At 42.5% G+C, this 72,089-nt stretch overlaps 3 protein-coding genes and 1 pseudogene across 3 annotated transcripts; all 4 read left to right on the top strand.

Moving 5' to 3' along the window:
* The first annotated feature begins 16,058 nt into the window (after positions 1-16,058).
* On the top strand, positions 16,059-26,158 carry LOC132890133 (interferon-induced protein 44-like; annotated as a pseudogene).
* Positions 26,159-33,650: 7,492 nt separating this feature from the next.
* Positions 33,651-35,626, top strand: LOC132890141 (zinc finger BED domain-containing protein 4-like). The gene has a single exon (XM_060926932.1). The coding sequence runs from the start codon at positions 33,651-33,653 to the stop codon at positions 35,517-35,519; it is 1,869 nt and encodes a 622-aa protein (XP_060782915.1). The 3' UTR covers positions 35,520-35,626.
* Positions 35,627-43,664: 8,038 nt separating this feature from the next.
* LOC132886323 (zinc finger BED domain-containing protein 4-like) lies at positions 43,665-45,846 on the top strand. Its single transcript, XM_060920870.1, has 2 exons — positions 43,665-44,753; positions 44,955-45,846. Exons 1-2 carry the CDS (start codon positions 43,684-43,686, stop codon positions 45,466-45,468), a joined length of 1,584 nt encoding a protein of 527 aa, XP_060776853.1. The 5' UTR covers positions 43,665-43,683; the 3' UTR covers positions 45,469-45,846.
* A 1,460-nt stretch (positions 45,847-47,306) lies between these two features.
* Positions 47,307-55,267, top strand: LOC132886332 (uncharacterized). The gene is made up of 6 exons (XM_060920879.1): positions 47,307-47,528; positions 48,350-48,385; positions 52,704-53,693; positions 53,900-54,058; positions 54,439-54,531; positions 54,676-55,267. Exons 1-6 carry the CDS (start codon positions 47,445-47,447, stop codon positions 54,997-54,999), a joined length of 1,686 nt encoding a protein of 561 aa, XP_060776862.1. The 5' UTR covers positions 47,307-47,444; the 3' UTR covers positions 55,000-55,267.
* Positions 55,268-72,089: the final 16,822 nt, after the last annotated feature.

Genomic DNA, 72,089 nt, shown 5'->3' on the forward strand with positions numbered 1-72,089 from the left:
GTACCTATCTCAATAGCCAGTCAGCCAAATACAGGTGTAAAAAATGTGCCCTGGGTCCTTGCTGTGAAAGGCTTCCACATATTGACAAATTACACACTGTGTATAAAAACAACTGAAAGCAATGTTTTATTTCCAACATTATTTTATTAGGGAAAAAAACATGGCTACACCTGCTATTGTGTCCATCAATCATTGGTAACAAAACCGAAGTTGAAATTATCAAATACTTTAACTTAAAACATTCAAAGGGTAATGAATTTAGACAAAAGCCTTTGGCTGCAATATGTCAACTTAAACGGTCAGCATTTTTAATAACAGTAAATTTGGTGAACCAAGAAAGATTTCGTAAAAATGAGTTCTGACTCTGAATTAAGGGTCGACCGATACATCGGCCGGCCGATGTATCGGGCCGATATTTGCGGTTTTTTAAGTGTATCGGCATCGGCCGATTCGCATGTGGTTTGGCCGATCCGCGCGCGTCATTTACAGACCGGCATCCAAGCCTTGGATTCCAAGGCCAGCTCTGTGTTGCCAGAAGACCCGCGATGCACGCTGTCGCGTCACCCCTCCCCCTCTGATAGTGAAGTGCACAGCCCCAAAAGCTACAGCCACGGTAAGTTTTAAACTTTCAGAGCCTCTAACGCTTTTAAAATATTGTTTGAAACCACCAAATTTTATGTTCTCTTTATTACATGTGCCTGGAACTTTATTAAGTTAAGTTATTGAGTGGGTCGGAAAAAAACGGAAATCTGACATGTGCGCATTTAATGCTCTACCCGCCAAAGTTGCCGAATTGTGACAGCTCGTGGTATTGAAAAAAGTAAGCCATCACGTTGAATAGTGTGAAAAATCTTGCTTAAACCCCTTTCCACTGGGTGGCAAACACGTTGAACTTCAGGCCTTTCTTAGAATTAGGACACCTCTTTGTACTTATTCGTCGACTATTCCCCTCCCAGGGCCGCATAGATGGCTCTGTTCCCTCCTTTAAGGCTACACGCGGAAGTGGTGTATGTTCTTGTAGGATCTTAACAAGATCCTAAGTAGGATCCTGAATAAGATCCTAACTGGATACCAACAGGATCCTGAGTAGGTTCTTGCCGAACGAATTCCCAATACTCTGATTCAGCAAATTCAGGGTAGCATGGAAACAAGGCTTGCTAGCCCTAAATTCTTGAATAGATAGTGCATTTAAAGTTTTTTTGCGAGTTTTTTTTAAACTTAAATAAATATCCTTCTGTACAAGAGCAGAAGAGGGCTCACACGTACTATATGTGATTTAGGGTTTAAATATAGCTAAATATGATGACCTTTATTTCAACAAACCATAATAATGTGAATATGGAAGACAATTTTAACTATTCCATGATATTTCAGAGTTACAGTTTTCATTAGTTTGCTTGAATAAAGTTATAAAGAGCAGTGTTCCATATTTATTCAACTATGAAACCTAGTACAATCAACAGCATGTTTGGTTGAAAAATAACCTTCATAATAATGTGATTCATCTAAAAGTATGCATATACCTGGGTCACAGCTGATTCTTTATGAAAATGAATGCAAGCACCCTCTTAAATGTTGATTAAAACAATAATGGCTATTCAGAACACCATTTGAATAGGCTTTACTTGTTTAACCTTTTCTACCAAAAAAAAAAGTCAGGTCTTACAATACCCTGGTGCAAATCCTGGCCAGGATCCTACCAGGATCCTAGCAGGATCTTACCAGGATCCTAACCAGGATCTTGTACAGGATCTGAAATATAATCCTAAAGGATCTTGTCCAAGATCCTACAGGATCCTGTACAAGATCTTGTAGGATCCTATAGGATCCTTCACAAAATCCTGTAGGATCTTACCAGGATCCTATAGGATCCTGTACAAGATCCTGGTTAGGATCCTAAAGGATCTTGTCCAAGATCCTACAGGATCCTGTACAAGAGCCTGTAGGATCCTACAGGATCTTGTACAGGATCCTGTAGGATCTTGGACAAGATACTTTAGGATTATATTTCAGATCCTGTACAAGATCCTGGTAAGATCCTGGTAGGATCCTGGCCAGGAACCGTCCCTATTGCGGGGACCGGTGACTTGGACGCGATCCGTTGCAAGCGGTCACAACAGATTACACCCATTGTTAAGCCTATGTAACTTGGAATCCCACAAACCGGTTTGTGGAATTGGGATAGCTTAGCATAGTCGGCTAGGCCGGGGGTATATTGGCCTGTCGGTGGCGCTCTAACACCTGAGACATGTTTTCTGGGCTCCAAGCTACTTTTTTGGAACTTGCCCCAAACTCAATTCTGATTGGCTGGGGCCCACCCCTGGACCCTCAGGCCACGCCCCCAAACTCAATTTTTGGATTTGGGACCACTTTTTTGGAACTTGCCCCAAACTTAATTCTGATAGGCTGGGACACACCCCTGGACCCTAGGCCATGCCCCCCAGACTCGATTTCCGGATCTGAGACTACTTTTTTGTAACTTGCTCAAAACTTAATTCTGATAGGCTGGGACACACCCCTGGACCCTAGGCCACGCCCCCCAGACTCGATTTCTGGATCTGAGACTACTTTTTTGTAACTTGCTCAAAACTTAATTCTGATAGGCTGGGACACACCCCTGGACCCTATGCCACGCCCCCCAGACTCGATTTCCGGATCTGAGACTACTTTTTTTGGAACTTGCTCAAAACTTAATTCTGATATGCTGGGACGTGTCCCCGGACCCCAGGCCACTCCCCCAAAGTGTTTTTTTGGGAAACCGGACAACTTTATCGGGAAAAAGGCCCATAACTCAGTCCACGAAAGACACCCGAGAAAACTTTTACCATCGGGCCGGACAGACCCGGCTCCTCTACCAAAACCCAAAGGCACGAAACCTAGGCCCAAAAAAATTGACCGTTTTTGGAGGGAAAATGAAATTCCAACCTGCAAGTCTAAGCAATGAGTTAGGTTAGGATTCGTTCCAGAAATGAAGTCTATTTCCCTAACCCGCTAACCCTAATTGGAACTCCTTCACTTCAGAGCAAGCCCTTTTGCAGGCTGAAAGTTGTATGTGTACAAAAAAGGATGCGTGGGGCTTAGGGTAACCATATTTAACGGATTTTTGAAAAAAAAAAAAAAATGGCCTCGTTGCCAGCCCCTACGGATGGGTCAAAGGCCTAATACCCTTACTCGACACCGTGGGCCTAAAATCATCCAAATTTTTTTTTCCCACTCCCAGGGCTTATATGGGATGCTGAAACACAATATCCCATCAGAAATGACTTTTCTGACTTTCAAGTGGGTGAAATGACTCTGGAAATCACTCAAAATGACGGGTTAGGACTTTAGACTTGATATCCGGAACGAATCCTAACCTAACTCATTGCTTAGACATTGCCGGTTGGAATTTTGATTTTGTCCAATCACAGCCCGCATTTTCGGGCTAGGGTCTCGCGCTAAGCGAGATGAAACGGGGGATACTTGTCTGACGTCTGTACGACCTTCCTGTCCGGAACAGTGGCCCAAAACGCACTCGGCCAAAGGCCTCATAAAAATAGTTGAAAATATTCACAAAAAAATCAGGAAAAGGTGCTATTGACTCGGAATCAAGTCTACCCCCCCCCCCCTAAATCGAGGGCGCTGAGCGCGCCTAACTTGGAACCGAGTCTCTAGCACCTTCCTGTCCCGAGATACGCCCAAAGGTGAAAGGTCAGAAAAAAAGTGTAAAAATATTCGTGAAAAATTACCCGAATGTCCCCGCGGCTTCAAAATCGTCGCACACCCTAACTTGGGGTCCCCGATCGTGGCTGAGGCATCCGCGAAGCCGAAGGACCTTTAGTTTCAGAGTTATTCAAAAACAAACCCTAACCCATTCATTTCAATGGAAGGCCCCGCCTTTTCAGGCTAGGGTCTCGCGCCGCTGGATTTTGGCACAGTAGGCCGGTTTGTACGAGCCTGTCGTAAAACCTTTCTCCCATGTTTTTCAGGGGCCGAGTTATAGGCTTTTTTTCCCCAATAAAGTTGTCCGGTTTCCCAAAAAAAAAAAAAAAAAGAGTACGGGGCCGTGGCCTATGGCCCAGGGGCCCGTCCCAGGTGATCAGAATTCAGTTTGGACCAAGTTCCAAAAAGTAGTCTGAAGTCCAAAAATCCAGTCTGGAGGGTGTGTCCTAGAGTCGGGGGACGTGTCCCAGCCAATCAGAATTCAGTTTGGACCAAGTTCCAAAAAAGTAGTCTGAAGTCCAAAAATCCAGTCCGGGGCGCTCTCTGCTGCTACTGCCCATCCCCCACACATCTGCTGCTACTGCCCATCCCCCACACATCTGCTGCTACTGCCCATCCCCCACACACTTCGAAGCTCTCTGCTGCTACTGCCCATCCCCCACACACTTCTTCACAAACAAAAAAATAGGTTAGGACATTGGACTTGAGTTGAGGCCTCCATTGCTTAGACATTGCCGGTTGGAATTTTGATTTTGTCCAATCACGGCCCGCCTTTTCGGGCTAGGGTCTCGCGCCGCTGGATTTTGGTACAGTAGGCCGGGCTGTACGAACCTGTGGCGAAACTTTCCTCCCACGTTTTTCGGGGGCCGAACCGCAGGGGCGTGACCTACCGTCTCGCACCTAAAACGCGGTCAAATCGTAACAAATGTGGTATCAGTAGATAGCCCTAAGCGAGACGAAACGGGGGATACTTGTCTGACGTCTGTACGACCTTCCTGTCCGGAACAGCGGCCCAAAACGCACTCGGCCAAAGGCCTCATAAAAATAGTTGAAAATATTCACAAAAAAATCAGGAAAAGGTGCTATTGACTTGGAATCAAGTCTACCCCCCCCCCCCCCCAAATCGAGGGCGCTGAGCGCACCTGACTTGGAACCGAGTCTCTAGCACCTTCCTGTCCAGAGATACGCCCAAAGATGAAAGGTCAGAAAAAAAGTGTAAAAATATTCGTGAAAAATTACCCGAATGTCCCCGCAGCTTCAAAATCGTCGCACACCCTAACTTGGGGTCCTCGATCGTGGCTGAGGCGTCCGCGAAGCCGTAGGACCTTTAGTTTCAGAGTTATTCAAAAACAAACCCTAACCCATTCATTTCAATGGAAGGCCGGTAGTGAAAATTTCCCAAGTCCCACTTGCCAAAAAACTTCCCGGGGGAAGGTGTTAGGAGCACGTTTCAGCCCATTTGGAGTCTACCTATTTTGGAGACATGATTTTTAAAAAATGTTTTTGAAAGGTTAGGCCTCGTTCCGGGTATAGGATACTGTCAATAGGCCTAATTCCGGAATTGAAGTCCAATGTCTTAACCTGGTCCAAACTCAATTTTGACGTGCTGGGACGTTCCCTCGGCCCCTAAGCCACGCCCCCAAGGTGTTTTTTTGGAAAATCCAGTCCGGGGCCTTGTCAAAGTCAAAGAAAAGCTCTTAGAAGAAGCTCTCTGCTGCTACTGCCCATCCCCCACACACAAAGAAGCTCTCTGCTGCTACTGCCCATCCCCTACACACTTCTTTTCACAAACAAGAGAGAGGTAAGCCAAACACAGGGTCTCTTATGTAGACAATATTTTTTTTACTGTTTAGTCAGTTTAGGAGATTAATCTTGAAGTAAGTAACATAATCTATTGTGTACACATTTTTTCTGGAATGGAATATTTGTTGGACTTCAAGACTAGGGAATCGTATGTTATCAGCATGACGCTGTGTCCATTATGCGATGTGGACTACAAATACCTCCGCCAACACCTCAGGAAAGGCCATCGTGTGGTAAACAATGATGAGTTGGACCTATTAATGTTGTACGCGAGTGGGCGGTGAGTTTTTTTTTTTTGTTAACAATATTGTATCAACTCAATGTCTGATATAATAGCATTTGATGTTTTTATATGTTTTTATGAGTTTAAGTTTTTTAAGTTATATTTCTCTTTATTTACTTCAGAGGAGTGAGGGGAAGGCTTTATTGTATGGAGTGCCAGATGAAATATGTCCGGCTGGACAAACATTTCGTCCAGTCACACAAGAACTGGACGGTGAGCTTTTTGCACAGATATTTGCACACACATAAGAAACATGACATTGAGACATTGAGCTTTTTAAAAATATAATTGTACACAAAAGAATTCTGACAAGATGAGACAACAATTCTGTTTAAATCACTACACACTTATTACCATTCTTTATTAGGCTGAACAACGGAGGGATATGTACAACCAGGGGATTAAAAAAAAAAAAAAGCACTTGATGGCCTCAGGGCTCTGAGGTTGACTTTCCCAGTTGTTCCAATGGTCAGCCAGCTGGACATCACAGAAGAAGATCTCAGAGAGGTGCCAGCTGACCCAATCCCGCCCGCCTCCCCCAATGCCCCCGCCGGTCCTGCCGCCTCCCCCGATGCCCCCGCCGGTCCTGCCGCCTCCCGTGATGCCCCCGCCGGTCCTGCCGCCTCCCGTGATGCCCCCGCCGGTCCTGCTGCCTCCCGTGATGCCCCCGCCGGTCCTGCTGCCACCTCCTCTGCTGCACCCGCAAAAGGACGCTCCATCTTCTCATGCCCTGGGTGTCGGGCAAGGGAAGAGACAATCCGGCACCTCCGCCATAACATCATTCTGCTTCGGGGCAAAAACAAGCTCCTTATGGGGAAAAAAAGAAAAAAAGAGGGTGAAGTTTCAGAAGAGGAGGGAAGCTGCCACTGAAGATGACAGTGGAGAGCCTGGTTATGGTTTGTATATTTTTTAAATGCTTTTTTCCCCACAGCTCTCCAAAGATTCATTTCCTTGCTAAACGGAGGCAGCTTTGACCTAATGGTTAGGGAGGTGGAGTTAAGATCAGAGAGTTGCAGGTTCAAACCCCACCCCTACTTCTCCCTACACCTCGATCCATGGCTGAAGAGCCCTTGAGCAAGACACCCAACCCCACATTGCTCCAGGGACTGCACTCCTTCCAGAAAGCAGGGGACGTGCAGTCCTTCCACACCGCAGGGGGCGCGCACCCCATACGTTGAAGGTAGTTATCATTTACCTATTTCCTAGATAGATCGGTTCCAAGTCACCAGTCCCCACAATAGGGTCGGTTCCACAGATCAAGTCCATTGGCCTAACCTTGGAAAAAACTGTCAGCAAAGGGTAATGTAATTTATTGTTAACTTCCTGCTGCATTTTTGTAGAAATACTCCTCTCAAAATATAAGGAACGCATCACCACCGAGAATGCCACAAGCAAAGAGCAGAGCAACACGCAGCAGCGCGTGCAGTCAGTGCGCCAGTTCCTTATTAACGGTGCGTTGGGCGGCGTGCCACATGCTGACCTGTAATATCTGCGCGACCACAGCAGGATCCGGGAGTAAATACTGTTTTGTTAAATGTGCAGTAAACAGTATTTCATTGCCCTGTATTTATACTGAGGAATCACAAGGTTGAATCTATTCTGATAAAAAAAGTGTAATGTCAATGTAATGAATGTTGTGATGATCACTTATGTGGTCATGTGTGTCAAAGAAGTTATCATTTGTGTCAAATCCCAAAAAATTGTCTTTTTTTACTTTTTTAGAGCTGTGAGAACATGGGTTGCATCCGGCCTGAAGCCCACCATGGTGAAAAAGAAAATTATTGATACCATGGATTTTCTTAAGTGGGTGGGAAGGGCGTGGCCGGGGGGGTGTCCGGCTCTCTCAGAGATCCATAGAGGGTCTCAAAGATGAGCTCTCTAGAGAGCTACGAAATCTGAGGGGCAGCGTGACGTCGCACGTGGTGTCTGTCAGGCGCAACAAATCCGGTAAGGTCATTACTGTGTCAGGGCCCAATCTGTAGACTGCAAACATAGATTAATTTCATTTAATATTTAATAGATATATTTCCCATATAGTCCTATTCATGTGTGCACTGTACCGTGAAGCTTTTGAAATCTCAATATACTTTTGAAATGATGATAAAGGTTGTCTATTTCTATTCTATTCTGCATTCCAGAAAATGTCCTCCCCTTGGCTGTACACCGCAGCTTCATTAAAAAGGCCAACAAGCTCCTGCCCCAATTTTTCAGTAAGTCTATACATACATTTACATATCCAAAATTATAAGGGTGTTAATGACTTACAATTGTTTATGCATATATTTTTTCCTGTAATATTTTATTTACGTTTTCTTAGAGAAAGCTGTGACAAGCAAAAAAAGGACCCAAATTCAGAGATTTCTTGCCCTGCTGCCGGGGCTGATCATTAGTGAGACTGGCCACAGGATCACAGTGTTGAAAAACATGAGGGGGACTGATGTCCTAGAGGCTCGGGAAGCGGGGCAGTGCCACGTGATATACATATGTTTTCATCTCCATTCATGTGTTTAGTAAAGCTCTTTCATATATTTTAAAAACAATATATTTCATATATTGGACATATGGGGCAGTCGTGGCCTAACCGCCCCTTTGGATAAGTGTAATGTAATGTAATATGTCTGTTTTACTCATCGTGTCCTCATACAGGTGAAGGAGCACAAGACATGCCGCACATTTGGCGATGCCAGGGTGCCTGTGCACGCCAATGTCTACCGCATGATGAAGACCTGGATGAAAAGGAGGGAGGACCTGCAGGGCTGGGGAGGCCCCTTCTTTTTTTCCAGTAGTGCTGGGGGGAGGGCGCCACTCCTCTTGGAGGATTTTAAGAGAATCTGGCTGGACCTGGGCCTCCCCGCACCCCCACCAACGTTTAACGCTCTAAGGAGCTCATTGGCCACTCATGTGAGTACAAGAACGGTCCCTGTCACAGTATGTATGTATGTATGTATGAATGAAAGTATATATATATATATATATATATATATATATATATATATATATATATATATATATATATATATGCGCATGCATGTTCTTAGGCCGTCAAGACAGCTGGCGAGAGGGAGGCGGCACAGATCGCCCAGCTTATGTGCCACGACCTCGAGACGTCTAAAAAGTTTTATCAGGCGGACCCGCCCCCCAAAGCCACTGCCCAGGTCCGGAGTGCGATCCTGAGGACCATGATGACAGGCGACGAGGAGGACAATGACTCAGAAGGGGAGGAGGACGATGACTCGCAGGGCGAGGAGCCAGGAGAGGAGCAGGGCGAGGAGCTAGGAGAGGAGCAGGGCGAGGAGTCAGGAGAGGAGCGGGCATAAGAGGAGGACGAAGACTCTGATGAAGAAGAGGAGGACAAAGACTCTGATGCCAGTGAGGAGGAGGGGATAGGGGGGATCCAGATGACAGAGGAGACAGAGGATGAGAGTGAGGTGGAGCAGGTGGTCGGCCGTAAACGGAAGGCCAGGGCCCAAATTATTGGGGACTCCAGTGAGGAGGAAAAGGAGGAGGAAAGAAGCAGGAAGAGAACAAGGAGGGCCCTCTTCACTGTAAGTCTGAGTTCCTATTTCAAACACACAAAACATGTTCCAAGAGACCAATTCAAGTCAATTTTATTGTCAATTCTTCACATGTACTAGACATACAATGCATCACAATTACTTTTCTTACTATCCCTGCATAGAATTTTCTAACTCTACCGTCCACACACAAAGACCAGACATTACACTTTGTACATCACTGTGACATTTGTGTCTGACTTCTTGCATCAGGGAGACGATCCAGATGAGGGAACCTCGAAGTCCTCACACTGGCACTCATCTCCTAGGCCGCGCACTCCTTCCAGAAAGCAGGGGACGCGCAGTCCTTCCACACAGCAGGGGGCGCGCACCCCTTACAGGCGTTTTGATATGTTGAAGGTAGTTATCATTTACCTATGCAACGGATCGCTTCCAAGTCACCAGTCCCCGCAATAGGGACGGTTCCACAAATCAAGTCTATTGGCCTAACCCAAATTCCTAGACAGATAGAAAGACAGAGAGATAAGGAAATACTAACTTCAAACTTTAACACGTCTCACTTTGTATTTCCCAAAGAAAAAAATAGTTTTAGCAAAAAGACGCTTGAGGGTCGTCATATCCCCCCTCACCCCAAGGCTGGTTGGTCGATGGACAGGTAAGGAACTGTACTTTATATGCCAATGCCAATACTTTAAAGAAATCGCTGTACATAATGCACATTTACAAATAATTTTAAAATTGATATTACCCTTTTGTCAAAATAGGCCTGAGAACGCCATCTAAAAGAAGAGGTGAGATATACATCAAAGAATATAAAGAAATGTTTCCAAAATGTAGACATCCTATTATTGCTTATTGTGTTTTTTTTCACTCTCTCAACACAGCCCAGGGCTTCAACCTCCTCCCCCTCTGGAGGAAGACGCCCTCCCCAAAAAAAATAAGACCCCTTTTGTCCCCATCCCTTACTGAGTCCCCCACCACTCAAACCTCCCCTCCACCCAGAAGCTCCACCCCGAGCGTCTCCAGCTCCATCTGCACAAAGGAGATGAACCCCTCTCAAGATTCAGTTTAATTTTTTTTTATTGTACTTTCTTTCCTTATAGTTACTGATGTTCTTAATTTTTTAATGTTTTAACGGTTCCAACAGAAAAAACAAACAAAAAAAACAGCCCGAAGTGTCCCCATGACCTTCTGTTCCATACTGTTCTCTTAAAAGTGTGTTTTGAAATGTTTGATGTTATTGTATTTCTTTAAAGTTTTTTTGGCTTATTAAAGATATGGAAGTTCATTAAAGTTATTGAATTGCAATAAAATGTTTTTTGGTGTCCAGGTTCCAGATATCAAGTCACAACCCTAATTTGCTCCAGATATCAAGTATCAATTCCAAAAATCTAGTCTCCATTCCAAAAATCTAGTCTCCATTCCAAAAATCTAGTCTGAATCGAGACTCGATATTTGGAATTGAGACTAGATTTTTGGAATTGAGACTTGATATCTGGAATTGAGACTTGATTTCTGAAATTAATCCTAAAACTACTATAATAGCACTGCCATTTGATAGAGGAGCCCAGTCTGTACGACCCTGTGGTGAAAGTTTCCTCCAATGTCTTTCAGGGAGCGAGATATAAGGGTTTTTCCTGATAAAGTCGTCTGTTTTCCAAAGAAGAGAGTGTGGTGAAGTGTCTTATGGTCTGGTGGCACATGTCAGCACATCATAATTGAGTTTGGAGCAAGTTCCAAAAAACTAGTCTGGAACCCAGAAACCGAGTCTGGGGGGTGTGGCTTAGGGCCAGGGTTGGTGCCCCAGCCTATCAGAATTGAGTTTGGAGCAAGTTCCAAAAAAGCAGTCTGAAGTTCCACAAACTAGTCTGTGACAATGGCCACCCGGGGGTAGGGTACTATATTGCAACAAAATTAGTGGAAATTTGGCTTAAGGGGTTTTATTGCGGTATAAAATCGTAGGAAGGTCGAAAATTTATTTCAAAGGTGTCAAAACATTTGTAATAACCTTCTACACAATCTCCAAAAGTGACCTATGCCACAGGATTATTATTTAATAGCTTTTTAAAATTTGGGACTTGATTTGTGGAAACGAATTCCACCTAGACAGTATATCCTCCTTCATTTTCCTAATTAGGGTTAGGGTCCTGGTAAGATCCTGCTAGGATCCTGGCCAGGATTTGCACCAGGGATCACTTTCATTTCCTTAAAAGTGAAAGTGATGTGTTCCTGCTCTGCTGAAACCCCACCCTGTGTGGTCTCCTGATTTCTCTCTTCTTCTACTTCTGTGAGGATTGAGACTGAAGCTGGAACGATCTGCTCAGATGTCTGTCTGATATCTACGTATTTATCTACCCTGTCATTACAGCCTGCTCTTCATTACTAACTAATGCTGCGGAGAAAAACCTCATGACGCTGTAATAGCCTCTGTATACAGAAACCTTTATCATATTTCATAGTAATTATGGAGTCATATGTTGCTTTAAAAGGCTGAACTCTTCTGTCTGTCTCTCTACCTGGTAGTGAGTTAAACCGAGATCACGCAGGAGGGTCGTAACCTTCTACATTCAGAAATTCAGTTGAATTAAAGGAGCATTAGGTTTAGGTCTGTAATGGTTAAGTAGGTGGAGTTCAACAACATTGGAATGTTTTTTCTCCTTAAAGCAGATACACAGAACCTTTATTTTTAAATACATTTCTGAGTGGATAGTATCTCTACCCTTGACTCTTGTATGCTGCATAAATGGGAATAAAATATATATTTTTGAGAGTAAAAATCGACCGCAAAGTTGTGATTGGAGCCGCCCCGCTGAGCCAGCCAGCCCTGAGTGCGTGACGTCACAGCGGGAACCGGTTTTAAGGCCGAGGCCTTTTACAGCTACAGACCAGAGTCATATCAATAAAAATTTATGGTGAAAGAAAGAAATAGCGTTACCGACTCGCTCAACTAAGACTGATTTGACTTCACTGATTGTGGGTTGACTCTCATTAAAACAGGATGGGTGTTATAACTTATGCAACATACATGTACATGCATGCATTTTCACTGATAAAACTTAAAAGGCTCATTAAATAATCAGATGAACTGAGACAATCACATTCTGAAGCAAATTAAATAATCTTATACTGCTAACTTAAACACACAATACAAGTTACATGGATTAATCTAAATGCAGGTAAACAATGTAGTGTTTTTTTTTTAATCCAAATGAGAGTCGGAGCTTACCCGTCTGTGTTCTCCCTTCTTGAAGGCCAATCTTGTGGCCGATTGTTTTGAAACAATCTGACTTTCAGTTGTTCGTTCAGTTCTCCGTTCATTTACTTCTTCCACGTAAGGGTGAGATGGCAGCGATATCCAGTGAAGAAATCAGACGGCTGCTCCACTCATTCTCCATTTTCTCCATTACTGAGTACTCCGCAATTACTGCTCAGCTCAGGCAATTACTAAAACCCGGGACGGGACGTCACCGGTTTTAGCAACAACTGCAGGGAGGTCCCTGCCCGAGCGATATGTCACATCCCGTTCCATCCCGGGTTTTAGCAACAACCTTCGGCTCACTCCGGGAGGACTGGTGCAACTGAACTCAATTTTCCTTTTCTTGTTTTCTTTTTCTTTAATTGTTGGTACTGCACTCTCTTTCAATCCGGGCTTATAAACGCTCCTCAACAGATCAGAGGTCTCGTACGAGTCTTCAGTAAAATGTGCAGAGCAGAGGAGAGACCACTTCGTAGGCGCCCAATGTGTCTGTGAACTTCTCGCAAAGCGCATCAAAATCTTTGCAGTTTGAACATTCTTGGGCCGTGAATGCAACGTAAATCCACCTTCTGTCGTGTTGCTGGCGGGTGCAGCAACACATCTACGTGGCATGGTGATAAATTAGCTCAAAATGGAGGATCAGCGTTGCAGTCAGCTCTGTGTTTTAGTATAGCGGAAATGGTGATGAGACCGATAGACTTCCTGCTGTAACGTTACGGACGTCAAGGTCATTCACTTAGACCGCTACCTATATAAATCACTTTAATTATAAAAATGACTATATTAGATTTATTGTTAACGCTTAAAACTATCCCTGTGCCATTCTTGCGGTCTCAAGGCATTTATAAGTGAAAGTGAGGCCATGGTTCTGCGTATATGCTTTAAGCCAGTGGTCCCCAAACTACGGCCCGCCTCCACATTTTGCCCGGCCCCCTGAACAATACCAGAGATGCATTATGATTTTTTTTTTTTCAGTCTGGCCGCATGATCGCGACTTGTACATGCATAGAACGTAACATTCTATTCCACCCTTCTGCAGTCTGTGCCATATCTGAAACCCCTCCCTCAAAAAAAAAAAAAATCCTGGACACACCACTGTCAAATAACACGGAATAATGGCGAAAAGATTAGGTAAGAGAAAAATAGATTCAGAATGCAGGGTATTTAACCTGCAGTGGACAAACGATTATTTTTTTTGTTCAATGCAAAGAAAAGGCTGTTTGTCTCATCTGTCAAGAGACAGTGGCTGTATTCAAAGAATACAATCTGCACCGACACTATGAAACCCGTCACAAAGACAAGTATGATAGCTTGCAAGGCCAAATGCGAGCAGACAAACTCTCAAAGCTAAAAAGTATACTGTTAGCTCAGCAGAATACATTTGTACGCCAAGCTCAGCTGAACCAGTCGTCTGTTCGAGCGAGCTTTCGGGTTGCTCAACTGATAGCTAGCAGCGGTAAACCTTTCACTGATGGAGAATTTGTCAAGAAATGTTTGAATGCTGTCGCGGAGGAGGTGTGTCCCGAGAAGAAAGAGGTCTTTAATGCCGTGAGTCTGTCGGCAACTACAATCACAAGACGCATTGAAGAACTTGGGGGTAAATGTATATGCCCAGCTGCACCAGAAGACGAAAGAATATGACTTTTTTTCATTAGCACTGGATGAGAGCACGGATGTGAGCATGGATGTGCAGGACACAGCGCAGCTGCTAATTTTTATTCGTGGAGTTAGCGCAAACTTTGAAATGTGCGAGGATCTGGCAGCCCTCCAAAGTCTCAAAGGGACTACAATGGGGGAGGATATTTTTGGCAAAGTATGCCAAACCATGGAAGACTTGAACCTGGACTGGTCAAAGCTTGTTAGCATCACGACTGACGGAGCTCCTAGTATGGTGGGCGCGTCTCGGGGTCTGATCGATGGAAGAACGGGGTCTTACCGCCCCGCTACAAGTCCACTGCCTAATTCACCAGCAAGCACTGTGCTGCAAAGTGTTGAAGTGGGATTCTGTCATGAAGGTGGTGGCATCATGCATAAACTTCATCAGGGCAAAGGGACTTAAACACAGGCAGTTCCAACAATTCCTGTCTGAACTGGAGTCTGTGCATGGCGATGTGCTTTACTACACAGAGGTCAGATGGTTGAGCCGCGGCAGAGTTTTGAGGCGTTTTTACGAGCTGCTACCTGAGATAAACGCATTTCTTCATTCAAAAGACAAAACGGTCCCCGAGCTGATCGACCCAGAATGGAAATGGCACCTAGCATTTTTAACAGACGTGACAGAAATACTGAACAGCCTTAACTTGCAGCTACAAGGCCAAGGGAAACTAATCTGCGACATGTTTTCCCACATAAAAGCATTTGAGGTGAAACTAGCGCTGCTTTTGGATCAAGTGAAAAACAACAACTTCATCCATCTTCCTGCTACCCAAAACCTCTCTGCAGAGAACCCAGCGGTCCCGTTCCCAGCTGAAAAGTGTGTGGAAGCACTGGAAATGCTGAAGGCGGAGTTCGGTGTGCGATTCCGTGAACTACATGTTAATGCAAAAGACATCCGCCTTTTCCAGAACCCCTTTGTTTCTGACATTGATGAAGCCCAGCCTTCTTATCAGTTTCAGTTGGCCGAGTTACAGAACTGTGATGCCCTGAAAGATGCATTCAAGCCCAACAGTCTTATTGACTTCTATGCCGCCCTCCCAAACAACACATACCCAAACATTAAAAAACATGCAATGAAGATGTCCACAGTTTTTGGCAGCACGTATATCTGTGAGCAAACCTTTTCACACATGAACCACCTGAAAACTCCGATGAGATCAAGATTGACAGATGACCATCTCCATCAGTGTTTGAGACTTGCTGTGACTAAAATGGAACCTGACATTGAACTTCTCACCAGCCAGATGCAGGCCCACAGTTCACACTGATGAACATATATAGGTAAACTTATTTTTCTGACTTGAACGAGCCATTCTGAGTACAAACAAATATAATCATAATGAAATCTACTGAGATAAAATCCGTTCTACAACCATACTGGTAGTGAAATGTATTGTGTTGGTAGGTGTTGGTATCAGTTCGGTTTCATAGCCTGCTTGCTTTCTGGTTTTCAGAGTGAAGTTGATGAGAGAGAGCTGCAAACAGTTGTGTCTACAAGAAAGTTAAATGTTCCATGGTCTTTTTTTCTGTGAAAAACTTGAAAAGGGTTATTTGGTTATTATTTATTTCATAAATAGTGTTATTTATTTCATTAATAATGTTATTATTTATTTTCTGATTTTTTTTCCTGTCAAGATCCCAGAAAGGGTTAATTTTTGGTTATGTGTGGCTTTCTGGAAAACAATATGTTTAGACACCTCTGCGATCATCACACTTTTTGTTACAAACTGGCCCCGGCCCACCGTCAGAGAAGGGAAAAGTTATTTGGCCCTCACAGGAAAAAGTTTGGGGACCCCTGCTTTAAGCCAACGCGTAGCTTTGTTCTGTTCTGTTTCAGATCTCCATGATGAGTGTGATTAAGTCCCAACTGTCCAAGCAGCAGGAGATGAAGCTGTGTTCTCTACTCGGTCACGTGAAACTCGGTCTGCTGTTCAAGGCCAGTGTGCACGGTTTCAACGCTACAGCCTTCCACCAGAAGTGTGATCGTCAGGGCCCCACTGTTACTGTAGCATATAATAAGTCAGGCTACATTTTTGGAGGGTACACCAGTAAAGATTACGCTCAGACGAATCAGTACATCGCAGATAACAATGCCTTCCTGTTCAGCTTCAAAGCGAGTGAGGTTGATGAAGCTCCTCTGCGTGTGGTGAGCACAGACGCAAACCAGTTGTTGCATGATGGAAACACTGGGCCTCATTATGTCTCCATGGTTTTTCTGTACAATAACACTGCTACTGTCCAAAGCAATCCAGGCACCTATAATTTTAACCCAGTGGAGATGCATGGCAATGACCTCCAGCTGAGCGAGTATGAGGTGTACCGAGTGGAAGGTGAGGTTTTTTTCAGTTAAAGTATGAGATTAAAGCCCAGGTTATTCTCATGAAGACAATGTTAGTGTTTGTGTCCCTGCAGGGTTGGATAAACTCATGGAGAAACATCAACTGGAGTTTGGAGTAAGAAAAATTCAAACACAGTATAAATCTTCAGAATTAAAGTTATTGTAGGTGCTTTTTCCACCAGCTTAATCTGAAACTCTTCTGTGGTTTCCACTATGAAGGAACTGGTTCTGCTGGACTAGAACCAAGGAAGTGATGTCATAAACTGTTTAGAAATGTGACTGGGTTGTTGTCATAACCTCCCCAAAATAACCCTCACAGCTAAAGAACTAAAAGTAAAGGTCCACCCTCAATGACTCACATATTGAATTGTGCTCTTCAGAAGTTTCCACACATCCAGCATGAACTTCTTTCACTGCTCTATTTTCACTTTGGCTAATGCTTTCGTACATTACCCATAATACCGCTGGGCTACGTGTTAGTGCTGGTGGTGCAGTGGGATTTAGAACTCTCTTTAACTCGACTTAAACAGTGGCCCTTTAGTCCTCATCTGTGCGTTCTGTTCTGTTCACCCAAGCTTCAGCTTTCACACTAATACCACCGTCAACACCATCACACTCATCATCACCATCATACACCACCATCTACTCAAGTCGCGTCTCCGCTGTAACTCGGTGTCGCGTATCTGTGTTACATTCTGGAACTTTGCTCAAAGTCTCCACTACTACTTCTCTGGATTTCCCATTCAGATGATGCTGCTGGAAAATGAAAAATAAGTGAGCAAAGGTGTTTTGGTTCCAGTAGTGGAAGCTGAGCATCATCACTTCTCACAAACATTTATCATCATTTTTTTAAATGTTATTTTTCTTTCTGTTGTAACTGCAGTCGCAATAATAATGTTCCTGTGTGATATCATCAACTCACAGACATCATGAAAATACAACACCGGCCAACAAATTATCATCAGAATCACAAAACACATCACAGATATTTCAGTGTAAACATGATGAACGTGTTTCATGGTGGAGTTTAACGCAAGGCTGTACAGTGCGACCATTTTACTCGCATATGCGACTAAAAATAGATTGGTGCGAGTAGGAAAAACAGAATGGGAGCACACGTGCGAGAACCGATTTCAGCCATTTCATTCGCATTTTGCCCCTAAAATAATAACAAACAAAGTGTGGTCTTATTTCTAGTTTTCATACCCTACCAATCAGAACTGTTGGAACACGATGACGATGCGATGACGCCTCGCATTTCTGTTGAGCGGCGGGAAAGCAAAGACTCTCAACGTTCTAACCTTTTCATCGTCTCAGGGGAAAGTGCTACATTTGTTCACTCAGCATCAGTATCGTAAATCTAAAAATGTTACAAAATCAAATATCGTCGTATTTTCAAAGAACTCGTGTGAGATCCGAGGAGGGAGAGGAGGATATCGTGAGAGAAGAAATGGATACGACAACAGTGAGGGATAGTAGTGCTACTGCCGGCAGTGGCGTAAACAGTAAGGTTTACAAGTTTCAGGCTGACTGGATTAAGCTTTTTCCATGGCTAGTTTTTGAAAACGAGCTAATGTACTGCAAATACTGTAAAGGGCAGAAGCAAGCAGGGAATTCGGCATTTGTGACTGGAAACCAGCACTTTAAAAAAGACAGTCTCACGAAACACAACATATCTAAACGGCACATCGCCTGCAGAGACAGTTATTTAATTCGACAGAACAAAGGCTCGACGGTGGACGCAGCCCTGGTTAGACAGGTGAAGATTTCGGAGATGGAGGCAATGAGACAGCTCAAGATCAAAATGAACACTGCCTACTTCATCGCCAAGGAGGAAGAGCCGTTTGTGAGATTTGGGCCACTTATCACCCTGCACAAGAAGAATGGCATTGATGTGAACCCAACTTACGACAACCACGTGAGGTAATATTGTATTTTATAATGATCATTATTATGTAAGGGATAATGTATTGTCCAAGGGCGACTAGCCTATAGGAAAAAAAAAATTCCCGTCAGGACGAACAGCAGGGGCGTGTTTAGCCTATTTTGGGGGGTGCTCAAGCACCCCCAAAAACGAGCTCAGCACCCTCAAAAACACTGCTTTTGGACGTAATTTTCAGAAATAAGCGCCCTTGCGCACTGCGCAATGAATGTGTGCGGGGGCGTGTGTGTGTTCTTGAATTCACCTGTTACGTGATAGTTCTATGAGCAGTAAAATCCCTCTCCTCCTTGCATCCCCTCTGATTGGGTTGCCTGTCCGCGCGAGTGCTTGCTACGACATGGTGTTTTTTTTAACTGGATTCCACGCCGATGAGGAACTCGAAGTAGCACCTGAGTATTACTGGCATAGCGAGATGTGAAGGTACGGACTGGAGTTACAATTGTTAAACACGACACAATAATATGCATAATGCAATATTGATGTTCCCTGGTCTATGAACAGAATGATAAAAACGACATTTATCATCCATATCGAGATACTTTTGTGCAGAGCTGTACAAGTGCTACGATGCTAGACCACCGTGTGTTAGTCAATTTTATTTAATGTAACATAGCGTTTACGTTTGCTTATCATTCACAAATCCAAACCCTGGTCATTGTCTGGGGGGACAGTGAGTGTGGTTTGGAAGAACACTACCAAAATATAACAAATATAACAAAAAATATAAACTAATGTAAACTAATGTAAAATCATAATAATACACACTATTATTACACAATACACAATAACACATTAATTAACAATTACCACTGTTCAAAATGAATAGCTCCAACATTACAAATGCAGTAGGTCTTGTTTAGTTAAAAATATAACGTAAATATTTGTGTCAGTGGTTGTAAATGTGTAGATATCATAGTTTATTGGGTCAGCTTCTGTTAAAACATTGCATAAGTCTAGTCTTAACTAGACAAGAAGACTAGACAAGTCTAGTCTAAATGCGGAATAAACGTGGAAACACTGTCATTCAAGCCAGGTGCCTCTGTCAGCTATGGGGGCTAAGCACCCCCAAAGATCAGATGCTAGAATTGCCCCTGACGAACAGCATCCCGACGCCGGAGAGAAATATTTTCCTATTGTCGCCCGCGGACTATACGTTATCCCCCTTACAATACGGCTACTTGTGAACATGAGAAAACATATACAAAAAGTTTATGATTAATTTTATTTGACGTTTCAGCCTTCAGTTTAATTATGAGGCAATGTCATGATCGTTTTCAACTTTTTCAATTCAAACGATGTTCGCATTAGTGGGCTACTTAATTTCCCCCACCTGCGTGCAAGGACTGGCCACATCTATGTTAACGATATGACGATAGACAGTTTGTGTAGGCTGACTGTTCTACTTACGAAGTGATACGCTGGCATGATTCTGCTGTGAAAATTCCCGTTACCATTGACAGCGGGCATTATATATTGTTGCCAGCTAGGGATACTCTGGGCCATGACCACCACGGGCCCAGTCGGGGTGAAGTGCACACAGCAGTGGTAGTCTGTTTTATTTTGTAGGTTATTGTGCGTCTTTTCTGACTGCCCATCCCTAGTAGGTATCAGCATTAAGTTGTCAGCAGTGTGTTTAATTCAATTTTTTGTATTTTTTATGAAGTTATATTAAGAATTATTACCATGCAGAATTTTGAATGTTAGTTTTTAGAGTTTATTTTAATATTCTTCGTATAATGATAGGGCTGCAACAAATGTTTGGAACAAATTGTCAGTCATGTTATGTGACTGCATGAACTACAAGCACTTTACGACAGTGTTCTTATTCATACAGATGTGCGGAAATGATTGGACAAATTGCTGATCTCTTGAAAGAGAGCCTAACTGCTCAACTGAGAACAGCAAAGTACCTTGCAGTCCTCATCAATGGAGACACTGACATATCAAACACATGCTGTCGTGCGTGCAATGTCATACGTCCTCGCCCTGCAGAAAGGTAGCAGCAGCAGCAGGTGCTAACGGTAACACATGGATGAGGACGAATTAATTCCGAAGAAAAACAGCATAGGATCCATCATCTGGCGGTGGTTTGGGTTCAAGAAGGAAGATCTTGAACAAAAAACGGTGATATGCAAAAAATGTCACAAAAGCGTTGCTTCAAAATGTAGCAGTACATCAAATTTATATCATTTGAGAAACCACCCGGAAGAAAATGAAGAGTTCTTGAAACTCCGCGCGACATCTCCGGCCGGTGCCATATCAAAGAAAATGCCGAAGCAACCAGCACTCACGCAATTGAGTCTGGCCTCTTCTATTTCCAGATCAACACCGTACGACAAAAACAGTCAAAAACAGAAGGAGATAACGTCTGCAATAACCCACCACAGTTAATGTTATTTTTCTTTCTGTTGTAACTGCAGTCGCAATAATATTCCTGTGTGATATCATCAACTCACAGACATCATGAAAATACAACACCGGCCAACAAATTATCATCAGAATCACAAAACACACCGATATTTCAGTGTAAACATGATGAACGTGTTTCATGGTGGAGTTTAACGCTAATAACCGTGTGTAAGAAGAGGACGTCTCTGATGGAGGCGATCGCGGGCTGGACTCCGAGTACGGCTTCGGTGCAGAAAGCTCGTGTGTTGCTTGTCGGTGCAGCGGGAGCAGGTAAATCCAGCTTCTTTAACTCCGTGTTTAAAAGCCATGTGAGCTTTCAGGCCAACACGGGCATTGCCGGCACCAGCCTCACCAAACAGGTAACTCACTAGTTTTACAGAAAAATGATTTTTTTAATAGAATAATTTTTGATTAAAAAGTTCTGTATTAGGACTCGAGCATTAATATAAAGCTGTGATCTGCAGATATGTTCAGTATGATGTTTGATGGTGTGTGTAGTTCCGTGTGTACCCTGTTCAGGTGGGCAGTGAGACGTTGTCCATCACACTGTGTGACACTATGGGACTGGAAGAGGGACTTAACACTGGACTGGATATCGACGACTTCAACATTTTAAAGGGTCACATTCAGGACAAATACCAGGTGGAGATAAAAACCTAAACTCTTCTCCTCATAGACATTGGACCACTTTGATATCTGATGAGCAAAGACCTACGAAACTAAACATACATGAGTTTGTAGTTGGTATGAATTAAAATTTTGGTCCCATGGGTGTGTAAACTTTTGTGCGTGATGCTATATTTATGTGCAATCCACTGGTTTCGTGTTCTAGACCCTCAGAAGCTCTTTAGCTACACCACTGATCCTGTGCTGAACCTCGTGTACAGATGCAGTCAGTTTACACACACAGACACGACTGTGATGGTCAGTTTGGGCTTTCAGTGGTTCTCTGAACTGATCGTTTTCTGGGGCAGAATGATTACAACCCACATCTTTAATAATAAAAAAAAAAATTAATTTGGGTTTTCTGAAATCAACACTTGGTCAAAATTATACATACAGCCATCTAAAATTAGGTTAAATCTCCCTGAGCGAGTTTCTCTTCAGCAGACGCTTCTGTTCGCCACCGACAAGCTTCTGTCAGAGTTCTGGTTGGATATTTGTCTTCTCTTCTCAGCAGAATTGATGGAGCTCAGATAAATGTGTGCATGTCCTCGAACAGACCCGACTTTTAATCACAGTCCACATATTTTCGACAGGGTTCAGATCAGGACTTGTTTAAGCTGAATGTTAGCCTTCTTTATCCTCCACAACCAGCTCTGATGCGTGTTTGGGATCATGAGATGGTCCTTCATGATTCCATCCTCTTTGTTTAAAGGAATACGCCACCCCCAAGTGAAATTGAGTCAGTCCCTGCAGTCCCTAGAGTTGGATGAGTGAGCCAAAGCGTTTTGTAGCCAACCCAGCCATTGTCCTGATCTAGAAACGCCCCGGTTAGCTTTAGCTTAGCGTAGTCGCTGAAATCCGGCGTGTCCAGATAGCATCGTCATTGCAAAAGTGAATCAAATAGCTCAAGATTTTTTATAATTATTTCTCATGACCTGTACATTCACATCGAGTACACATATCAATGCAAATTAACACGAAGGGATTTACTAGACCAATTTATATCTGGAACTATTTTCGGCCACAGCACAGGCAAAGCACCGCTGCAGGCGCAAAGACACCACGCAGCACCACAACTTCCGTCAATACACCAGTGTTACCAGGGAAACCAGGGTTTTCAGGTGCTGCATGGCGTCTTTGCGCCTGCAGCGGTGCTTTGCCTGTGCTGTGGCCGAAAATCTCATCTCATCTCATAGTTCCAGATATAAATTGGTCTAGGAAATCCCTTCGTGTTAATTTGCATTGATATGTGTACTCGATGTGAATGTACAGGTCATGAGAAATAATTATAAAAAATCTTGAGTTATTTGATTCACTTTTGCAACGACAATGCTATCTGGACACGCCGGATTACAGCGACTACGCTAAGCTAAAGCTAACCGGGACGTTTCCAGATCAGGACAATGGCTGGGTCGGCTACAAAACGCTTTGGCTCACTCATCCAACTCTAGGGACTGCAGGGACTGACTCAATTTCATTTGGGGGTGGCGTATTCCTTTAATGCATCAGTTCCTCTGGCAGCAGAACAGCCCCAGAGCCTGATGCTACCACTACTATGCTTTACAGCTGGTACAGTGTTCCTCTGTCTCTCTGGTCATTGTGGCCAAACAACTCAATCTTTGTCTCATCTGACCATAAAACCTTCCTCCGGAAAGCATTTTCTTGTCCATGTGTTCAACTGTAAACTTTACTCGAGCTTGAAGGTATAGATTCTGGAGCAGGAGCTTCTTTCTTGGGCAGCAGCCCCTCAGTCCATGGTGATGTAAAACTCCCCTGACTGTAGAGTGTTCCAGAAGCTTCCAGTTCATGGCAGGTCTGTGCCTTGGTGGTTCCTGGGTTGTCCCTGACCATCTGAACCAGTTTCCTCTCAGTTGATGGGGACAGTTTGGATCTTCTTCCAGCAAAGTGGCTCCACCTCCCAATAACTTGTACTTTACATAATTTCTTTGAACTGATGATGTTGGAATCTGCAGATGTTTAGAAACGGCTCCAAGAGACATTCCTGAGTGTAAATCTATGATCCTGTTTCTCAAATCTGCACTGAGCTCCTGGGATTTTCCCACTGTACTGTGTGTTGGTCAATCCAGTGAACGTCAATCAAACCCTTTTTATGTTGGGCACAGAGACGCTTCCAGCTGCAGTCAATCATCATCACTAACAGGAAGTTAAGAGGCCTTGGACTTGGAGAGTTAAAAGACATTTTGGAAATTTCAGCTCCACTGAATTAATCGTGTAATTGAGGATGTATAATTTTGACGCTGTGTTGATTTCAGAAAACCCAAAATAAATTCAAACTTGTGCATCAAATTCTTGTTTTTTTTTCTATTAAAGATTAATGCTGTACAATCAAATTACCATCAGGTGTGTGTGTATATATATAACACCTTACTGCAAGTGTAAACCCTGTATTTTGGTACATTCATGTCGTTATGTTGATAGCTGATAAAATCATGAGTTTTATACTTTTTTTGCCCTCTGTGTCTCTTTCTCTCCAGTTTAACCCAGTGATGCCTCTCCAATCGGATTCTCTTTATTTTTAAGAAAAGCCGACTTTGAAGGACAAGATCCACACCGTGGTGTATGTGCTGGACGCCTGCAAGATCAAACTTCTGTCGGAAAAGATGATCGAGAAACTGGCTGCTCTCCACACAAAAGCCATGCGAATGGGTAACACACACACACACACACACACACACACACACACACACACACACACACACACACAGAGTACCTTTTTCAGTAACATGACAAGCTATGTGTTTTTGTTTTATTAACTTGAATAGAGAGAATAAAGAGAGACCGGTGAGGGAAAGACTGTTTATAGCTGCTATAATGCCAGTGACAACAGGAACTCACTCATTTCACTATAAACGGATAAAAAGTATGATGCTCGTTAATAAACAGAAATGTAAATTGATATGGGTATAAGAAGAATAAAACACTTGGGGACGTACTGTTCAAGGAAAATAATCAGCGTTGGGGTGGTAACTCCCCTTCATCACCCCCCACCCCAAAATCACTCAGTGTTTCACAGCAACACACTGCGTTTATTATTTACTGAAATATCCCACTTTAGAACTTCAGAACCCAGCAGTGTTAATGCAACCTAGACATGCAAACAGTGCACTGTCACAAATCACAAAGTGCTGTGTGTGTGTGTGTGTGTGTGTGTGTGTGTGTGTGTGTGTGTGTGTGTGTGTGTGTGTGTGTGTGTGCGCTACCACAGATGGTTCTGCTGACGAAGGTGGACGAAGCGTGTCCTTATGTTGGAGAGGATCTGAAACACATCTATCAGAGCCGTTACATCTACAGGATGGTGAGAGTTCTCTGCTCAAAGTCAGATTTGGAGAATGGAAGCTTTAATTTGGCTTTTTTTTAAATAAAATCACTGCTTGGAGCATTTTTGTGAGGATGGTTGGCACCTGAGATGTACATACTGTATTTATAACCAGTCCTAGGTAGGATCAGCTTATTAACTAGCTTAGCTTATTGTTTAGAAGGAAAAAAACCGACTGTAAATGAGGATTGATTTCTCTTTTATTTTTAAACTAAACACAGCGAAGAGCATGACAGGGTGATATGGCAAAAACATTAGCTATCTTTCCTGTGGAAATTATTTCTGAGGTTATTTAGCTCGTGTTTGTTTATCAAATGAACAGTCTGGACATAACGAGCTCATCTAATTTTTTCAGAGAATAATGACTCGCTAATGGTCCTTAAAGTAATGTAGGAACTGACCTTTCCAGTGTGTGTGTGTGTGTGTGTGTGTGTAGATGAACGAGGTGAGTGTACAGCTGGGCGTTTCTCTCAACACTGTGGTTCCAGTGAAGAACTACAGTAAAGAGCTCGAGCTGGACCTTCACACTGACCAGGGTTTTTTCTAGAAAAATTTAGTATGAGGGCGCTCACCATGGCGAGGGAGCGAAGCGGGGGGGAGATGGTGCCGGTTGTCCGCCCCCCGCCGTGCAAAGCCTTTGAAAAATGCTCCAATGGGACATTCTGAGGCTGAGAGGGAAATTGTAACAAATTGTCTGTCAACATTGAAAAAGAAAGAAGTAATCTTCTTCTGCCCCGGACAGTCTTTGGCTTTCTTCCGTTTCGTGCGCGGGATGACATCTTTAAATGCCCAAGTGTCAACAAAAACAACTCGCGAACTACTGTCAAAAGCTCCCGCGCCGGTGGGTGAAAGGTCATTCAGTCTCGAGAAATCTCGCTCTACAAGTCAGCTGACCTTGTATGTAACCCATGTCAAATCTCGCGAGAGCAGCCGCGACAAGTAAACAACTAAACATGGCGCCTCAGTCTGGAAAACGCCAATTCGGATTGTTTTTGCACCGTCTGGCGGTGTATCTACTATGATTGGAATATTTTTGGAGCAATTATAACGTATTTGATGATCAGACACATTGTCACGTAGTGTTGCTGGGATGTTTTCACGGAGTCGGTAAGGGGGCGCACGCCGAGAGTAAGAGGGCGCAGCGCCCCTGTTCCCCCGTTTAGACGAAAGCCTGCTGACATCCTGCTCCTCAGCGCCATGCTGCAGATCATCAGAACCACTGAGGCGTTCTTTGACGACCTCAGATGTTAAACTCCATCGTTAAATAAACGACACGCTGTTGCGTTGTCAAAGTGAGAAATTGACTCTTCTAAAATCACAATTTCCACAACATAAACGCATTGGGCTGATAGAAATATCAGTTTCAAATGTAAATCCTGGAAATAAATATCATGTTTTTGAAATGAATCGCTGCTCAGTTCACTGTATTTTTCAAACACATTTTGGACTGGAAGATATTTATTTATCGGACAGTTTGGCAATTCTAATAAACACAATAACACACTATAAAACATGCATACATGTGGGTAAAAGGGAAAATACTCTGCTCGCTACATAACATACGTGACATTTGCTGGAGAAGTAAGGTTGATGCTCGCCAAGTGAGATATTTAACAGTTATTCCACGAAATCGAGTCGTACATGAGCTGACGAGGCACGTAGCACCGAGATTGAATGGAATACCTGTTTTCTTCTCTCCACATTCACTGGATTTTGACAAATGGAGCATTTTTATTTTTTGCAAATTCGATAAATAAAAACTTTATACAAAACATCCAACAAAACCCGTCCAGACAAACTGGCGAAATGACAGGAGCAATTTGTGAAAAATGCAATAATAATAATAATAATAATAATAATAATAATACATTTTATTTGGCAGCGCCTTTCACGGCACTCAAGGACACTTTACAGACAAAGACAATAAAAAAAGAAAACAATGAAATTACAGCAAATATGCAGATTTAAACAGATGAGTTTTGAGTCGTGATTTAAACTGGGATAAAGAAACAATGTTACGGATGTCTGGTGGAAGAGAGTTCCGGAGTTGGGGAGCAGAGCGGCTGAAAGCTCTGCTCCCCATGGTGCTGAGGCGGGCGGATGGCATAGAGAGGTGAAGGGAGGATTATTATATTTATTAATAATAATAAATATAGCTGCAAGCAGCAACGTGGGGTTCTAGCAGAAATGGCAGCATCCGCAATGGTCTTCAGATGCAACACTGACTGCATGTTACATGACAAACAACCAAAGATTCACAGAGATGTGAACTTATCTCCTGCCTGGGGGCTTTTGGGTAAATGCTTTAAAAAATTGACACTGACAATTAGTACCTTTTGTGAGGATTGGCCTGAAGATCAGCTGTTACCAGTTTCATAAGAAAATGTGTGACCTGTGTGACCTATAAAATATGGTCTTATAACAATGTTAAAAAAATGAAATGCAGGCCAGCTATCAGAGAATGTAGGTGTTTTCATCTGTAAGTGTACAAGGAAAAGAATAATAGAATCAGAGAATATAGCAAATGTAATCATTTATTTAAATTAATGACATTTTAACACGTTAGCTTTTTAACATTGAAAGAGTGCAAATGTACCAAGGAAAATGACCTGTGAAAAAAGGGCTTTTTCACAAATTATAGCGCCCTCCAGCTGGGCAGGAATTTTTGTAAGGTAAGTGTGATGCTTGTTTATCGTGCTGCTTTGTATCATATCGGGAATGTAAATATCAACGTTTTATATAGGTAAAACATATCAGTGTTATAGTTGGCGTGTTTTTATGTAATGCGCATACATGCTTGAGCCTGAAAGTTGGGGGTCAAGATTCGTGCCTTGACTGTTTAAAAGTCTAATGACTGTAGACTAAGATAGACATCGCTGGAGAGAAGAAAAGATTTCAGCGTAAAAGAGTCTTTCCATGGGGTGTAAATGAGAGCTCCATGCAGGGCTCGAAATTAACTTTTCTTCTTTGTGTCCCCCAGTGGTCCCGAATTCTGTGTTGTATTGTCCCGAATGGAAGCAATAGTGTCCCCATTTTTTTCCTCTCTGAAATAACCAGTGGTTAATATTATCATATGAAGTCTCATCTCATCTCATTATCTGTAGCCGCTTTATCCTGCCCTACAGGGTCGCAGGCAAGCCGGAGCCCATCCCAGCTGACTACGGGCGAAAGGCGGGGTACACCCTGGACAAGTCGCCAGGTCATCACAGGGCTGACACATAGACACAGACAACCATTCACACTCACACCTACGGTCAATTTAGAGTCACCAGTTAACCTAACCTGCATGTCTTTGGACTGTGGGGGAAACCGGAGCACCCGGAGGAAACCCACGCGGACACGGGGAGAACATGCAAACTCCACACAGAAAGGCCCTCGCCGGCCCCGGGGCTCGAACCCGGACCTTCTTGCTGTGAGGCGACAGCGCTAACCACTACACCACCGTGCCGCCCATCATATGAAGTTACTATTATATTTGTAACTATGCGATTTTGAACCCTTTATATCATTTTTACAATAAGTCACAAGACACAAGCGACACATGTCCTATACATCATCTACTTCAAAATTACAGTTATTGCATTTTCAGTTTATTAAACTTTGGCGATCTCACTGTATGAATAGATACCCGTTTATTTAAAGGGGCCAACTAGCTCATTCAGAAAATGTTTCAACTCCCTACATCTGCAGTACACTTTAGTTGAAAATAAGACCCCTTTTATGTTCATTTCATCTACTTATACCTTGAATATCTGTTGGCACTTATAAGGCCAACTTATAATTTTCACCATTACCGTTATCCATTTTTATGAACTTTCCGTTATCCATTACCGTTCTCCATTTTTATGAACTTTCCGTTATCCATTTTATGAACTTTCGCCGCCGGGTGCAAATGTTAGCACCATCAGCATAGTGCCAGGTCTGAGCCTAGTTGTGCTGCTGACTGACTAAACTTTCTGAACTAGAAAGACACCAAGAAAACTCACTTATTCTGTTGAACGGTATCTTCCGTCAATATCATCCACATCATTCCTGTTGTATTTTATAACGTGTCTAACAGTGTTCATTCAGTTCATTCAGTTGCTCGCGTTGCCTGCAGACCAGGCGATGACACTTTGGATCCTGAAGGTCCCGGAGACGTTATGTCTGGGCTTTCAGTTTCTTCCCCGCGGTCGGTCCGCTTCAACCACTTCAGCATTTTTGTTCTGGCGAGAGTCGGCGCAGCGTGTGCGGTAGCAATTCCATTCCAAGTCCATATAATGCGGACTCCGGCCGAAAATTCTAGAACAGAATGCGCTGCTCTGTAGCCTACGGATGCAGGTGCATCGAAAGTGAAGCTACTATGTATTTTTCGCTGTTAACGTTTTAAAATTAAAATTGACAAATTAGGTGAATGTCTACGTATGTGTTACGGCTTTGTAAATAATATTAATGTAGAACTTTTTTCTAGATCTATTTTTTTCCATTGTCCCGGGATTGTCCCAGATATGATAATTTTGTGTCCCGATGACATTTTTTATGGTCCCCGGGACATCGGGACACCGTTAGTTTCGAGCGCTGGCTCCATGTTTTGGTGCGTAATTCCTTTTAGATTTTTTTTTTTTTTGCTAACGTTAACAAAGTCAGCTAGTTCGAGGTATGCATGGCTAACCATTAGCTTACCGACCGTAAGCCTACTTTTGGATGAATGAAATATATCCCTTATTCTTCCGGGTTTGTTTTGTGGTAACAGTGCCTGTAAAAGTGCCAAATATTGCAATAGCATACAGAAATAATACAAGCACTGCAATGTAATGATTGCTCTGTGCCCCTTTTGCACGTGGTGCCCACCATGTGCCTGTAGCAGCGCACTTGCTTAGTGGAACGGCGGTTTCTAGCTGCTACATGACGTGAATGTAGCCCAACGGATTTCGCCCCAGAGCATGGTCATGGACGTGAATGTAAAACTAAATGGATTTGTGAACATATCTAGGGCCACCCATGCCTCGATTAAATTGAAGTCGTTAATAACATTGTATGTGCATAGACGTTTTACGCTCGTGAAGACGTTTCACGTCTCTATTTCAATGCTAATGTCAAATGTAGCCTACAAGCTGCCGGGCTAATGCCACGTTCTTTGGTGGTCGGGACTCGGCGAAACTCCAACCTCCACCTCGGGTGAGTGCAATGGAATGACTAGTCATTTACGACAGAGGTTGGGAAAATGAACTCGGATATACCGACTATCTATTTTGAAAGAATGGGGCATTCTCCCAACATCCGTTGTACTTTCCCGAGGAAGAGGTCGATATTTTGCCATGTCCCGACCACAAAAGAACGTGGCATAAGTTTACAAGCCAAACCAATGCCTTAAAATGGCGTCCTGTTCGCTGGCTGGAAAAAAGCGGTCCACTTGTTTGTTTCGCTCTGCCTTTCACTCCGTGGAAACCGTCCGTAGCTGCACAGGAATTCTAGCTGGTATACTGACAACCGCTGTAAATATAGGGATTATAGAATTGCTCAGTATCATTTTAAGATATACGAGATGATTGTGTAACAACTTTGCATTCAGACCACAACCGGCAAAAGCGTCAGAGGCTCAGTTATTTAAAGCTATGACGCGAAAGAAACGTTCGATTCTGCTCTGCTCTTTTTTAAAGGATCTGCGCTTAGCACAAATTATGAACTACAAGAAGTTGCATGTTGTTTTTATTGAACAAGCATAAAACACGTCGCTTGCTAAATGATAATAGCCTTCATGGTAGCCTGTATTTTGGACTGTCAATATTGTTTCCAGTTCAGCATGACAGTTAACAATTGGTAATCCCCTGCTCCTGTTTAAATTGTTTAAACCGTGTCTATTAATATTTTTTAAATGTGGGAGACTGACTGGAGAGAAAAACGATGTATGCACACACATGTAGGCCTATGAACTGCTGGATGCTTATCATGAGGATCTGGCATTTAGCACTCAAGCCACCGCTGACTGTTTCTGGTCTGCTGTGAATTAGGGCTGCACGATATTGGAAAAATATGCGATACACGATAACTTGACTGAATACCTCGATATCGATATTACTCATGATATTGGTGTTAAAAATAAAACAAATGATTATTCCCTTCGGTTTTTAGAAATACTGAAATGTAAATAAGACTCATTAAGTCCCTCACTGTGCAATGCTGGTGATAAGCCAGTATGTGCCATTTGCTCGTACTGTACCTATCTCAATAGCCAGTCAGCCAAATACAGGTGTAAAAAATGTGCCCTGGGTCCTTGCTGTGAAAGGCTTCCACATATTGACAAATTACACACTGTGTATAAAAACAACTGAAAGCAATGTTTTATTTCCAACATTATTTTATTAGGGAAAAAAACATGGCTACACCTGCTATTGTGTCCATCAATCATTGGTAACAAAACCGAAGTTGAAATTATCAAATACTTTAACTTAAAACATTCAAAGGGTAATGAATTTAGACAAAAGCCTTTGGCTGCAATATGTCAACTTAAACGGTCAGCATTTTTAATAACAGTAAATTTGGTGAACCAAGAAAGATTTCGTAAAAATGAGTTCTGACTCTGAATTAAGGGTCGACCGATACATCGGCCGGCCGATGTATCGGGCCGATATTTGCGGTTTTTTAAGTGTATCGGCATCGGCCGATTCGCATGTGGTTTGGCCGATCCGCGCGGGTCATTTACAGACCGGCATCCAAGCTTTGGATTCCAAGGCCAGCTCTGTGTTGCCAGAAGACCCGCGATGCACGCTGTCGCGTCACCCCTCCCCCTCTGATAGTGAAGTGCACAGCCCCAAAAGCTACAGCCACGGTAAGTTTTAAACTTTCAGAGCCTCTAACGCTTTTAAAATATTGTTTGAAACCACCAAATTTTATGTTCTCTTTATTACATGTGCCTGGAAGTTTATTAAGTTAAGTTATTGAGTGGGTCGGAAAAAAACGGAAATCTGACATGTGCGCATTTAATGCTCTACCCGCCAAAGTTGCCGAATTGTGACAGCTCGTGGTATTGAAAAAAGTAAGCTATCACGTTGAATAGTGTGAAAAATCTTGCTTAAACCCCTTTCCACTGGGTGGCAGACACGTTGAACTTCAGGCCTTTCTTAGAATTAGGACACCTCTTTGTACTTATTCGTCGACTATTCCCCTCCCAGGGCCGCATAGATGGCTCTGTTCCCTCCTTTAAGACTACACGCGGAAGTGGTGTCGCCCCGTCATTATTGGAACATAGAGCAGAACCGATGTATTGAGATTGTGCAAACAATTACACAGAATAAACACCCAAATACACTCCATAAGTAACTTGCCATGTTAGTTTATGTGTAATAACGGTATACTGTTCCCTCAAGGTGCATAGGAATTTGTAATATCCCCCCGTCGTGTGTAAGGATTTATAAATAATATCCCTCGTCGTTGCTACGCGCCTTGCCTAGATTAGCAATGCAGACACAGAGAAGAGCTAAGTGGAGGCTATGTGGAGACCCCTCGTCTAAAACAGAAAATACCGTGTCAGTTTAGGAGGAAACACAATGAACCGAACCATAACCTAATGAAACGTTTCGGGGTTTCAAGAAGGGACTTGCTTGGCCACTTGTTTACGTCAGGAAATATCATTTTTGTTAGTACATAGGGAAGCGACATTTCAGCGTCCCAGGCGCCACGGAAGCAAACTCGCAACGAGTGACAATATGCGAGTGTTGTGACTATTGTCACTGAATAAACCTCTAAATATCCCCTAAACGTCATTCATCACTCATATTGCGTGCAATATAATGGTATACATCGTCCATAAAGTGATAGAGGTCATATGTTAACAGAAATGATCAACGATGTTGAGCTCGCATTCATTGCATCTCCCCCCGCCCCAAATAGATCCATTCACCGCAGGAAACACTGCGAGAAAAAAATAATGGAAGACTGTCATCATGTTGGAACATTGTAGCCTACAACTCAGAAGTTTGATATTGGCCTTGGGAAAATGTAGGCATCCTTTTTCGCCGTTGCCAGTTATGGCAAAGTGAAGACGCATAACCTGAAACGTTAGAGTATGCTGTTATCAACCGCAGTTTAAGGTTTAAGTGAAGTCAGCGTACTTCAGTCACTGTCAATTCGGCGTTTGAAGGAGTTTAACTCTGCGAACACCGGTAAAACAGCTCAGCGGACGTGTGTGTGTGTGTGTGTGTGTGTGTGTGTGAGTGAGAGAGAGAGATGAAAATAGAACAAGAAAGAGAGATCAGAGTGGGGGTGGAGCCATGGTAACCAGATGTCTTTATACTAGAGCACTCTAGAATAAATTTTAGAGTGAAAGATTTTTTTATTGGATACTTATCAATGCACCGTGAAAAGGTCACTGTCGCTATCAATCCAATTGCGTGGCATTTTTCATGCCGCGTGTGTGTGGGAGGGTGGAGAAGAGAGGGGTGGGGGGCGTGCGTGTCACTGAGGAGTGGCAGCCATCATATCGATGAGATTTAACTGAAACCATGATGCATGTTTGGTTTTTTTTTGTTTTGTTTTTTGACAGTTTAATATGTATTAATTTTTAAGTGAATATAATATTGTATTAAGCAGACACGAACAATTAGTTGCTCAATGTGCTTCAGACATAATGGTTATTTTCCTATTATTCATGTTATGGTGTGATGAAAGGGTATAGTATAATATATAATTTTTTAAAATATTTTTTTATAGTATATAATTTTTAAAAAATTGATACGGTTTGGTACATTTTTTTTTCTCCATACAGATGGCAGATCGAAAAAATCCACTGTGGCAGCACTTCACTGAGGCCACTTCAGGTAAGGCTCGGTGTAATATCTGCAACTCCTTAGTCAGTATGGGGGCTGAGAAAGGAAAAAGTAAGAACACAACCAATTTGTGGACCCACTTAAAACGACATCACCTTGAGGCCCACAATAACGCTCTGAAAGAAAGGGATGAAAGAGCTGCATCTTCGTCCGCTTCGACCTCCACACAGCCCACTGTTGCACAATTGTTTGATGCACAACGGAAATGGCCAAATTCAGACAACAGATCCAAAAAGATTGATGTGGCAATCATGGAGATGATTGCCACTGACAACCAGCCCTTTACAGTTGTTGCAGATGTCGGCTTTAAGAGGTTGGTGGCAATGCTGGAGCCCAGATATTCTCTAAAATCTGAAAAGTATTATCGCACTGTGCTTTTTGAAGATGTTCACTCCAAGGTCGAAAAGAAAATCAAGGAGTTAATCACCCTGGACAATGCAGGCCCTCATTTGTCCTTTACCACCGACTGTTGGTCAGGAGAGACGGAGTCTTTGATGAGTCTGACCTGCCATTTCATCGACAAAGAATGGAAAAGGCAACAAATTGTCCTGAACGTGAAAGCGATGCATGGTTCGCACACAGGGCAATACATATGTGATGTGTTCCTCGGCCTACTGAAGCACTGGGACATTGATCCGGAGAGAGTCGTGTTGGTCCTTCGCGATAGTGGGGCAAACATGGTTAAAGGAATGAGGCTCGCTGAACTACCTGATCTGAGCTGCAGCGCTCATACTCTTCAGCTTGTAGTCAATGATGGAGTCAGCAGCCAGCGAGCTGTGGCAGACATTGTTGCTAAATTGAAATCTTCGGCAACCCACTTTAACCATTCAGTGCTGGCCAAACAGCGTTTGAGAGAGATCCAAAAAGAGCTTGACCTCCCTCAGCACCGAATCATCCAGTCTGTTCCTACACGCTGGAACTCTACCCTGCATATGATGGAGAGCATGGTGGAGCAGAAGCGGGCACCGAGTGTGTACGCAGGGGAACATGGGAAGATATCAGTCTTGACAGCAGATCAATGGACTCTTGTGGATAATTTGATTGCCACACTGAGCCCACTTGAACAAGTTACACTGGAAATAAGTAGATCTGACTCTACAATTTCATGCATCATTCCCTGCATCACAGTGCTGAAGATGTTGCTGGAAACTGAAGGTCCCAAGACAAGAGGAATCAGAACACTCCGGGACACAATGCTGAACAGCTTGAAGGACAGATTTGAGAAGGCAGAAAAAACAAGATGCTTGGTCCTTGCAACATTGCTCGACCCTCGTTACAAGGGTAATGCCTTGGCTCCTGCCACACTGGTGAGTGCAAAGGACTGGATTAGGGAAGAGCATACCAATCTGTCTGAGGCTGCAGAAGGTCAAGGCCAAGACCCAAAAAAGAGAAGGGTGGAGGAAAGAGTGGAAGAAAGAGAGGAAGAAGGAGCGGAGGAAGTCGCTGGTCCATCTGACATGTTAGAACAGATGTATGCCAACCTTCTTGGAGCACAAGGACCAGAGGAAATTGATGAGGAAGAAGAACTGTTCACACAGCAGCTGGAGCAGTACTTGAGAGAGCCATTGATCGACAGGCAGACAGGCCAGCCACTTGAATGGTGGAAACAGAATTCATTGCGATTACCCCATCTGGCTAAACTTGCCAGAAAATTTCTCAGCCCACCCCCATCCTCTGTTCCCAGCGAGAGGGTTTTCAGCGAGGTCAGCCACATCTATGAGAAGAACAGGTCCAGACTGACAGGGGAACATGCTGAACGCCTCTGCTTCCTCCATTATAATCTACAGCTCCTAAACTGGGATTATTGAGAATTTACAGTGAGGGATGTGTGGGGTAACTAAAGGCTAACAGTCTTTCATGCATATCATGCACAATTCTTTATTTATTTTTACATTTGTTTGCAATTGTTTGAAATATGTTGTACAGGTTGTTTAAATGTTACAAGCTCTACCTCAACTTGGTTTTTATTTTATTTGTTGCTGTTAAATAAATGTTCATTTGTAACTTGAGACCTGGAATATTTGTCATTTTTTAAAACATTTTTTACCCATATTGGTCCAAAATATCGGCTTAAGAAAATCGGCAGTCCATATCGGCCATCGGCCAATGGTGATGGGAAAAAATCGGTATCGGCATCGGCCATTAAAAAACCCGTATCGGTCGACCCTTACTCTGAATGTAAAAGTGCTTAAATAAATACATGGGGAAAATCCCATAAAATAAAAAAATAAAAAATGGCACATTTATGGCTCCTTGCCAAAATGGCTAGTGCAATCAGCCCCAACACGGGTAAACTAAGGTACACACGTTGGAGAACAAACATTGAGATGACCACAGTTCAATGCAGTGTAATAAAATTGTGTGTGTGTGTGTGTGTGTGTGTGTGTGTGTGTGTGCTTTAAGTGTTCTGAAATGATTATATGGGGGAAAAAAATAATGCACCTTCATTGTTCCTGGCCAAACTATCAGGCATAACACAGGTACTGTGTGTTGGTGTACTCACAAATCTGAAATTAAGGATTTTTTTAATATAGAATTTTAAGTAATTTTTTCGGTACATGTATCTTAAGCCATGATATCGCAATAACGATACTTTTTCGATATATCGTGCAGGCCTACTGTGAATATTAAAGTAAAAATTTTGGAATTATGACAATCATAACAATTATTGCTTGTCTGTCCTTTCCATTACAGGTGTTGGGAGAAGAAATGTTTGGACTTAAGTTGACTTGACCTGCATGTAAGTACAAATGAATTGGCAGTGCAAAAATTGTAACTTCACCACATCAAAAAGACTGGACCTATTGAGACACTACAGATTACAACACGGGCATTTTGGTAGAATTCAGTCTATAGACCCTTTTCAGTCATGTGACCTTCGTAAACGCGACCGCCATTTTGGACATGTAGTGGACTTCGGCTCGAATCAGTTTGAATGTGAGGAAGGCGACAAACGAAAAACATAAAAGAAAAAGGAGAGAGATGCAGAAAACACCTTCACTATCCAGCGACGTAGGGCATTTACAAGGCGAGCAGAGGGAGAGATATTTGCAAAAAATTGAGGTTAGCAGGCTTGGAGAACGACGTTTACCTGCTTCCACCAGGATTGTTCACTGACGTACGGAAGTACACGAAGCCCTCGTCTTTACCTGACTTCGGCCCACATGATCTGTATACCCATGTCGTTAAAAACCCATCGCCATACACATACACGCCAACGTCCGAGGTTCCGGAGTGCGCTCCGGCTTGCTCCAGGAGTGCTCCGGCCGAGGTTCCGGAGCGCGCTCCGGCTTGCTCCGGAGCAAGCCGGAGTGCGCTGCTTAATTTGAGGGCAACCTCGGCCGGAGTGTGCTCCGGAACCTCGGCCGGAGCACTCCGGGAGCAAGCCGGCGCGCGCTGCTTAATTTGAGGGGAACCTCGGCCGGAGCACTCCGGGAGCAAGCCGGCGCGCGCTGCTTAATTTGAGGGGAACCTCGGCCGGAGCACTCCGGGAGCAAGCCGGCGCGCGCTGCTTAATTTGAGGGAGAGCAAGCCGGAGCGCGCTCCGGAACCTCGGACGTTGGCTCCGGCAGCTATTTATACTGGATCCCAGTAAACTAGTAAATACAGTAAAGGAAAAACTTGAGACTGAAAGGTTTTAACAGTCATCCAAATGACTGAACGTAAACATTGCTACAGTAACATACCAGCTACTTGTTGACATTAGCTAGTCAACAATAGCTACTACAGAAGAACAAAGAGGTAACAATGGGTTATTTTAGCCTATTTGGTTACACACTCGCCGCCACAGAATGTTAACAGCAATGTAATGCCTTTTCTGGCTAATTTTATTCGTCTTACCTCCAACACAAGTGGTCACTACACAAGCGCTGGTATGCCGAGGGCTGCCAATCTGTTTATGGCCGCTATCCATCTTCTCCGTCGGGATCCGATAAAATGATAACCCTTGCCTTGTTTGTTGATGGTTACTACATCCAGGTGCACAACAATATAGTGGCATGATGGAGTCTTGCTGAAAGTAAAAACTTTCTTTGCTGCCATTCCTCAATGTTGGCTGTGGTAAACTACTGGTAGTACACGTCCAAAATGGCGGCCACGTTTGTCGTGACGTCATGTGAAAAGGGTCCATACCCTGCCTTTATCATGATTGCCCTTGCACCTTTAGGACATGGGGTGCTCTACAAACACATTTGTCAAGATATCACCCACAGGCAACCCAACCAGGCCAGCTCCTTTCCTTCACGTGCCTAGTGTGCAATTCATGTTGTTTCGATACCGAAAGACTATATTTTGAGCACCTTGGTTGCCATCTTAAGTTTGAAACTGTGACTTGTGTTTTTAAAGACTGTGAGTTTAAGACAAACATATACACAACATTCCACAGTCACAAGAGCAGAAAACACAGCTCACATTCAGTGCAAGATTTTAAAACATCCGTTTTCATGAATACCAAAGTCCAACAGAGGAAGAAAACAGCATTAACGAAAGTGAAAACTATTGTAACACTGTCCTTGAAAAGGATTTGGACTTGAACAAAACTCTTATCAAGAGATTGGGTTTACTCCTCCTTAAATTGCAATGCATTTTTAATGTGTCCAATGCATGCATAGATGAACTAGTAGAAGAACTTAATTTCCTTTCATCTGCATCTGGCCCTGTCATTAAAGAACTTATACTGAACACTTTGAGGAAGCATAGCTGTACTTTTGAAGATTCAGTGACTACGTTTACATGCACATCCAAATCGAGCTGCTGTCGGTAATCGAGCTGAAGGTCCCAGCAGGGTGCCAGAGAAATCCAATCCTACATGCACAGTGTTTAAATCGAGCTATTGTTATGAGGTGCATTGTGCACCCGAGCCACAGGTGGCGCTACACGCCCCATCGTGTTGGTACACTTCCGGTTGTCGTCATGAAGAGCTATTCAAGAGTATTAACAAAGTGACTACAGGCGGAAATTAGCATGCACTGCTATAACCTGGGACAGACATCTGTCCTGACCACAAGGATAATGTTTAATTTGTACACTGTCCCTTTTAAAAATAAAATAAACTCTAAGAAGAATGTTTGTAGTTTGTATGTACGAACAGAAGTGTTCCTAATAAAGTGGGCGGCTAAGGTGAAGTGTCATGCCGACCGAGGCTGGGTTTTTTTTTCGACACAATTCACAGCTATGCAACAGCTGTACAGATGTATTTGGTGATACAGTAAGTGAGCTAAATTTTAACAGTGCAAACAATGCCACAAAAAGAAAAGATTCATGCCGTTGTCATGCCGACCGAGGCTGTTGTGTTTCCCTTGTGGTCTTGTCACTTCCGGAAGGGGCAGTGCTGAAGTAAGTAGCTCGAATACGTAGCTCAATAGGGTTTACATGCACTAAGTAGCTCGGTAGAAATCGCATGTCGTGTAGCTCGATTCCAAGAAATCAAGTTCGGTTCAATTTCAGCCGAATTAAGGTGTATACACGGCATTTTGAACTTCGATTTCAGTCGAGCAACGGCAGAAATTTGATTCTCTCTATGTGCATGTAAACGTAGTCAGTGATTTCAGAACTGGTTCAGGATCTTTGCCAGCTAAATCCTTTCTGTGCTGGTTTAGGGGAGGAAGGGCCTTTAAGCACTAAAGACAGGAGACAGCAATTTATGAAGGAGCATCTGTCATTGACTGAGCCAGTTGAGTACATACTTGGAAGTGATAAGGAAAAAAAACATACCAGCATGTACCAATTCTCCCTTTATTGTCCCAGCTTGTGAACAACCGACACATTCAAGACATCATATTGCAGAACAGAAGACCATTTGATGTTTCCTCTGGATACAAATCATTGCATGATGGATTGTTCCTCAGAGAAAACAGCTTTTTATGTGATGAGCTTAGACTCCCACTCATTCTTTACACAGATGAATTTGAAGTATGCAACCCACCGGGAACATCCCGCAAGAAGCATGAAGTCACGGCTGTGTACTGGGTGTTTGCAGACATCCCTGCTACTTTGCGATCTACACTAACTTCCATTTACTTAGCCATACTTTGTAAGGCAGATGATGTCAAGCAATATGGATACCCAAAGGTGTTGGAGCCACTGCTTCAAGATTTGAAATCTTTTGAAGATAATGGTATTTTTGTACCAAGTCTGGGTAAAGTGATCAAGGGTACTGTATTTGCTGTAGTCGCAGACAATCTTGGGGCTCACTCTCTAGGTGGGTTTGTTGAAGGTTTTACTGCCTCACGCTTCTGTCGCTTTTGCATTGGAGAACGTTCACAGATCCAGGAGCATGAAGAAAGAGAGGGACGTTTTCCTCCACGGACTAAGTCCATTCATAGCATGCAGGTCACAGCAGCATTGTCAGACCTTGCTGAAGCTCATCATTGTGGAGTAAAAAGACAGTGTCCCATCTCTGACAGACTGAGCTACTTTCATGTCACATCAGGTTATCCTCCTGACCCGTTGCATGATTTACTTGAAGGGATTGTACCATTAGAAATAGCTCTCTGTCTTGGTGTGTTTATCAACAAGAAATACTTCTCCCTGCAGGAGCTCAATCATTCCATCCGTCAGTTTCCTTACAGGTGGGCCAACAGAACGAACAGTCCTCAAGCTGTTCCCCTGACTTTTGCATCACGCAAGAGTATAGGGGGTAATGCACATGAAAATTGGTGCTTGTTGAGGATCCTTCCTTTTTTAATAGGTGACAAAGTACCGGAAGATGACCCAGTGTGGGAGGTTTTGATGACTTTGAAAGATGTTGTAGAGCTCGTCATGGCTCCTGTCCACACAGATGAGACACTAGGATATATGGATAGCAAGATCAGCGAACACCGTCACAGGTATTTAAATGTGTTCCCAGATGAAAAGCTGAAACCGAAACACCACTTCCTTGAACATTATCCATGGCTTACAACTGCTTCTGGACCACTTGTGGCTCTCTGGACAATGCGCTTTGAAGCCAAACATCGATTCTTTAAAAGGATTGTAAGGCAGACTGGGTCTTTCAGAAACATTCTTAAGACAATGGCTGGAAAACACCAATCAATGATTGCATATAACCTCCATGAGGCTAACATTCAAAAGCCAACACTGTCAGTGTCCAGAATGCCTCAAGTGGCAGTTGACGTTCTAAGAGACAGCATTAAGGAGTCATTTGCAAAGAAATTCCCCGGGGTAGTGGTTGTAAACATGACAAACAAGGTTAACATTTTAGGCACAGACTATAACATTGGAATGTTGTTGCCCTTTGGATCAACAGGAGGATTGCCTGACTTTGGAGAAATACTTCAAATAATCATTGTGCATGACACCCCTGTCTTTGTTCTGAAGTTAATGAGTGGGTGGTACCATGAACACCTAAGGAGCTTCAAAGTGGAGTCAACAGGGCAGCTTGAAGTCCTTCAGCATTCGGAACTGAAAGATTCATACCCCTTGGCTGCATATAATACAGCACATGGTCGAATGGTGTCCCTGAAACACTTTATTTGCACAGACTAGGTAAACTTCACTTGAATTACAGTATTACTTCCGCTAGGAGGTTATGGTACTACTGGCATTGGTTTGTTTGTCTGCCTGTGTGAGTGCTTTGCTAGCTCTGTAATCAATCATGTGTGCACAGTGCATGTAAAAAATACTTTTAAAAATACTTTCTTATGTGGAATTTTACCTACTGTATGCTATTAAACTCAGGTTCTAATAAACTTTAAATTTCTTCTCTTCCCCTCTGCAGTTAAGAACAACGTACTTTACCCCCGGCTGACAATGGCAGTGCAATTACGAGTCATCTTAGAAGAACACGACATATGAAAATTGACACATCAGGAATTCCCAGTACAGTGGAAGAACTTGTTTCAGTTATTAGTCAAACATTCAATTTACAAGGAGAATTTGGATTATTATTTGAAGACCAAGATTTTGGCAACCAGTTTTTCAGTCTTGCCTCAACCGCTGACTTGCATGACAAGGCCACTGTGAAAATAAGAAAGGAGCCTTTGATTACCCTTGACTTGCATCCACTAGATGAATCAGAAGTTTCCTTGAGTGAAGTGGACTGCTCTGCAGATGAAGCATCGTTTCATGTGGATGACAGTGCATCGACCAGCTCACAAGACACCATTATTCTCCCTGAATCCTGCCGCTCTGCTCCATGGCCAGTGCCATTTCAAATTCCACAGTTTTCCCGCGACATTGAAATTATCCTTGCAGAGGCGAACAAAATATACCATGCCACTGGAACATGCTTCCAAGATGCAAGTGTGAAATCGGCAATAATGCGTGACCTTTCCAATGTCATATTCTCCTACACAGCCTACCCTTCAGGTTTGCAAGTATCTGCTGTGACTGAAGCTCTTCTTGAAAAGTTTCCATGCCTTAAGGAACCAGGGTCCTTTGCAGGGATGTATGGCGTATCAAGAACAAGATGCACAATTACCATGCCAAGCTGAAAGCGCGAAAATATGCCTATCCTGAAATAGAGATCAACACATTAAAAAGAAAGTGGTCAGGTGATGCAGCCCCAGCCAAAAATGTGAAAAAACCAAAGGCGGCGGAGGTTAATTATCTCCCACCACATCCTGTTGGAGAAAATCAGGACAGTTTGGAAAAGGACAGGCTTGCATTGATCAGTGAAATGAAAAAGAAGAATAATGAAAAGATAATAACAGAAAAGATGTCCAAAACGTTTTCAACTCGACGAGCAGAGGTGGTGGCCCACAGCCCAGCTGTTAGTGTCTTCAAAGAAAGGTGGCCTGCATTATTCAGTGAGGCTCAGGTAAGAGTTTGATAAAACATTTTATTTTCCACCAAGAACTGCTGTAAGGGGGCGCACGCCGAGAGTAAGAGGGCGCAGTGCCCCTGTTCCCCCGTTTAGATGAAAGCCTGCTGACATCCTGCTCCTCAGCGCCATGCTGCAGATTATTAGAACCACTGAGGCGTTCTTCGACGACCTCAGATGTTAGACTCCATCGTTAAATAAACGACACGCCGCTGCGTTGTCAAAGTGAGAAATTGACTCTTCTTTTCTAATATCACAATTTCCACAACATAAACGCATTGGGCTGATAGAAAGAAATATCAGTTTCAAATGTAAATCCTGGAAATAAATATCATGTTTTTGAAATGAATCGCTGCTCAGTTCACTGTATTTTTCAAACGCATTTTGGACTGGAAGATATTTATTTATCGGACAGTTTGGCAATTCTAATAAACACAATAACACACTATAAAACATGCATACATGTGGGTAAAAGGGAAAATACTCTGCTCGCTACATAACGTACGTGACATTTGCTGGAGAAGTAAGGTTGATGCTCGCCAAGTGAGATATTTAACAGTTATTCCACGAAATCGAGTCGTACATGAGCTGACGAGGCACGTAGCACCGAGATTGAATGGAATACCTGTTTTCTTCTCTCCACATTCACTGGATTTTGACAAACGGAGCATTTTTATTTTTTGCAAATTCGATAAATAAAAACTTTATACAAAACATCCAACAAAACCCGTCCAGACAAACTGGCGAAATGACAGGAGCAATTTGTGAAAAATGCAATAATAATAATTAGAGATGCACCGGTCAATCGGCCGCCGATCAAAAAGGCCGGTTTTCTATCCAATCGGCCCAATCGGTGACCGGCCGGTCACTGTCGTCATTTCCGGTTTTTGGCCGGTCACGCTGACACGCATGCGCAGCAGCTCAACGCGGACGGCTCAAAACTGAACCAAAGCAAAACAAAGATGTCGTTGATCTGGACATATTTTACCGTGTGCCAGGACGAACCGAAACAGGCTATGTGTAATGCTTGTAAGTCTAAAGTAAGCCGTGGAGGATCAACGCCTAAGACTTATGGAACAACCAACTTAAGACGCCACTTGGAAAAGAAACACCCATGCTTGTTTAGCAAGTATAAAGAAGACACGGCTGCTAGTGCTAAGACTAAGAGGGATGTACCGGAGTCACAGCAACAACACCCCACCGTCGCCCCTATGTTCGACACGAGTGTTGAGAAGTCTAATGCCACCACTCGAAAAATAATGGAGTACATGGCACTGGACGACCAGCCGTTCAGCGTAGTGCAGGATAAAGGCTTCGTCAACCTGATTAAACACCTGAGTCCACGGTACAAATTACCAAGTAGGCGATACTTTTCTGATACAGCGCTGCCAGAGTTGTTTGAGAAGGTTTCAAGCCATATACGCAAGCTACTCAACGCCACCAAATCTCCGATCAGTTTCACGACGGACATTTGGACTTCTAACGTGAGCTTAATGTCAATGTTGAGTCTGACCGCTCAATGGCTGGATGATGAATTTGAGCTACATCAAGTCCTGCTATACTGTGAAGAATGCCCTGGTTCCCACACTGCGGACAATTTACGAGCCAAATTTGAAAAAATGATGGCAGAGTGGAACATCGACAAGAAGAGGGTTCATGTCGTGTTGCGTGACAACGCTCGGAATATGACCAAGGCACTGGATGACTGCAACTTCGCCAGTCTCCCGTGCATGGCACATACACTCCAGCTAGCGGTGAATGAGGGACTGCAATCTCAACGCGCAATCACCGACGCCGTGGCAACAGGCAGGAGAATAGTCACGCACTTCAAACACTCACCGCTAGCCTACTCGAAACTCCACGTTATCCAGGAGGAGTTGGGTCAACCCAAGAAACGCTTGCAACAAGACGTTCCGACACGTTGGAACAGCACGTTTTACATGTTGCAGTCGCTGTTGGAACAAAAACGCGCCTTGAGCTTATACGCAACAGAACACGAGCTGCCGACAATATTCACCACACACCAGTGGGAGTTAATTGAGAATGTGTTGAGCATCCTTCAACCTTTTGAGGAACTCACAAAGACAATTAGCTCCTCGTCAGCCACCGCCTCGTCCGTCATCCCTGAAATCACTGCACTGAAGCGCCTTTTGGGGAGAGCAGCAGACACCGACCGTGGTGTGGGCACTGCCAAGGCCACGCTGTTGGAAGCGGTCCAGAGACGGTTTGCAGACATCGAGAAGAATCCACTGTACCTTGTGGCCACTGCTATGGATCCTAGGCAAGTAACAACTTACTACTAAGGATGTTTATTAGCCCAGTAGAAAATAATAGAAAGCCTTTATTTGTCAAAACATATTTTTTGTTGCCATTTTAATGCCTGCTTATGTACAGTAGCCTATGTACAGAGTGTACAATATTTATGTTTATGTCTGGCTGATGTGTCTGTGTAATATAAAAATCCTTTTGTCTGTTGATACAGATACAAAACTTGCTACTTCTCAGCAGAAACAAAAAATGAAGTGAAAAGGGTACTTCTGAACATGCTGGACAGAGTGGACACCAGTGCCATCAGACCCACACCTGATCAGCCTCCTGAGGAACCTGCCATCGCACCTCCAACCAAAAGGGCAAGCCTACTGCTTTCTGTGCATGATGAGATACTGATGGAGAATGCTAGCAATGAGGAGGAACACCTGCTAGGCCGCCCTGCATCTGTTCAGTTACAGCGTTACCTCTCAGAGCTGCCCATCAAGAGATCTGAGGATGAAACTGTAAATGATGTACTAAAATACTGGCGTGAAAACAAAACACACTACCCTGCACTTGCCCCGCTTGCCCAAGCATACCTCTCTGCTCCATGCACAAGCATTGATAGTGAGCGCTTGTTTAGCTTGGCTAGTAATGTCCTTGATGAGAAAAGAAACAGGCTTTCTGGGGAGAAGGCAGAAATGCTGCTGTTTGTGAAGAAGAACCTGCCATTGATGGTTGAGTGATTGCACTGGGGGTGGGACAGAGCACTTTGTTCACAACTTAAAGCTACCTGTTAATTTCAATGTTATTTTTTTATTTAGAGATGTCAAGAGAGGTCAAATGCAAATGTTAAAAATGTTATGAGAACCAGTTTCAATTGACAAGAGCATGTGGTGCACTTTATTTTTTTTATCCTAGGCCTATATTAAATCCTGCACTTATTATGTGAAAAGAAATAAAAGGCCTAAAATGTGATTTACTTAGAGAACCAGTTTTCAAGTTTGCATGGTGCACTTTATCTTTTGTTTGTCTTAATATTTTAGTTTTTTTCCTATATTGACCTGTAAACTGGACTGAATGTTATGGTCAGTGTTCTAAATAAATCTGCTCAGGGGGCACTGTTGAAACTCACTATATCTTATTTTTGATGTTTTATTCTCAAGCCAAGTAAACATGGTGTCTATTGTATGATTATAATGATTTCTTAGATAGAAAATCGGTATCGGTAAAACCGGTTTTGGCAGGTCAGACCCCCTCAAAAACCGGAAATCGGTATCGGCCAAGAATTTTGCAATCGGTGCATCTCTAATAATAATAATAATAATAATAATAATACATTTTATTTGGCAGCGCCTTTCACGGCACTCAAGGACACTTTACAGACAAACAGACAATAAAAAAGAAAACAATGAAATTACAGCAAATATGCAGATTTAAACAGATGAGTTTTGAGTCGTGATTTAAACTGGGATAAAGAAACAATGTTACGGATGTCTGGTGGAAGAGAGTTCCAGAGTTGGGGAGCAGAGCGGCTGAAAGCTCTGCTCCCCATGGTGCTGAGGCGGGCGGATGGCATAGAGAGGTGAAGGGAGGATTATTATATTTATTATTAATAATAAATATAGCTGCAAGCAGCAATGTGGGGTTCTAGCAGAAATGGCAGCATCTGCAATGGTCTTCAGATGCAACACTGACTGCATGTTACATGACAAACAACCAAAGATTCACAGAGATGTGAACTTATCTCCTGCCTGGGGGCTTTTGGGTAAATGCTTTAAAAAATTGACACTGTGACAATTAGTACCTTTTGTGAGGATTGGTCTGAAGATCAGCTGTTACCAGTTTCATAAGAAAATGTGTGACCTGTGTGACCTATAAAATATGGTCTTATAACAATGTTAAAAAAATGAAATGCAGGCCAGCTATCAGAGAATGTAGGTGTTTTCATCTGTAAGTGTACAAGGAAAAGAATAATAGAATCAGAGAATATAGCAAATGTAATCATTTATTTAAATTAATGACATTTTAACACGTTAGCTTTTTAATATTGAAAGAGTGCAAATGTACCAAGGAAAATGACCTGTGAAAAAAAAAAGGCTTTTTCACAAATTATAGCGCCCTCCAGCTGGGCAGGAATTTTGTAAGGTAAGTGTGATGCTTGTTTATCGTGCTGCTTTGTATCATATCGGGAATGTAAATATCAACGTTTTATATAGGTAAAACATATCAGTGTTATAGTTGGCGTGTTTTTATGTAATGCGCATACATGCTTGAGCCTGAAAGTTGGGGGTCAAGATTCGCGCCTTGACTGTTTAAAAGTCTAATGACTGTAGACTAAGATAGACATCGCTGGAGAGAAGAAAAGATTTCAGCGCAAAAGAGTCTTTCCATGGGGTGTAAATGAGAGCTCCATGTTTTGGTGCGTAATTCCTTTTAGATTTTTTTTTTTTTGCTAACATTAACAAAGTCAGCTAGTTCGAGGTATGCATGGCTAACCATTAGCTTACCTACCGTACACTGTAAATGCAAATATTCAAATTAATTAGAAATGATTAGTGAATCAAACTTAGAAATCATCAACCTGTTGTCAACACTAATATTAAATAAATAACTGCTAATTTCAAGTTGGAGAACACGCTTAACTTAGTGTACTCCACTTCAGTTAAATTAGAAAATATAAATTTATTGTCCCAGAGTCCTTTGGGCGTTGTGTTTAGACATGCGCAGACCTGCCCCATCTACGCGCGGTCTTTTCAGCACATGCACCAGGATTAACCGGAGCTCAGTGAAAAGCATCAATTTGGTAAGTTAATATTTTTACTCTTTTGTCAACCGTCGAGTTATTTTGTTGTGGTATAACGTTATGGTGTTTTACTGGTTACTGGGTACGTCGCAGTCGCCAAACTCGTTAATTTCACCAGTATTTCCTTCATGATTTGCTAGCTAGCTCAGGGGTCGGGAGCAAACCTGTAGTAATGTTCCTGTGAAATGTGTTGTACTGCAGTTCAGGGGGTATGTGCTCTGTTAATGTGAATGTGTGTGGGAGTGGGTGGTGAGAGACACAGAGCCGAGGTTGAGGTGTGTTGTTGCCGCTCGGGCTGCTCGCTGTTTTGTTGTATTTGCGTGGTTACAGCGACAGTAACCGTTCAGAATAATAAAGAAATAAGCGACGGTGTATTGACGCCTACTCGTCCATTCCCGACCATGTCCGGCTGTACGTTACATTATAGTCTATCCGGCAGCCGGAATAAAATACGCAAGAATTATATTTTTGCTAGACGCCGCACACAAACGCACACATTCTGCCCAGCGCAGCTCGAGTGACAGCGGCAGTTGGATGCGGCTACAAATTAAAACTTTCGGTTACTTTTCTAAATAGCGCAACTCCGCTTGTAAAGCGATAACATTTCTTAAACGTGTGTAGGAGGGAAGTGCACATTATTTGGGTCTCGGTCTGTTTACTGTGTATATGCGCGGCGCTTTGTGCCCCCCCTCCTCCTCCCCCTTCGGACAAAATTTTCGAGAGGGGTGGGGGAGGGAGCTTGCGCTGTGTCAATTAAACTCAATCTTGACCAGGTAACCAAAACTAGTGGTTAATGCTGAAATTCTCTTTTCTTTTTTTAGGTCAAGCAGAGCATTATCATCCAATGCAGTGGACCTGTAAGTACTGCACATTTTTTGCTAAAAAGAGGGGCGCTTTGCTTAAACATTACCGTTTAAAACATGGATGCTATACTCGCACATCTCGACTCCCATGCCTGCATATGGACTGCCTCTGCACATTTAAATCTTTTAATGCCCTCCAAGTACACCTGTCAACATGGCATAATAAAAAGGATTCAGGCAAAATCAGGGAAACTGCATTTCACTGTCAGTTGTGCAACTTTGTGGAGCTTTGCACAGAAGCAGACTTTTTTACTCATTTGCGACGACATCTTAAGCTGAGACAAATGGTTGCTTGCCCATATAAAGACTGTTACTTTCAAAGTAACGTTTATTCTACCTTCAATGCCCATAGAATCAAAGAGCATCAGATGCACAATGAGATGGCATTCAAACCTGAAATTGTTTCGCCAAATGTAGTCGAAGAGCTTCCAACTAATGCAAGTGTTCAGTTGGAAGAGAGTGACCCTGAAAATGATGACATTGACAGTGAAGTTGCTGAGCTAAAAGATGTGGAGGACTTGGAGACTCAGTTGGAACACAATGTAGCAGCTCTTTTCCTGAAAATGTCATCAATTCTCAACATCTCTGAAACTGCACAGCAAGAGGTTATAGAGCAGGTCAATCAAATATATTTGTTATCACAGCCATTGCTACATTCTTCAATTCGAAGAATTCTGCACACACATTGTGCAGATGTTGATGATGGTTTAGTGAATGAGATAGCTCGAGTGGTCACTGAGAATAATGTATTCCACAAATTCACTTCTGATGGAGGATCACTGTCAACTGCTCAAAAGCGAACAACTTGCATTTCAAAGGAATTTTCTTTGGTTATGCCCGTTGAGTTTGTCCAAGGAAATGACAAGCAGACAGTTGTGTATATCCCCATATTGAAAATGCTGCAAACTTTGCTGAGCAATAGAGACATTCTGGAAAAGACCATGTCACATGAGGCAACTTTGTCAGAGGAATACAAGTCTTACAGAGATGGTTCCTGCTTCAAAGACAATGCTTTCCTGAATGAGGAAGAGTTCAGGATCGCTCTTTACCTGTATATTGATGATTTCGAGGTGGCCAACCCCTTAGGAACCTCCAGAAAAAAGCACAAACTAACTGCTGTCTACTGGGTACTTGGCAATTTACACCCAAAATATCGCTCCTGTCTTCATGCCATTCAACTTGCTCTGCTTGTCAAGGCCAACAGCATCAAAGACCATGGTTATGGTGAAATTCTCCGCCCTCTTATTCGGGACCTTGTTTTTCTTGAGCAACAAGGAATATATGTAGAACAGTTGGGAGCCACTGTTAAAGGCACAGTGTTATTTGTGGCAGCAGACAATCTGGCTGCCCACTCTTTAGGAGGGTTCTTTGAAAGCTTCACAGTTACCCAAGTGTGTCGGTTCTGTATGGCCAAGCGGGGGGAAATACAGGACAAGGAAGTACGGACAGGATTTTTTCAAAAAAGAACAAGAGAAAACCATGACAAACAAGTGCAAGAGGTGTCTCAGGATTCAACCAAGGCTCAAGAATATGGTGTGAAACGAAGCTGTCCATTGACTGAAAGCTTGCAACATTTTCATGTTGTTGAGGGGTTCCCTCCAGACCTCCTGCACGATCTCCTGGAGGGGATTGTTCCATTAGAACTGGCCTTGTGCTTCAAGGCACTGATATCAAAGGGAATCATCTCCCTCGAGGCTCTGAATGATGCTATTAAACAGTTCCCGTACACATTTTCAGACAAAACAAACCAACCCCAGCTCATTCCAAAGACGTTCTCCTCAAAGTTAACAATTGGAGGAAATGGTCATGAGAATTGGACTCTTCTCCGACTGCTGCCATTATTGATTGGTCAACACATTCCGAAAGGTGATGAAACCTGGGAGGTTTTAATTACCTTAAAAGACGTGGTAGAATTGTCAGTGTCCACAAGCTTTACAGAGGAGTCCTTGTGCTTTCTTGACAGCAAAATCTCTGAACATAGAGGTTTGTTTCAGAAGGTTTTCCCAGGTGAAAAGCTACGACCAAAGCACCACTATGTTGAGCACTACCCTGAGCTAATTCGAACATTTGGTCCTCTATCTGATGTCTGGACAATGCGTTTTGAAGGGAAACACAAGTTCTTTAAAAAAGCTGTGCGTCACTCTCAGAACTTCAAAAATATACCCCTTACTTTAGCAAACAGACATCAGAAAATGATGGCTTTCCACCTAGCAGCCTCGTCTTTTTTTAAGCCTTCTGTTGAAATTCACAAATTGAATTCTGTGATGGTTTCATCATTTCCAGAAAATGTGCAGAACTGGCTCAATCAAAGGAGCAACAAGCTGAACACAGTACTTGTAGCTTCCTCTGTCTGCATTGATGGCATTAGGTACAGTGCTGGTATGGTCATTTCTGTTGGATCCTGCTCAGGGCTCCCAGATTTCAGACAAATCACAAACATTGTCATTATCAACACAGATGTAACATTTGTCTGCAGACAGATGACCTCATGGTATGATGAGCATCTTCGAGCTTACGAACTCTGTAGCAGCCATTTGCCCACCTTCTCAGTTACCCAGTTGTCTGAATTGAACGATGTTTTTCCTCTATCACTTTACAGAGTTCATGGCAAACAGCTTGTTACTCTCAAACGATATATACAGTGGGGCAAAAAAGTATTTAGTCAGTCACTAATTGTGCAAGTTCTCCCACTTAAAAAGATGAGAGAGGCCTGTAATTTTCATCATAGGTATACCTCAACTATGAGAGACAAAATGAGAAAAAAAAAATCCAGAAAATCACATTGTCTGATTTTTAACGAATTTATTTGCAAATTATGGTGGAAAATAAGTATTTGGTCAATAACAAAAGTTCATCTCAATACTTTGTTATATACCCTTTGTTGGCAATGACAGAGGTCAAACGTTTTCTGTAAGTCTTCACAAGGTTTTCACACACTGTTGCTGGTATTTTGGCCCATTCCTCCATGCAGATCTCCTCTAGAGCAGTGATGTTTTGGGGCTGTCGCTGGGCAACACGGACTTTCAACTCCCTCCAAAGATTTTCTATGGGGTTGAGATCTGGACACTGGCTAGGCCACTCCAGGACCTTGAAATGCTTCTTATGAAGCCACTCCTTCGTTGCCCGGGCGGTGTGTTTGGGATCATTGTCATGCTGAAAGACCCAGCCACATTTCATCTTCAATGCCCTTGCTGATGGAAGGAGGTTTTCACTCAAAATCTCACGATACATGGCCCCATTCATTCTTTCCTTTACACGCATCAGTCGTCCTGGTCCCTTTGCAGAAAAACAGCCCCAAAGCATGATGTTTCCACCCCCATGCTTCACAGTAGGTATGGTGTTCTTTGGATGCAACTCAGCATTCTTTCTCCTCCAAACACGACAAGTTGAGTTTTTACCAAAAAGTTCTATTTTGGTTTCATCTGACCATATGACATTCTCCAAATCCTCTTCTGGATCATCCAAATGCTCTCTAGCAAACTTCAGACGGGCCTGGACATGCACTGGCTTAAGCAGGGGGACACGTCTGGCACTGCAGGATTTGAGTCCCTGGCGGCATAGTGTGTTACTGATGGTAGCCTTTGTTACTTTGGTCCCAGCTCTCTGCAGGTCATTCACTAGGTCCCCCCGTGTGGTTCTGGGATTTTTGCTCACCGTTCTTGTGATCATTTTGACCCCACAGGGTGAGCTCTTGTGTGGAGCCCCAGATCGAGGGAGATTATCAGTGGTCTTATATGTCTTCCATTTTCTAATAATTGCTCCCACAGTTGATTTCTTCACACCAAGCTGCTTACCTATTGCAGATTCAGTCTTCCCAGCCTGGTGCAGGTCTACAATTTTGTTTCTGGTGTCCTTTGACAGCTCTTTGGTCTTGGCCATAGTGGAGTTTGGAGTGGGACTGTTTGAGGTTGTGGACAGGTGTCTTTTATACTGATAATGAGTTCAAACAGGTGCCATTAATACAGGTAATGAGTGGAGGACAGAGGAGCCTCTTCAAGAAGAACTTACAGGTCTGTGAGAGCCAGAAATCTTGCTTGTTTGTAGGTGACCAAATACTTATTTTACCGAGGAATTTACCAATTAATTCATTAAAAATCCTATAAATGTGATTTCCTGGATTCTTTCCCCCCATTCTGTCTCTCATAGTTGAAGTGTACCTATGATGAAAATTACAGGCCTCTCTCATCTTTTTAAGTGGGAGAACTTGCACAATTGGTGGCTGACTAAATACTTTTTTGCCCCACTGTATTGTGCTGACTGGTTTTAACACTGTGCTGAGCGGATTAAATCCTTTTTTTTCCCTTTTTTACAGGAGAGGATGGAGCAAAGATTGATGCTGCGAGTTGTCATTGATGATGATGATATAAGGAAACTAATCTTGAATGAGAGACCGGATTCCATTCAGGAACTAAAAACTCAGCTGAGTGATAAGCTGTCACTGCAGTATGACTTCAAACTCCAGTATGAAGACCCAGACTTCAGTAATGCACTCTGCAATTTGTCTCAAATAGAGGATTTGCCTGAAAGACCTACTCTGAAAGTCATCCCTCTTGTGACTCTTGACTTGACATCCCTGTCTTCATCCACTGAAGATACAGACTGCAGCACAGCAGACACTGAGATCTTGTCCTCTACTGGTTCAACGCCTCCACTAAGAAGACAGTGGCCCGAGTTCTTTGAGATACCCAATTTCTCTGTGGATGTAGCTTACCGGCTGAGACAGGCAGATCTCTTATTTATGAAAGATCGTGTCCCATGGACTCCATCACGAGATATGAAACATGACATACTTGAGAAACTTGCTGAAACAATGTACAGTTTCAAAGCTTACCCTGACGATGATGACTTCAGCAGTGTTGCAAAAGCACTGATTAGCAAGCACCCCAGCCTCACTGAACCTGGTCCCCAGCCAGGATGGTATGGCTGGAAGAACAGCCTTAAATTTAAGATGGCCAACTATCGTACAAAACTACGAAAAGCAGGATGTGATGATGTACTGATCAATGGGGGTAAACGAAGCAAACGCAACCCAGAAGGACCATCATCCAGCAAGAATATCAAGCGGCCAAAAAGAGGTGAAGTTAATTATTTGCCAAATTTACCTGACAGACATGATGAAAGCAGCCTTGAAAATGCCAGGAAGGTTATCATAGAGGAAATGAAGAAAAAACAACCCAATGCCAGTCTAGTGTCAAGAATGATGGAAGAAACATTCTCACTGCGCAGAAGGGAGATAGTGACACAGGAACCTGCTGTGCAGAGCGTGATGGAACGATGGCCAGCACTGTTCACGGAGAGACAGGTAAGATACTAGTTAGTTTTGACCTGCCCTCCCCCATATAGATTCCAGCAGACCAAAATAATCGTGATCATTATTTTTACCATAATCGAGCAGGTTTAAGTCATCCTAGTTTCACACATGGAGTTCTTTCATTTGCTATAGTATTAATTGAATGATGGGCAGCTTAGTGTTGCTATCCCTCTTGCTATGTCCTCTCTATCTTCCAGGTCTTTGCTGAGTTTAATCGCATCGCCAACAAGAATCTTGAAGGCAACTTCTATGAAGCCCTCGACCAGCACACGCCACGCTTCATTGATCTTTTCAAGTCCAAAAAAGGAACTGTGGGACAAAAACTGAAAGACTTAATGCAGCACATCAACTGGTTGGTAAGGATTCTATTGTGTTTTGTACTATATTTATAATAATTAGTTTTATGCATTCTCATTCTTCACCTTTTTTAGGCCCTTGACACATTTTATGCTGATTGATTACCATTATAAGTTCATATACTGATCCTGTAATAATAATAACAATAAAAATAAGATAACCATTTCTTTCTTGATTCTGCTCAGACAAGATTAGAATCGCAGGAATTTGATGAATCTGCTTGATTGTATAATTTTCTGTTGGGTACTTATAAAACTTAAAGCCCTATTAGAGGCCTGCACTGTCAGAGGAAATACAGAACAGTATATCAACATAAATTTCCCCAAATTCTCAACATGCTACATAGTTCTGAACTTATCTGTTCTCTCTCTATTTTTAGTCACCTGATGTGACAGCACTTCGGACTGTTGTCCTCAAAGGTCTTCCAGTTTTCCTCAGTGAAGACTCCAGTCAAGTCTACACGACTTGCTTTGTGAGTAAAACAAACATTGATCTCAATTATCCATTTTATTGCAAATCATATTTAATTATTTCACAGCATTGTAAAATATTTGAAATTCAATTTTTGATTGAAATTGCCCACATTCAATAGCTGGTTTTGTGTGCTTTTTTGCAGGATATAGCAAAAGAAGAAGCATTCGCCTCAGTGACAGTTGGAGTGCTGACAGTGACTGAAGATGCTCAGCAGCAGGGTCCAAATGGAGTGCACCTCCAACCCATCTCCACTGCCATCATACTTGAGGGAGGTACTGTTATGGACAATGTCAGAGACTTTCCCCAGGCAGTCTGCCTTCTTTTCGGCCTCATTTATGCCCTTCACTTGAATTATCCAAAATGCATGGAAAACACGTTCAGATTCATTCAAGCAGTCATGCTTGGACTGGGCAACAAAACCCTGCCTCCAAAACTGATCACACTGCAGATTAAACTACTGGGGTAGGCCAAAGTGAGAAAAACAAGGTAACTTGTTTACTGTTCCAGGTTTAATAATCTTTAAATGTAACACTTTGATTGTGTTTGTAACAAAGTGATACAGATTTGTTAATTCGCAGTAAGACAGTGATACACTTTGTTATTTATCACTGCTGTGCACTTTAGAAGATGATAACATGTTTATTGTAGTTCCAGTTAGATAGACAGTTAGTTAGAAAGGAGGGAGGTGGGTGGGTAGGAGGTAGGTAGGTGCAGAGGTGCAAAGTAGGTGTAGGAAGGTAAAGAGACAGAGAGACATGTATTTATTGTTGTTTTATATATATTTTCTTTTCACAAAAGTGGAACATGTTTCCAGAGCCTTAAATGATGCGTTGTTTAGCATTTAAAATAAATGTTAATTGCAAAGTAAATCCAATGTGTTCACCACTCATTTTGTTTGGGGGCTTATTACCTTGTATTGTGTGTTTGTTTGTTTTTTTATTAAATTAGCATGTGTCCTATTGTCTTTCGCAAAACTCTTTGGTCAAGAAAATTAAAGTTAAATTGGCCTCAATATGAAGGATGAGTAAAACTAGAGAATTAAGCTTTCACAATTCATGAATATTAAGTTAAATTTATGAAAAAAGATATCTGAAAGCCATTGATTTGAGTACTGCAAACTCACAATAAGTTAATGTAATCAAATTAATATAAGTTTATGTGAGTACTGCAAACTCAAAATAAATAAGTTAATGTAATCAAACTAATCTAAGTTAATTTGAGTACTGCAAACTCACAAAAAATAAGTTAACCCAATCTAATTTATCTAAATCAACATAAATGACTTTTTTTGAGGCAATGACTTTGCATATTTTTTTTAAGTAAAGTCAACTTATTATATTTTACAGTGTGCAGCCCCAGCCAAAAATGTGAAAAAACCAAAGGCGGCGGAGGTTAATTATCTCCCACCACATCCTGTTGGAGAAAATCAGGACAGTTTGGAAAAGGACAGGCTTGCATTGATCAGTGAAATGAAAAAGAAGAATAATGAAAAGATAATAACAGAAAAGATGTCCAAAACGTTTTCAACTCGACGAGCAGAGGTGGTGGCCCACAGCCCAGCTGTTAGTGTCTTCAAAGAAAGGTGGCCTGCATTATTCAGTGAGGCTCAGGTAAGAGTTTGATAAAACATTTTATTTTCCACCAAGAACTGCTGTTCATCTTATTTGTCATTGTTATTGAAAGTGTATTATGTTATCTCTTTACTCGTGTACTAGATCAAAGAAGAGTTCCATCGTATAACGACAATTTCCCTGGAAGAGACATTCATGCTGAAACTTGATGGGCACACACCACGTCTTCTGCAGCTTATGCATGCCAAAGGAGGAACAGTTGGTTCCAGGATGCGTCCTCTCCTGGACACTGTAAATGAGGTATGTTTTTTTGTTTCACTTTCTACTATTATTATATTTTACTAATTTGCAGAAAAACAACTGAAGTCAGAAGTTTGCATTAGCTATTAACTGAGCTCAGTAGAAGCCTATTTTTCAATCACTCCATAGTTTTCATGTCAACAGGAATTCGGTTAGGACCTACACATTGTGTATACCACAAGAAATTGTTTCATCAATTCTTTACAGATATCATCTTCTCATCTCTGACATTCTCCTCATCTCCTCTCCATCTGCACTCTTGTCCTTTCCTCTAATCTTATGTTCTCCCCCTAATCTCCTCCTCCTCTCATATTCTCTTGTTTCATCCCATCTCCAATCTTTCTCCTCTCCTGTCCTTCTCTCTTCATGTCTCATCATCCTCTGAACTTTTCTTTCAGTCCCAGAGCATGGACAAAAAGAGGGATGTCGTTGTCTGTTGCCTCATTGAGTATCTTGGTGAAGAGCAACAACAGCTCTTCCAGTACCAGGTATGTTATTAATTGATCAACACAGGGTATTCTATGATTGCCCAGAAGTGCAAAACACACCAGCATTTCATCAAAACACACCAACAACCGGGGGGGGGGGGGGGGGGGGGGGGGGGGGGGTGTTAGGTCATAATCTGTTGAATGAAGATGTTATCACATGTCTGTGCTTTAATAAATAGTTTTGTAAATGGATGATTGAAAATTGTTCTGTTCTCAACTGCTGTCTTCTTCTCATCTCCTGTTCTTATTTCCTCTGACCTCCTATCCTCCTCTCATCTGGTCTTCCGTTCTCCTTCTCATCTCTTCTTCTGACCACTAGTCTGTTGCATTGTAGGAAATGGGGATGCACCATTTTTAATTTGGCCTTATGCTCTTGTTTAATATAACAATGTGCTACATCTTACCAAGAACTAAAAAGTATAGGAATAGCATTTTGACAATATACTGAAAATACTAATGCCTTTTGGTTTTTGTTTTCTTTTTAACATGAAGGACCAATGTGAGGGACCCATGGACCACACCATAAAGGTGATCATCACCCATGAGCCCACAAGTGAGGAGGAGCAAGTGTCCATTGTTATTGAGGGCAACGAAGTCCTGACCAAGTGTGGGAACCGCACCAGGGGTTGTATTCTTTTGATGGGGTTAATTTATGCCCTCAACCTGGGCCCTGTACTACGAACGGAGGTTAACCTACCCAGAAGTAACCCAGGGTTCCCCCGCTAAACCGGGGTTGACAAAACCTGGTTATCTTGTTTGGGGTTAAACGGTACTACGACGCCAGTTATGAAGTTGATTTGTTGAACCTGTGTTAACCTAATCAGGGTTAATGCGCGTTCACGTTAAAGGGGAAGTTATCAGCGCAAATCACCACTGTTCACAATGGCACGGTCGCCGTACTTCATGGAGGAAGAATGCGCTGTCATAATGCAAAGCTACGAGGAGTTCAAAACAATATTAAGAGCAAAATCTAACACAGCGGCTGCCAATAAGGAGCGGCAAGCATGTTGGCAACGAATTGCCGATCGGGTAAATGCGCAAGTACATTCTCCCTTCTACATGTTCCAGAACAGAAGTATAGGATGAGAGAAGCTTCATGATCAATCACAAGTCACAGAAAATGGTCCTTCGACGTGGCCCCAGTCATATATAGCTTGTTTAATGTCCGAAAAATCCTGAATAAAATTTGGTATGGTAAATTCATGGAGTCGCTACTTAAGCTGATATGTGCACAGAGTCACATGAATTAGGATGACTGACTGTTCAGTCTCTTTGACTAAGTTGGTGTATGTCCTGTGAACATTTCAGAGGCAACAGCAGTGCCAAACGCACCTGGCAACAGGTGAAAATGAAATATAAAAACAGCATTCATAATGGTGTGTGTGTGTGTGTGTGTGTGTGTGTGTGTGTGTGCGCGCGCGTGCAGGCAAGCATTCATTTGCCTTTTATTTATTCAAGTTTTATCTGTTTGCCTAATAGTTCAAATTGTTTTGTATATAGTTTATAATGTTGTGTGATATTAATGATAATATTGTGGGAAAACTACTTTGCACGGACGTTCATTTAATTTATTCTATCGTCATTTTGTTTGTTCTATTTTTGTGTATTTCATTTATTTATCTGTTTGTCTAGTTGTATCTATTTTTCTAATAATATATTTTTTGCATTAATAGTTTGTTTTTTTCCTATTAAAATAATCTTGTGTTCTTGTTATAACTTTATCTGTTTATCTGACTGTTTATAGTTGTATCTATTTTTGTTACAATTTCAATATTAATATAGAAAGTTTGTTTTTTTCTATTAAAATGTTCTTGTGTGATAACTAGTTCTTGTGTTATATTTATTGTAGTTTTATCTATTTTGTATCTCAGACTTAAATATTTTTGTAAAACAAGTTTTTCTATAAAATATTCTTGCGTTCTTGATAACTATGTTCTTGAGTGGGTTCTTTTTTTTTTTTTTACAGAAAAGCTGTTCTGCATGGACATTCATTGAAGCCCTCATTGTTTTTTAATGGTTATTTATGAGCGTTTAGGGGTTACAATAATGTAAGTCTAGGTTGCAGAAAACCCAGAAAACCCAGAAAACCCGCTTCGTAGTACAGGGCCCTGGAGTATCCCAAGGCTCTGAAGAATACATTTGAGGTATTCCAGAAAGTTTTTCTGGAGCTTGATGGCACAAAGCTGTCCAGGAAAGTCCAAACTCTCAAAATTAAACTACTGGAATGACTGACATAGACTATTACTCAATGTAGATAGTTTTATTAAGAATGCAGGAAGATTTATTTCCAGGATACTTTTTTCCATATTTCAAAGGTAAACATTAAAACTAATCAAAGTTCTTGAGGTACAGCCCACAAGTTTTTCCAGGAGTGACCACAACCTGTGTCAATAGGTAAAATGTTCTGTTAAAATTACCTGAAACACTCGCACATGCGTTGTCATGTGTATCTGTTTGTGTTTTTTGTTTGTTTCTGAGCAAACCTGCTGCATATATTGAGGTATTTCACCTGACGTCACAGGGTCACGTGACGCCCCGGTGTCCACCATTTTGGACGGCAAGCTAGCTAATGTCAACAACATAGTATCTGGTATGTTACTGTAGCAATATTTACGTTCAGTCATTTGGATGACTGTTAAAACCTTTCAGTCTCAAGTTTTTCCTTTACTGGATTTACTAGTTTACTGAGCTAACGCGCGATGGCTCCGGGCTCGGCCGGAGAGCGCGCGATGGCTCCGGGCTCGGCCGGAGAGCGCGCGATGGCTCCGGGCTCGGCCGGAGAGCGCGCGATGGCTCCGGGCTCGGCCGGAGAGCGCGCGATGGCTCCGGGCTCGGCCGGAGAGCGCGCGATGGCTCCGGGCTCGGCCGGAGAGCGCGCGATGGCTCCGGGCTCGGCCGGAGAGCGCGCGATGGCTCCGGGCTCGGCCGGAGAGCGCGCGATGGCTCCGGGCTCGGCCGGAGAGCGCGCGATGGCTCCGGGCTCGGCCGGAGAGCGCGCGATGGCTCCGGGCTCGGCCGGAGAGCGCGCGATGGCTCCGGGCTCGGCCGGAGAGCGCGCGATGGCTCCGGGCTCGGCCGGAGAGCGCGCGATGGCTCCGGGCTCGGCCGGAGAGCGCGCGATGGCTCCGGGCTCGGCCGGAGAGCGCGCGATGGCTCCGGGCTCGGCCGGAGAGCGCGCGATGGCTCCCGGCTCGGCCGGAGAGCGCGCGATGGCTCCCGGCTCGGCCGGAGAGCGCGCGATGGCTCCCGGCTCGGCCGGAGAGCGCGCGATGGCTCCCGGCTCGGCCGGAGAGCGCGCGATGGCTCCCGGCTCGGCCGGAGAGCGCGCGATGGCTCCCGGCTCGGCCGGAGAGCGCGCGATGGCTCCCGGCTCGGCCGGAGAGCGCGCGATGGCTCCCGGCTCGGCCGGAGAGCGCGCGATGGCTCCCGGCTCGGCCGGAGAGCGCGCGATGGCTCCCGGCTCGGCCGGAGAGCGCGCGATGGCTCAGTAAACTAGTAAATCCAGTAAAGGAAAAACTTGAGACTGAAAGGTTTTAACAGTCATCCAAATGACTGAACGTAAACATTGCTACAGTAACATACCAGCTACTATGTTGTTGACATTAGCTAGTGCTAACAGCTAGTTGCTAATACACTGCTACAACTACACCGACCCTAATAATACAGTTCTTGGTCATTGCCTGGTAACAGCAAATTTATAACGGGCCATGTCTCAACAGACTAAGAAGTTATTTCAATGACATTTAATAACATTTTGTTTATCCTGAGGACCGAAAGTAAATGAAAATGTGAACAAACCTTAGCTGTAATCAGATGGCGACCACCGGCTCCAGGGACGACCCGCTGATGTAGGCATGTTACCCAGCCTGACACAAAATATTTGTAGGCATCCAAACTCGTATACGCTTTCAGATCAATACCTGTGTATGGCGATGGGTTTTTTAACGACGTAGGTATACAGATCATGTGGGCCGAAGTCAGGTAAAGACGAGGGCTTCGTGTACTTCCGTACGTCAGTGAACAATCCTGGTGGAAGCAGGTAAACGTCGTTCTCTAAGCCTGCTAACCTCAATTTTTGCAAATACCTCTCCCTCTGCTCGCCCTGTAAATGCCCTACGTCGCTGGATAGTGAAGGTGTTTTCTGCATCTCGCTCCTTTTTCTTTTATGTTTTTCGTTTGTCGCCTTCCTCGCATTCAAACTGATTCGAGCCGTGACGTCCAAAATGGCAGCGTCACATGACTTGGTCAAGTGAGTGAAATACCTCAATACACACACACACGTGTAGACACTCACTGGCCACTTTATTAGGTACACCTGTCCAACTGCTCATTGATGCAAATTTCTAGTCAGCTAAACAAACGGCAGCAACTCGATGCATTTAGGCATGTAGCCATGGTCAAGACGATTTGCTGCAGTTCAAACCAAGCATCAGAATGGGGAAGAAAGGTGATTTAAGTGACTTTGAACATGGCATGGTTGTTGGTGTCAGATGGGCTGGATTGAGTATTTCAGAAACTGCTGATCTACTTGGATATTCACGCACAACAATTTCCAGGGCTTACAGACAATAGTCCCAAAAAGGGAAAATAGCCAGTGAGCGACAGTTCTCTGGGCGAAAATGCTTTGTTGAGGTCAGAGGTGAATGGCCAGACAGTTTGAGCTGATGGAAAGGCAACGGTAACTCAAATAGCCACTTGTTACAACTGAGGTATGCAGAAGAGCATCTCTGAATGCACAGCATGCCAAACTTTGAGGCAGATGGGCTACAGCAACAGAAGACCACACAGGGTGCCACTCCTGTTAGCTAAGAACAGGAAACTGAGGCTACAATTCTCACAGGTTCACCACAATTGGACAATAGAAGATAGGAAAATGTTGCCTGGTCTGATGAGTCTTGCCTAGAGGTGGCTGTGCGTGAATATTCCAGAAGATCAGCACTTTCTGAAATACTCAGACCCTCCCGTCTGGTACCAACAACCATGCCAAAGTCAAAGTCACTTAGATCACCTTACTTCCCCATTCTGATGCTCGTCTGAATTGCTGCAGAACATCTTGACCATTTCTACATGCCCAAATGCATCGAGTTGCTGCCATGTGTTTAGCTGACTAGAAATTTGTGTCAGCGAGCAGTTGTACACATGTATCTAATAAAGTGGCCGGTGAGTGTATATATGTGTGCATTGTGTTTTACATTGTTTAAATACAGTATATTGGATATGTTGCATGTTAAGACTTGAGTGACTGATTAAACAAGTTGACTTTAATACTGTCTGGCGTCTGCTGTGTCTGAAAATAGCTTCAAGTAAATCTAACCTTCCTGGAATAGGTAATAGTTAATTTGTCATAGTAGCTAATAATTATTAATTACATGAATAATGGCTAAACATTTAGTGTTATTACTACTCAATAATTTTTAAGTAATTTTTATTGAAAATCGTAGGCAATATTTACCTTATTTCTTTGAGTAATTTATAGCTGTTGAATGTAGGTGGTATTTACTCAAAATAATGGTTGAAATTTACCCAAATAAAGTCTACGCAAATTGTTACCTTAGATAAATTGGGTAAATTCTATAGGTTGTTTTTTACAGTGTATAATCCGTGGTTCAAAGCCTGATGGAAATATAGAGGTAGATGGTGATTATAACCCTTTTCACTCACGTGACCTTCGTAAACGCGACCGCCATTTTGGACATGAAGAAATAACGGTTTATGACACAGACCCTTTCGGTTCTCGCTCATCTAGCTGCTACAACGACTGCTTAGACTGCAACAATAATACCTAACACACATTTAAGTATCCGTCGTAAAGACGTGAAACTCGTCGAGTGACGAGTGTGTTCATTGATAAGCTAACGCAATCTAAAAGTAGACATACACTGTAAAAAATGTCCGTAATAATAACGGTGAAATGTTGTAAAATAGCAACATTTAAAAACCGTAAAAGGTGTAACACCGAAACATTGTAAACTTAACAGTATAATTTAGTGAAATGTAATACCAAATTTAACTGTAATTTTGACTGAAACATATTGTTTTTTGAACACATTTTTGTTGTTGAAAATACATATTATTGACACAAATAGGCATAGGCTACTGCAAATACAAAGTGATAGGCCTACATATAAATTGCAATACAATTAGGCCTATAATGTTAGAATTAGGCTTACAATTAGGCTAAATATAGCCTACACTTTGTCTAAAAAGCTAATAGGCGAATAAATAACATAATAATCAATAAATAATTAAACGAAATGGTATAATGGGGGTATAAGCCTTGTCTGGAATTGCATTGCCTTGGCGGAGGTCTGCGCTCTCTGAGCGCTTTTCAAGTTATTTATTATTATTCATCTCAAAGTTAACCATGGAGCAGATTTCACAAAGTGTTCGCAAAGTTGTAGGGGGCAGTTGAAGCAGATCACCTTGGGAACACTGAAGAAAGTTGGAGGAGCCAATAAGTGTCTGGTAAGTAGACTATCCTACATAGTTAACAAAATTTGTTTTTCTCTGCTTCTGCTTCGGATATCCTAGTGTAGCGTCGTTCATGAATTGTTCCTTGAGAACGTGTTTTTTGAGTCAGTCAAGTCAGCCAGCCTGTTCGTTTTATGCTGCTAGCTAGTTCCAGAGCTTTAGCTTTTACATTCTTTCCCATGTGCTAATACCATATCAGGACGTTGAACACCACTGTGGCGAATTTAAAGGGGGAGGGGAATACCCATTGCAATTGCATAATAATAGGCTACTTAAAAAATAATCCAATACTAAATGCAGTCTTCTGCTACTGGCGTTATTTATGCAGAACTGGCATTATAGTTGGATTCGCTGGTTGCCATAGACTCGTTGTCAAGACGAGTAAAAATCCTGGATGTCTTCGAATGTGCTCTGGTTAGATCTCTGCGTGAGCTCATTCTCTCTGTCAGCGCGCCCTCCGCAGACACGTTGTGGTGTAGTCTAGTGAAGAACGTTTTGTGAAAAACTTCGATTTTAATTGTTATTACGACTTGCACATGCATTTATGCATGTAGCCTACATACTTCCAGCTATCACTGTAAGTCTGTCTATGTTTGGTTATGTTCGCTATGTGATGTTGTTTGATGTCCTTTCTGTGGCAGTTTAGCACAAGCTAAAATGGTTGTCTGTCGGTTTTGCAACCGAACTTTTGCTAGCTTTAAAGGTTATGTACTACACTGTCGAATTCACAGAAATGAACCCCGTTGTGTTTTTAAATGTGAATACGACACGTGCAAGCAGACATTTTGTACTTATTCGGCGTTTAGGGGTCATTTCTATCGCCACCACAATTTACCCGCTCTTGCCGTTTGTCGGCCGTCACCCATTGTTTCAAAATTTGCTTGCGCTGTTGCACTGTGCGCGCGCCAATTTCAGACCGTTAGGGAACTTTTGTCCCACTTGAAAGAACATTTTGTGGAAGGGAGACCTGTGGCATGTCCAGTAAGAGGCTGCAAAAGTACGTTCACATTAAAGTCATCCTTTACTGCGCACATGTCCAGGAAACATAGGGAGTGTTCAGCTAGTGACATAAATGAAATCTATAAGGAGGTTTCACCGCAGTCCCCCTCTGAGACTGTGTTTAACGACACCCCCCAGAATCCAGCCACTGATGATGTAACAAATGGTTTGACTGAGAATTTCAATGAGACTTTTCTTAGAAATATGTGCATGTTCTATCTTAAATTGCAAGGCCAGCTCCTCCTTCCGTCTTCAACCATACAAATAATTGTTGAAGAAATGCAGAATTTGCATGAAATGGGACAGGAATACACTATAAGTAAACTGCATACACTTTTGAGAGAGGAACTGAGTTTGACAGAAGATGCCATTGATAAAGTTGCAGCCTGTGTTAGGGATTCTGACCTCTTCTCCAGCTCTCACCAGGGCCCACTAAGGTCAATATATTCAAGGGCACAGACATTCATAAGCATGTTCCGGCACATAGAACCTACAAAGATTACATTAGGAAGCGATGAAAATTTGACACAGAGGTTTGCTTATTACATTCCAGTGAAGCAGACATTGGCCAACTTATTAGAATCTGAATTCTGGAAAACTGCAATTTCACAACAGTCTTGTCACTCCGGTACAGATGTGCTTTGTGATATAGAAGATGGTAAAATATGCAAGTCAAACAAGTTCTTCAAAGAAAATCCAGGGTCTTTGAAGCTTATTCTGTACCAGGATGCATTTGAAATCGTAAATCCTCTTGGCTCTGCAAAGAAAAAACACAAACTTGTAGCAGTCTACTGTTCTGTTGCTAACTTGCCTGTTCATGTGAGGTCCAACACTGATCACATGTCCCTGGTCTTACTATGTGGTGAGAATGATTTTAAACAATTTGGACCTGGTAAGATCTTTTCAGAGCTGTTGGATGATTTAAAAGATCTGGAAGAAAATGGGATTACTGTTGGTGGTGAAACAGTAAAAGGGGCTTTGTATTGTGTTGCTGGTGACAATTTGGGATCACACAGCATTGGAGGGTTTACAGAAAATTTCAGCCAATCCCAGTGCTTCTGCAGATACTGTGAAATAACTCGGCATGATTTTCATGATGACCCCCTTGTTTGTGGTCCACAGCGGAACCCAGATAACTACAAGGCAGCTCTTGCACGCCTACAAGAAGAAGGCATTCGAGACGTGAAGGGAATTAAGGTAAATTCCGTTTTCAATGACTTGGAATCTTTTCGTGTATGTCAACCGGGTCTTCCACCTTGCTTGGGCCATGACTTGTTTGAGGGCATTGTATCCTATGACGCTGCACTGTTCTTGAAGTATTTCATTAAAACAAAGAGATGGTTTACATACTCAGTTTTGAATCGGCGAATCAAACAATTCAAATACAAAGGATCTGATGCCCTCACAAAGCCATGCAGTGTCAACCCTGATGCAGGTAAACTCTCTGGTCAGGCGGTGCAAAATTGGAATTTTTTGAGGTTGTTGCCTGTGCTGATTGGTGATAAAGTGCAAGATCCAGATGATGCTGTGTGGCAGTTAACACTACATCTTAAAGATGTTGTGGATTTGGTTTGTGCTCAAAACATTTCCATGCCACAGGTAGCTTACCTTGAGATAACAATCCAAGATTATTTGGATTCAAGAAAGGACTTGTTTCCTGAGAGTAAACTGAAGCCTAAACATCATTACTTACGACACTATCCTGCACTTATTCTAAAATTTGGCCCACTTATCAGATTATGGACAATGCGATTTGAAAGCAAGCATGCCTATTTCAAAAGGTGCGCAAGGCATTTGAAAAACTTTAAAAACATATGTCTCACTTTGTCTGAAAGACACCAAATGTTTCAGGCATATCTATCAGCTGGATTAGGATGCAGTCAGTTGTTACAGGTGAAAAACTGTTGTTCTTTTGTCCCCAGCCTTTACAGTGATGCCATTAACGGTGCTGTTGCTGGTTTTGGATTTTCAGAAAATGACACGTGTCTCCACAGACATCCAGTATAAGGGCACATCATACAAAAAGGGAGATTTCCTCATTACAAAAAATGATGAGTCCATTGAGTTTGGAGAGATTGCTATCATTTTAATCCAACATAATGCAAATGTTCATTTTGTGTTGGACATGCATTCATCTGCATATCACAATGAATATCACCTGCACTCTGTGACAAAATTGACTGCACAGTTGCTTTGCCTTCACATTGCTAATTTGGTAGATTTCTATCCCTTAAAGTCATACATCATCAACGGGCACCGTGTCATTCCATTAAAGCACAGTGTATTGTCACAGTGAAGTTTTTCACACACTATACTATCTGCAGCATGCCACCAGACACAATGTGCCAACCAGTAAGGCTTGACTTGTTATAGCTATCCCAATTTATAGTTTATAGGTGAACTTGTATATAGTTAATATGCTTGGTAGAAATCTCACACACTATACTGTAAATAGAATATCCATCTACAGCATGCTAATCACACAATGTGCCAACCAGTAAGGCCTGACTTGTTATAGGTATCCCACTTTGTAGTTTATAAGTGAAGATGTATATAGTTAATATGCTTGATATAAATTTGAACGTATGAGCGGTCCAGACATTCAGAAATCTCTAACCCTGACTTAAAATGCAAATCTGTGACATTTTAATGCCTGCTTGTCCAAATGGGGTTTGTGTACTTATATAATTGTTGGATACATGCAATCATCAAACATTAATTGTAATCGAAAAGTTGTCCACTGCATTGGCTTGTGGAACCCCTCTGATTTCACTTGTTCTTCTTTGATTACAGAAAGTATGGATTTGACAAAAACGTTTCTAAGAACGTCAATCGATGAAGTCTTGTCTGACCTCCCTGAGATGTCAAAGCAAATGCTTGAAGAGACCTTACAGTCCCTTGGTGTGGAGACATCTGAAGACTTTCGGTTCATACAGGAGGCGGATTTGCTGCCAGCACTGAGGCCAATTCAAGCCCGGAAAGCCGTTGCAGCTTGGAAGCTGACATGTAAGTCAGTAAATGCAGTTATAGGATTCAACCTGTTCTTCTAGTTGAAACATACCATACTTGGAAGTATCGAAATTAGATGTGACCTAAAGAAACATTTGTTGTGTTTGTGTCTGTCTGTGTTTGCAAGCAGTCCAGATTTCTGAAACCAGCAGCTCATCTGTTAATGCGTCACCGCAACCATCCACCTCATCTGCTTCACCCATGCAATCACCAAATAGTTCATCCTCCAACAGCCCAGGCAATGATTGGCTGGATAAGTTCGTCATCCCGTGTGAAAAGTTCCCTGAGAAACTAATGCAGTGTCTCTCTAGAGGGAAGCGTCCAAGTCCTCAGCTGAGGAGAGAAATGGTCCGGATCTTGGTCCGTGAGTTGAATCCAGAAAAGACACACATCAGTAAAAGGCACTGCGTGGAGGTTGCCAAAAAAATGGTGGGAAAATTCCCGCAATCCCTACAAGACGTTATAGAAGGAGACATCATTGGGCCTGGTTATCACTCCCTGGCGAAGCAACTACAGAACCGGATTGAAAATGTGAAGCGAAACATGACCCCAAAAATCATAAAAAGACGTCATCTCACAGCAGACTCAGACACTGATGAAATACCCCCAGAAAAAAGGGCAGCTGTCCAAGACACCTATGGGTGCATAAATTGGCATGTGAAATTTCTTCCCCTAGAAGAGACCCCTGAGACGCAGCAGGAGAAAAAAGAAAAGCTGAAGGTGATGTCTCAACAACCTGATGCAAATCCACAGGAAGTAAAAGATCTTATGAAAGCTACTTACTACACACAGAGGAAACAAGTGAACCTGGGGGAACATGTGAAGCAACTTCTTGATGAGTGGCCATTTTGGTTTGAAGAACTTGGCATGGCAGTTCATTTCAAACATTTGACCGGAATTGATCTGATAGACACTTTTTCACGGAATGTGGATCTGAAAGGGAAACGCCTTCTGAACTACCTAAACACAGTTTGTCCGACAAAGAACAAAAGGTTCCTACAGGCCCTAACAAAGCTGAAAATGGTGAGGGGAGAGGCAATTGGTTGCTCCGAAGATCTCAAAGAGATGATCCTCCTTCTACTTTCCCACTTTGATGACCAAGAAAACTCAATGTTCTGCTATGTGGAGGACACCTGCCTAGGGCGGGAAGTAGACGTGGACCAACTCGAGATTACCCCCACAATTGTTGTGTGTGGTAAGTTTTTCTTGGTATTCTTTCATTGGGGAGGCCTGGGAAAAGTTGGCAAGCGGGGTTGCAGAGGATGACTTCAGAGTAGTATGGGCGGCAACCGGCAGGTAATGATGGATATATATACACACATGCACACACCAACACACCTGGGCATTTAGACTTGAGTGTCTAAATGCCCCGGTAGACATAGATGTCACTATCATAACCTACCAGCTTGTCAATTATTGGCCATGGAGGCATCCTCTGCACTTCCCACTTGCCACTTTTTTACATATTTGTGTACAATGCATGTATGTGCACCAATTTGTATGTGTTTGTCCAGAGAAGGAAAATACTGGGGGTGCTTAAGCATAGCAAAGGAGTTATACCACACAAGCATTTCAATTTTTCACAAAATGACCTGTCTAGATGTTTTAATGGTAATAAACATCACTAGCCTTAAATGTGGGCCAAAAGCATATCTTGTCATTGCATTCTGCAATGTTTCAGGAACAATCAAGTAGACTTAAGTCATAGGCAATTGGACTACTTTTCGTAGCTTGAAGACACTTCGTTTGCATCTCTAACATACTACTTCTGCTCCAATTCTGAATGGGGGTGAGAAGGTACTGCTTACTTTACCTCTGGACAGTGGACTTGTTAGGCCAACCCACATGATACTCAAAATTTGAAATGGACAAAATATCTTCAAGCTTCAAAAAGATATCGATTTGCCCACAACTTGCCTCTTTTGACTAAGATTTTCTGGATAAACAAGAATGTTAACATTTTTTTTTTTTATTTAGGCTAAACTGTCATGATGTTCTCGTTTTAGGGCGGTCCTGCTTTTCCTCGAAGAGGTACATGTTGAGTGTGAACAAACAAATAGTGAATGACAATATCCCCTCCTTCATGACTGCAGTCTGCCTGATGTTCGGGAGCTATTATTGCTTCAACATTCACTATCCAGAAGAGCTTGCGTCAATCCTGGAGTTTCTGCAGAGGTATGTTCATTTGGCTTGCAAGCAACACATTAACCCTTTTTTGCCTAGTGCCTGGTGTAATTTTTGCATGAAGAAGGTGAAATCTCCCACTACTCGGGGTACGTGCAACGCTTTAAAAAAAAAAAAATGAAATTACTGCAAAATTATCAGTTCCTCTGATTTTACTACTTCAGTGTAGTAAGACACTTTTATTTAATTTTATAAACGACTGACATTTAAAAAAAATGAGAGATGGTCATGACTCTCCAACAGATTTCTGCATGTCTGTTGTGCCCTCCCCCTTTAAGGTGCTTCTTCTCCATTAACCCCGAGAAGGGAACAAAGGTGGTGAAGACCTCTTCCCGGCTACAGGTCAACCCTCGTGTCCTCACGCTAATTCAAGACCTGGCAGATCACGAATGGTGCAATGCCTGAACATGGTAGGTTAGACAACTGAGTTTGAAAAGTGTTCTACATAAGTACAACACAATGTTTTCAGGGTAGACTGGCTGAACACATGTATGCAATCTGCACAGGCAATTTGAACTACCCCATGGGTAAACACCACGTGGAACATCATAAGAATGACCCATATATCTTGATTTGCTTGTTTGTATGATTGAATGGCTAATGCCGTCATTATTTGATTGCCAACTGGTTGAGCAGCAAGGCATATGCAATATGTGACATAATTGCTGCATTAAAATGCATTAATACCTAAAATTAGATAAATTAAATTTGATTTACTCATTTGAGAGTAGAGGGACTACTCACACTTTTTTTTTTATTTTAGGTCTGTATGGTTTCAGGTTTGTATACCATTGTAAATATTTTGTTTTGATGTCCACCATTCAGGAAGATGAACCTCTCCTTGGCCCCTCTGGAAAGACTTGAAGCAAGAGCTAAGGCACACGGCACATCACTTGCGTCTCTCTCTCTCTCTCTCTCCATTTACATATATCTCTCTCTCTCTCCTCATGCATGCACGCGCTACCAACCTTTTGAAGTGTTTTTATGTTTTGTGTACTCTCTACACACATTTGGCAATTCTTCAAAACATGTTTGATTATAAGAACCAATGTGAACTGCTCGATTAACCAATGTTCCTGTTACGTTTGCCAATTCTGTGGCAGTCTTGTGATTACCAAAATTTGGTTATGTATCTCCATTGTTTTTTTACAAAGCCACCCACACATGCATGTGGCCTGTTTGATTTTGTTGCTGTGAACATGACTGATCCACAAAACATGTTTGACTCTGATGTTGTGAGAACCAATGACCTTAAAGAACCATTGAGCCCTTATTTATGTAGTGTAAAATACCATGTTCTACTAACCTATGGTGGTTTGTGTAATTTGGAACACTTCTAAAGATATTGGGTTGGGTGATATTGATTGATATCCATGACAAAATATTTTTTTATTAGTTGTGATATGATTGCATTAATAATGTGTAGTAAATGGTTTTGGTTTGAAACATTGGGGTTATGTGGAAAATTTGAGTGTCCTGAAGGCCGATTGTGATGACATCAATTCAAGATGGTGCAGCCATTCAATCATTTGTCTCCATCTTAGACTACCAAAATTGTTTTCCCCACATTCACTACACACTATTAGTACCCTCGTATCATAATTAATATGTAAAAATAATGTATTTAGTGCATGCATTTACAGTACTTATCTGTACGAATGGCATGTCATTTGTATCACCAAACCCAATACCTTTGTAAGTGCTCCAAATTACACACAACGACCATGGCTGAGTAAAGCCCAGTATTTTACACCATGAATATGGACCCAATAGCAAAAAACAACAGTCTTTTTCCTTTAATATATATATATATATATTTTTTTTTTTTTTTCCTTTAATATGGTTATGATTTTTCATTATTACAATAAAATCTGTGATTAATTGAATGCCTGTGACATGCCTTGATTTCTATTCTAGTATAGTGGTCCTGTTTAACAATTTGAGACTTTGGATTGAAGTAATGTTTATTCTTTTTAGTGAAATTAGATGGATTTTCATATGCAATAAAAATGTTATTTTAACGGAAAAAAACTGGCAGCTGGGGTCACCAGAACAATTCTGTAAAATAAACTGCAAAAAAAAGTAATTGCTTTAACTATGCAACATGTACATTAGACTGTTGAAACCTGCATATAACACACAGAAGTTCTGTCATATATGCTGGTTTTAACTGTAAAATGTACATGTTGTGGTAAAATCAATTACAGTTTTACTGTATGTTTTACAGAAAAAGGTAGCTAAAGTAACCAGAAAAAAATGTAAAATATACAGCAAAATGGTAATTGCTTTTACAGCACAGCATGTACATTTTACAATTTAAAGTATCTAATATTACAGAAGTCCAGTGTTTTATATGCTGAATTTAGCTGTAATACGTACAAGCTGTACCGTAAAAGCAATTACCATTGTGCTGTATATTTTACGGTTTTTTTTCTGGTGACTCCAGCTGCCAGTTTTTTTCCGTAAAAACAACTATTTTTTTTACAGTGTACCATCACACTGCCCTGGCGCTGTGTACAGTTTACCTTCTATGG

Source organism: Neoarius graeffei, chromosome 1 (assembly GCF_027579695.1).
Source record: "Neoarius graeffei isolate fNeoGra1 chromosome 1, fNeoGra1.pri, whole genome shotgun sequence".
Lineage (NCBI taxonomy): Eukaryota > Metazoa > Chordata > Actinopteri > Siluriformes > Ariidae > Neoarius > Neoarius graeffei.

Bases quoted from the DNA above. Each gene is read 5' to 3' on its own strand.
- LOC132890141 (XM_060926932.1), top strand. From the start codon at position 33,651: ATGGCAGATCGAAAAAATCCACTGTGGCAGCACTTCACTGAGGCCACT.
- LOC132886323 (XM_060920870.1), top strand. From the start codon at position 43,684: ATGTTCGACACGAGTGTTGAGAAGTCTAATGCCACCACTCGAAAAATA. The intron at 44,754-44,954 runs GCAAGTAACAAC...CTGTTGATACAG, and splicing joins GCCACTGCTATGGATCCTAG to ATACAAAACTTGCTACTTCT.
- LOC132886332 (XM_060920879.1), top strand. From the start codon at position 47,445: ATGCGCAGACCTGCCCCATCTACGCGCGGTCTTTTCAGCACATGCACC. The intron at 47,529-48,349 runs GTAAGTTAATAT...TTCTTTTTTTAG, and splicing joins CAGTGAAAAGCATCAATTTG to GTCAAGCAGAGCATTATCAT. The intron at 54,532-54,675 runs GTGAGTAAAACA...GCTTTTTTGCAG, and splicing joins AAGTCTACACGACTTGCTTT to GATATAGCAAAAGAAGAAGC.